Source organism: Scomber japonicus, chromosome 14, assembly GCF_027409825.1.
Source record: "Scomber japonicus isolate fScoJap1 chromosome 14, fScoJap1.pri, whole genome shotgun sequence".
NCBI classification, from domain to species: Eukaryota; Metazoa; Chordata; class Actinopteri; order Scombriformes; family Scombridae; genus Scomber; species Scomber japonicus.
In genome coordinates, this window is record NC_070591.1 from 4,652,377 (window position 1) to 4,723,936 (window position 71,560).

General features: G+C 39.6%; 6 protein-coding genes across 6 annotated transcripts in view; 5 read left to right on the forward strand and 1 right to left on the reverse strand.

Annotated features, from left to right (window-relative positions):
- Positions 1-3,672, forward strand: part of LOC128373300 (mas-related G-protein coupled receptor member B4-like) — a 3,996-nt gene extending 324 nt beyond the window's left edge. The window contains exons 2-3 of the mRNA XM_053333588.1: positions 2,831-3,009; positions 3,117-3,672. Of these exons, the coding sequence (XP_053189563.1) occupies positions 2,831-3,009; positions 3,117-3,672 (735 nt within the window). The remainder of the gene's footprint in view (positions 1-2,830; positions 3,010-3,116) is intronic.
- Positions 3,673-11,672: 8,000 nt separating this feature from the next.
- On the forward strand, positions 11,673-17,414 carry LOC128373301 (G-protein coupled receptor 4-like). Its single transcript, XM_053333590.1, has 3 exons — positions 11,673-11,831; positions 12,639-12,823; positions 16,904-17,414. The coding sequence occupies exons 1-3, from the start codon at positions 11,673-11,675 to the stop codon at positions 17,412-17,414; spliced, it is 855 nt and encodes a 284-aa protein (XP_053189565.1).
- A 5,008-nt stretch (positions 17,415-22,422) lies between these two features.
- On the forward strand, positions 22,423-35,439 carry LOC128373302 (G-protein coupled receptor 4-like). The gene is made up of 3 exons (XM_053333591.1): positions 22,423-22,575; positions 23,435-23,619; positions 34,934-35,439. Exons 1-3 carry the CDS (start codon positions 22,423-22,425, stop codon positions 35,436-35,438), a joined length of 843 nt encoding a protein of 280 aa, XP_053189566.1. The 3' UTR covers position 35,439.
- A 10,429-nt stretch (positions 35,440-45,868) lies between these two features.
- LOC128373303 (G-protein coupled receptor 4-like) lies at positions 45,869-53,414 on the forward strand. The gene is made up of 3 exons (XM_053333592.1): positions 45,869-46,006; positions 47,418-47,602; positions 52,898-53,414. Exons 1-3 carry the CDS (start codon positions 45,869-45,871, stop codon positions 53,412-53,414), a joined length of 840 nt encoding a protein of 279 aa, XP_053189567.1.
- A 1,410-nt stretch (positions 53,415-54,824) lies between these two features.
- Positions 54,825-56,943, reverse strand: LOC128373385 (gonadotropin subunit beta-2). The gene is made up of 3 exons (XM_053333689.1): positions 56,841-56,943; positions 55,923-56,041; positions 54,825-55,058 (listed from the first exon to the last, which is right to left on the reverse strand). Exons 1-3 carry the CDS (start codon positions 56,929-56,931, stop codon positions 54,825-54,827), a joined length of 444 nt encoding a protein of 147 aa, XP_053189664.1. The 5' UTR covers positions 56,932-56,943.
- A 4,529-nt stretch (positions 56,944-61,472) lies between these two features.
- On the forward strand, positions 61,473-65,603 carry LOC128373383 (cytochrome c oxidase assembly protein COX20, mitochondrial). The gene is made up of 4 exons (XM_053333688.1): positions 61,473-61,604; positions 62,613-62,727; positions 64,010-64,073; positions 65,223-65,603. The coding sequence occupies exons 1-4, from the start codon at positions 61,575-61,577 to the stop codon at positions 65,365-65,367; spliced, it is 354 nt and encodes a 117-aa protein (XP_053189663.1). The 5' UTR covers positions 61,473-61,574; the 3' UTR covers positions 65,368-65,603.
- The last annotated feature ends 5,957 nt before the right edge of the window (positions 65,604-71,560 follow it).

The following is a 71,560-nucleotide window of genomic DNA, read 5'->3' on the forward strand; positions in this document are numbered from 1 at the left end:
AAGGAAAAGCAGGTTTAGAAATATAATGAATCGGTTTCATATGTTCCCACACATGCCCCTAAAGTTCCACTATGATCATTTTAGAGGACGTCATTGTTGTTAGAGGTAATATGTTATTTCATTATGTACTTCTCAATCATATACAGTCTCCTCCCAGTATCATGCAGAGGTGTAGAGTAATAAATAAGCAGCACACTCAGAATTCATCAGACATTTAATGGCATATAAATCTAAAACAACTTACAAAACATCCTTAAACTAGACGATGTTATAGTTGGTTATATCAGCTGTTCTGATGTAATATTCATGTTAATGCCTGCTCATTTTTTTCTCCCCTTGTTAGATGACATAATAAGGAAGCTGCTCAACATACTGTATATATCGTGGTCTATTTAACTGCAGGAAACATAACACCACACCACACTGCATACAGAACGTCCTGCAGCTTTCAAAGGTAATTTTTTTTTTATTTATGGCACATTACTTTAAAAACAAACGTAAAGTACGAGTGTTTATTTATTGGTAACTCTGGTCAATGGATATATAACAGTTACTGTAAAACCAAAACCAGTTACATTTGATTAGGTTTTTTTGGTCTTCTGTTAATTACAATTTTAGTGTGTAACAAATAAATGAAAATAAAAACATGTAAAAGTGACAACAAGATAAAGAAAATGAGAAAATACAATGAGTCAAATACAGCTGTGTTACATTCTGTATTACAACAATAGCATAGAGATATTGCTAATGTCACTCTACAGATTAGACAAGTGCATATAAAAAGACAAGCAGACAAATGCAAAGTGAATGCCGCCAGCTTTGAACAATAGATTTATATTACAGTGTGGTTAAACCAGACGCTATTTACTTTTCATTTGTCTTTGTGTCTCTCATCCATGAAACACAGTTTTGATGAGCAGAGGATTCGTTGTATGTCATTTATTTTGTTGTAATGCACTTTGAACGGCATTTCTTGCATGAATGGATTAATCATTGTTTCCATTCTAAAACATATTAAACTGTTATTGATTCTGCATTATTATATAGTGTGCACATATACTAATTTGTATTTTATGTGTAATTATATGCATTATTTGAATACAGTATTTTCTAAGTCGTTTATTGTCAATATGTATGGACAGTAGACATTTAGCTCTACATGTCAGTGCAGAAACTGTAGATACGTCATTTTCTGACTTGTTACAACTGTTTGATTTCTGGTTTTAAAGGGGAAAAAGCGACCTGGTCTCAGGTCTAATCCTGCTGAACAATGGACGATTTTTTGTGCAACATCACCTCACCTAACAGCACTAATAATGACGGCAGGATGCTGATAGACACACAGCTTTTATTTTATGTCTCTTTGGTCGTCATCATCATCAGCCTTCCTTTGACCATACTGGCCATCTATGCTCTGTATTCCCAGGTGAGTATAATAACTGAGATTAATGCATTTGTAACTGGTATGTCTGTTTGTATGCAATCTCAGACACCAGTGGGGTAAAATTTTGGGAAGAATGCATCTCACCAAAATGTCAATACATTTGTTGAAAACATCAGAAAGTAGTTCCAGAGGAGTTTAACCCTTATATTGTCATTGAATTTTGAGGCTTTTAATACAACATAATCAAACCTTTTTTTGTTAAAATACTCAGCAGATCTTTACTTCATCTACATTGCAAGTAATATAAACAACACATATGTTAAATTTGTTCCATTTACCTTTTGTTTGTTTATGAATAGAAATGTCCCTCGTTTTTTGTTTATTTTTTTGATTAAAATGCAACAAAATAAGAAAATGCATCATAAAGCAGGCATAACTAGAAAATAATCAACAAATGTACAAATGATCCTTTATTTGTACATTTATACTAGTCTTTGTACTAGTACAAATGTACAAATGAAGGATTGTATTAGAAATTTAACCTAAAATCTGTCTGAACAACACATTAGCCCCATTTAACACGGCCATTTTCATACCAGACTATACCATACATAAGGTGCAGAGGCTGGTCCTGGGGCTTTTTTAAGCTTCTGAGCTGGCTGATGCTCATCCTCCTCTTCCAACTCAGTGTTAAACTTTTTCAGAGATGTGATCGTCACACAACTTCATCCTCTGTGTCACCATCTAAACCTTCTCTCTCTTCTAAAATCAATTGTAAGGTAATCTGAACAGAGAATCTATATTTATAGTGGAATATTTATAGTGTCAGGTCCCCAAGATTGGTTCCTGCAAGACAGAGGGTGAAATGTGTGGGAATATGGGTGCAGATAGTGTTGGGTACTCCAATTTTACAACAATGTTGCAACCTTGTGCGGGAGCAGGTGCACCCACAGTGTGCACCTGCTCCCGCACTCTCCTTCTCTCTCTCTCTCACACACGCGCACACACACACACACACACACATACCAGTTTTTACTACCTCGTGGGGACTCCTGACTGGGTGATGTCCAGTGGGTTCCACCCTTTTGAAACCAGTCGGTCCCCACGGGAAAAATCAGTCCCCATAGGTTAGTATGTCAGGTTGCGGTCCCCACCAGGATAGAAAAACAAACACACACACACACAGGCCCAGAGAGGAGGAAGGGAAAATGAGGGTACAGTGGATCTTTTACACACTTTCACTAGACCTGGGTCCAGTGAACCCGATGTAATATAAATGTGAAGGGGGGGGGGGGGCGTCGAAAATGTTTTCCAATGAATGTTAGTTTGAAAAAAATATTATTTGTCTCATTTTTCTTAAGCTAAAAACTGAAAACTGGTCCCACAGACCGAATACCTTATAGGGGTTAAAACATTTTTATATTTACCAATGTTCATATGTTGCAGGTGCATAATAATAACATAACTCCCATCTTCGTCATCAACGTTTTCATCGCCGACCTCATCCAGATATGCAGCATGATCATTTTTGTGGCCAACGTCAATGCCTTCTTCATCAAACTCTTGGTGCATTCTTATGGTCTGATTGCCAGTGTTGGCTTCATGGTGTGTGTCGCCATGGAAAGGTAGTTATCTGTCTTTCCAGCATTATTTAGACACATTCTCACAGTCTCACAGAATACACTGAATCTGATTATATCCAGATTAAGTCTTTGTCTGTATTATATTACAGGTATTTAATCATCGTCTGGCCACTTTGGTACCACTGCAATCGGAGCATCAAAGCGTCTGTGTTGGTCTGTGTTGTGATCTGGATTATTTCTATCACCGGCTTCCCTATTTTCTTCTCCGTATTTCCTTTTGTCATCAGAGCCATCTCATTCTTCATCTTTCTGTTCCTCCCCTTCCCCCTGCTCATCTTCTTCCTGGCTGAGACCCTCAAATCGCTGTCTGCTGCCATCTCGGTCTCCCCTGAGGAAAAACGAAGGATTGTGGGAACTATGGTTCTGGTGCTGCTTAATTATATAATGTTGTTCGTCCACACAGTCATTCTGGTCCTGAGAGTAGAAAGTGTTGCCCTTTACGTCAGCATTGGCGTTTCGATTCATATAAGTCCTCTTGTGGAAATGGTCTTGTATGTTTTCAGCAGTAAAGGAGCCACAGACAGTCTGCTGGCCTGCCGGTGTTGTTGCACGATGGGCAAAAGGTGTATGGGCGTCTTGGCAGAGCAAAAGGGGGAGAATAAAAATGTAAAAAGTGAAGGAGCAAAAGTAAGAAATGAAAACTAAGGAGGTAAATGAGACTCTTTTGATAGTACTAGCAATTGCACATTGGACAGTAAGGTATCATGTTTTGTCTTATAATGTTATCAGTTTATTGATTATAGCTGCAGCAGGTGTGTGTGTGTGTGTGTGTGTGTGCGTGCGTGTGTGTGTGTGTGTGTGTTCTGCGAAGATAAGGACTGCATTGGAACTCCACAAATGATGTTTGTTGGATAATTTATATTGTAAAATATACTTGTATTCAGTGTGTTATATGATTAACTGTGCATAATATGTTATTATTACATTAATTAGTGTTTCCACTGCATTATTACTAATCTAGTTTTCTATGTATTACTGATGTTCTACTGCAGTAGATTAACAATAAGCCATTTCATTATGTTTATTTTCTTCAGTTAGCAATAAAGATCACCTGATTAAGTGGTGGATTAACTGACGCCCTGGATTGTGTGAGTACAAAGATTCCTTACCTGATTCAGAGATATTTTTTAATAACTATCTGATTTATAGTTTCTAACCATCTGACACATCAAAGATCCAAAAAGGATTCAAGCAAAGACGATTTCTCTTTGACAGCCATAATCCTAGTAAAGGCCACAGTGTGAAATGCCAGTTTTGTTCCTATTTAGTGTGTAATACAGATATCCAGAGTCGACTGTTGGCATTAATCACACTCTTCTGATATCACAGTAAAATGGGGCAGTTTTTGCTCTAAGCTAAATATTATAAGGTATATTTGAGGAACATTGCTGTCTGTCCTATTATCAGTGTTGAATATTAATTGGAAATACAATAAAATAATGTAACTTAGATATGACAAGAATTAGTTGTCATCTATTTTGTATGCCATTGTTATGCTATTATGCATGTGACCCTCAAGGTGATGAATTGTGTGGAAAGAAGGATGGTGAGCAAACTGCTGTCTGAGGTAGGCTCACAGTTAGAAATATAACAATTTACATTCAGGCACCACAGAGGCAGTGATGATGCAATCAGTAGTATCAACCTGAAGGAACCCAGGGCATACGCTAATGATAATAATAATCATCATCATCTTTATTGATAGGCCATGTTTCAAAATCCAAGATACAAAGTGCTTCACAAGGCAGCAAAATACATAAATTATAAAATAATTGCATTATGAAAGAGAACAAAAAAACATTTCATGAGTAAAGCCCATGAAATGATCCCTCTAATTTTCATCCTGGACTCTCAAAGTAACTCCTGGCACTAAAAGCTCAGAGATATATCTGGGAGAGATGACATGAGACGCTTTAAAAGTAATTAGTAGGATCTTAAATTCAATTCTAAAACATAAAAGTGTAAAGAGGCTGAAACAGAAGTGATGTGATCACTTCTTTGGTCTGGTTCAAAGCCAGACAGCTTAGGTCTGTACAATCATTTTTGGTTGAGGCAAGTCAAACCCTTCTCTAAATGTGATGCTCAAAGCTAAAATTACTATCAAATAATAACCTAAGATTCTTTGCAACAGGTTTGATGTGTTCAACTAGGAAACCAGCAGATGGCAGAATTTGCTTTGACATATGCTGCGACCTAATGACAAAGTTGTTGACATCCAGTCTTTGACATGCAAAGACGGTCACTTAGTGCACTCAACATACCAGGGTTTGCACACTGCACAGTGTTCTGAAGCATTTTAAACTCTTGGCGCAGACCCTCTACTACCCCCAGAAACATCTCCATTTGTTTATCATGTTGTGTTTCAATCAATAAGGTGTTATTCTCACATTTTTATCTGCAATGGACAAGACAAAGCTCTCAGACTTCTAAGGTCCTCTTGTTAGTTTTTTATCGCTCCAGATTCAAAACTAAAGGAGACTGTGCCTTTAAAATTGATGCTCCTAAACTTTGGAACTGTGTCCCACTGGATTTGAGATCTGTGGATAACTTTAAAAAACAGCTACTACTGTAAATAGCTACTTCATCTGTATTTCATGTAGATATCCTTTATCTTGTATTGTGAAGCACTTTGTGATGTCTAATTTTAAATTAACTCTGTTTACTTATTTACAATATGTTTATACTTCAGTGCCTTTTTTTCTCTTTTCTTGGATGCTACGTGTGCATACATAAGTTTACTCAGTAAAACAAAAAGGTCTTTTTGTAGAAAAACCACAGGAAGACATTGGTTATCAAGAAACCATGATGTGACACAAATGCACGTCAAATACAGATGTAGATTATTTGTCCACATACACCAAACACACAGTGGATATATTCTGCATACTGGCTGGAGGCAGAGGACAGAAAACAGACATCAGCATACAGAAGTCATTCAGGTTGTGGTCCTGCAGCTTTCAAAGGTACATTTACTACATTTATCACTTCATTGTTGATTAACAGAGGTATTGGTACATGTATATGTAGAAAACTGAAACAGTCATTAAGATAAATATGCAGAAAGGTGATGTGTTCACTTACTACTGAAGTGCATTTGAACAATGATGCTATCACTTTGCTAAGAAATATATTAGTATATACTGTATCTGACATTTGACTGAATATTTGAAATTAGTTGAGCTAAATGATTTTAGTTGTCATTATGTTGAATGCACATTTCTGTGTCTAATGTTTAATGTTTCGGGTTCACTGTGTTTATGAATATATATGTATGTGTGTAGTGTATGTATGTATGTATGTATGTATATATATATTTATTTATTTTTTAATATGTCTTCCTCTTCACAACCCAATAGATCTCTGAAGAATGGAGGAACTGCACACAACAACACGTTACTGAACTACAGCTATGATTATGATCATGATTATGATATGGGCAAATTAATACTCTCATTTGAGATATATATTGTGTGTTGGATCGCCGTCGTCATCTGTCTTCCTTTGATCATACTGGCCATCTACTATCTATATTCTCTGGTGTGTACATTATACTAGATATTATATATCTTTCAGCAGGGACGGTCTTCACCAGGCTGACCGACAGAATACATTTACTGAACCAAAACAGTTTTCATGTTGGATCCACAGTTTGTATTTATTGATTCAAGGATTTTATTTCCCTGCTGTCTGTAGCAATTGAGAGGAATCTGCCTGTAGTGAAACAGGCAAGATCACAGGCAGACTGGGAGCCTTGATCATTCAATGTAAGGTGTACTCTATCTTATTATATGTCTGAGATCCTTTTGTTGGTAGTTCCTCAGTCCAGACTCAAAACTAAAGGTGACTGTGCCTTTAAAATTGAGGCTCCACTCTGAAACTGTCATTGGATTTAGGATCTGTGGACATCTTTAAAACACAGCTACCAACTAGCTACTTAATCTATTTTATTTGTTATTCTTAGTGTCTTTTTATATATTACTATGTCTTTTATCATGTATTGTGAGCATGTTGCAATGTCTGATCTAGAAAGGTGCTTCTTTTTTGTTGGATGCTTCATACAGAGAGATAAGCTTACATAGTGAAACCAAAGTGCATTTTCGTAGAAAAACCACAGGAGGAAACCACCATGACACGTACTGATGTAGACTATCTGTCGACAGACACCAAACACATGGTGGGTGTTTTCATTCACTATGAGATAAGCAGATAGCATGTGTCATATGTGTGTTTCAGTTTACAGGACTGTTGTGGCTGGACATAGTGTAGAAAAACAATAATTTGAATTAATCAAATCATTTCTAGATTTTGCCCAACCCTCGTTACAGGTATATGTTTGTACATGTAACCTTTCCATGTCCTAGATCCATCCATCCATCTTCTACCGCTTATCCGGGGTCGGGTCACGGGGGCAGCAGTCTAAGCAGGGAAGCCCAGACTTCCCTCTCCCAGGCCAGCCGAGAGCCTTCTTGCAGAACGAGGACTGCTGTATTAAAGGCAAAGCTGCTCACAACAAATACTGATTTCATTTAAGTTTCTGCTCTTTATTGAACTAGTAGTATTTAAAGTTTGTATTAAAATTTGTTACACTTAATTTAATGCTTGCGTAAGCTCACTTGAGTCTGATATGCACCCTGCAGGCACCAAGGAGGGACTTGTCCTTTGTGTTAAAGTGTCTCACTGAAGCCCCATATGTGCCTATTGCTCATGCAGAGACAGAAAGCTTTGTCTCTACTGCAAAGACAACTTACTTTTCTTCTGTCTCTCTACCAAGTGAGTAGGACAGTTGCTTGCTCTGTTTGTTTCTGTCAGTGGACAGTACATGAAACAGGTGTATCTGTGCGTTCTAGCCTATGCTTAATCCCCAGTCGACAAACCAGGCACTGATTCCCATTGCTCCTTGCAGAACGAGGGAGAGGAGTTATTTATGTTGTGATCTGTATGCCTCACACTTAGCCTCTAACTGGGAATCCAGATAGGAAGCAAGACAGACTTTTGGACGTCTGTTGTTTGTTCCTCATTCCAGAATCAAAACTAAAGGTGACTGTGCCTTTAAAATTGAGGCTCCTACATTATGGACCTGTCTCCTACTGGATTTAGTATCTGTGTAGTCAAATATCTACTTTACCTATTTAATTTATTGATCTTATAGTCTTTTTTATATATTGCTGTCTTTTATCTTGTATTGTGAAGCACTTTGTTATTTAAATGAACTCTGCTTACTTAATTACACTATGTTCATGTTTGCTTGTCTTTTTTTCACCTTTTTGTTGAATGTTATGTGCACGTAGATGAGCTTAATTAGTAAAACCAAAATGCATTTTCATAGAAAAACCACAGAAAGATATTGGTTAAGAAACCATGATGCAGAAAAGGCATGTCAAATACATGTCATCTGTCCACATACACCAAACACACAGCGGATATATTCTGCACACTGGTTTGATGCAGAAGACAGGAAACAGACATCAGCGTACGGAAGTCATTCAGGTTGTGGTCCTGCAGCTTTCAAAGGTACATTTACTACATTTAACTCTTTATTGTTTTTAACAGACAGTTCAGAGATATTGGTACATGTAGAAACTTAATACAAGAAAATTAAAACAGTCATTAAGAGAAATATGCAGTTTCACACATTTTTTTGTATGTAAGCTTAATGTTTTGGGGACGCTGTTTTTATACTCTACAGTCTAGTGTAGAACAGTGTAGAAAAACAATAATTTGAATTAATCAAATCATTTCTAGATTTTGCCCAACCCTCGTTACAGGTATATGTTTGTACATGTAACCTTTCCATGTCCTAAATTCATCCATCCATCCATCTTCTACCACTTATCCGGGGTCGGGTCGCGGGGGCAGCAGTTTAAGCAGGGAAGCCCAGACCTCCCTCTCCCAGGCCAGCTGAGAGCCTTCTTATATATGCTTCCTTTAGGAAACATTATCCGGAATCACTCAATAAATTTTCATTGTTACGCAGATGATACTCAATTATATCTCTCAATAAAGCCAAATGAAACTAACCAATTATCTAAACTACAAACATGCATTAAGGACATAAAGGCCTGGATGACCGGCAACTTCCTGTTATTAAACTCAGAAAAAACTGAAGTTATTGTGCTTGGCCCTAAACACCTTAGAAATTCCCTATCAAACGACATAATTACTCTGGATGGCATTACTCTGGCCTCCAGCTCCACTGTAAGGAACCTAGGAGTTATCTTTGATCAGGATTTGTCCTTTAATTCCCACATAAAACATATTTCAAGGACTGCCTTCTTTCATCTGCGTAATATTGCAAAAATTAGACACATCCTGTCTCAAAATGATGCTGAAAAACTAGTCCATGCATTTGTTACTTCTAGGCTGGACTACTGCAATTCATTATTATCAGGCTGTCCTAACAAGTCTCTAAAGACTCTCCAGCTGGTCCAGAATGCAGCTGCTCGTGTTCTGACAAACACTAGAAAGAGAGATCATATTATTCCCATCTTGGCTTCACTGCATTGGCTTCCCGTAAAATTCAGAATAGAATTCAAAATCCTCCTCCTCACCTTCAAAGCTCTTAATGGTCAGGCTCCATCATATCTTAAAGAACTGATAGTACCTTATGTACCTACTAGAAGACTGCGCCCCCAGCATGCAGGTCTACTTGTGGTTCCTAGTATCTCTAAAAGTAGAACAGGAGGTAGAGCCTTCAGCTATCAGGTTCCTCTTCTGTGGAACCATCTTCCTGATTTGGTCCGGGGGGAGCAGACACCCTCTCTACATTTAAGAGTAGGCTTAAAACTTTCCATTTTGATAAAGCTTATAGTTAGGGCTCTTTGAGCTCTTAACTTATGCTGCTATAGGCTTAGACTGCCGGGGGACCCCCATGATGCACTGAGCTCCTCTCTCCTCCTCCCTCTCTCTCTCTATCCATCCATCTATATCCATTAACATTCATGTTCTATTAATGCATTCAATAAGCTAAACTTCTTCCCCGGAGTTGTCTGTGCTTTCTGGTCTCACAGGTAATCTGGGCCTGTAGACGTCCGGATGACGGATTCCAGTCCCGGACCATCTGGCTCCATTGTTGATTTTCATTGTGCTTCTCTCCTCTATCCTTCCTTTCTCTCCTCTCAACCCCAACCGGTCGAGGCAGATGTCCGCCCACTTCTGAGTCTGGTTCTGGCTGAGGTTTCTTCCTGTTAAAAGGGAGTTTTTTCTAGCCACTGTTGCTCATGTAGGAATGTTGGGTCTCTTTAAAGTTAAAACCTGAAGAGTTCGGTTTAGAACCTGCTCTATGTGTAAAGTGCCTTGAGATAACTTTGTTGTGATTTGGCGCTATACAAATAACGATTGATTGATTGATTGATTGATTGCAGAACGAGGACTGCTGTATTAAAGGCAAAGCTGCTCACAACAAATACTGATTTCATTTAAGTTTCTGCCCTTTATTGAACTAGTAGTATTTCAAGTTTGTATTAAAAATTGTTACACTTAATTTAGTGCTCGCGTAAGTTCACTTGAGTCTGATATGCACCTTGCAGGCACCGAGGAGGGACTTGTCCTTTGTGTTAAAGTGTCTCACTGAAGCCCCATATGTGCCTATTGCTCATGCAGAGACAGAAAGCTTTGTCTCTACTGCAAAGACAACTTACTTTTCTTCTGTCTCTCTGCCAAGTGAGTAGGACAGTTGCTTGCTCTGTTTGTTTCTGTCAGTGGACAGTACATGAAACAGGTGTATCTGTGCGTTCTAGCCTATGCTTAATCCCCAGTCGACAAACCAGGCACTGATTCCCATTGCTCCTTGCAGAACGAGGGAGAGGAGTTATTTATGTTGTGATCTGTATGCCTCACACTTAGCCTCTAACTGGGAATCCAGATAGGAAGCAAGACAGACTTTTGGACGTCTGTTGTTTGTTCCTCACTCCAGAATCAAAACTAAAGGTGACTGTGCCTTTAAAATTGAGGCTCCTACATTATGGAACTGTCTCCTACTGGATTTAGTATCTGTGTAGTCAAATATCTACTTTACCTATTTAATGTATTGATCTTATAGTCTTTTTTATATATTACTATGTCTTTTATCTTGTATTGTGAAGAATTTTGTCATTTAAATTAACTCTGCTTACTTAATTACATGTTCATGTTTGCTTGTCTTTTTTTCACCTTTTTGTTGAATGTTATGTGCACGTAGATGAGCTTAATTAGTAAAACCAAAATGCATTTTCATAGAAAAACCACAGAAAGATATTGGTTAAGAAACCATGATGCAGAAAAGGCATGTCAAATACATGTCATCTGTCCACATACACCAAACACACAGCGGATATATTCTGCACACTGGTTTGATGCAGAGGACAGTAAACAGACATCAGCATACAGAAGTCATTCAGGTTGTGGTCCTGCAGCTTTCAAAGGTACATTTACTACATTTATCACTTTATTGTTTTTAACAGACAGTTCAGAGGTATTGGTACATGTAGAAACTTAATACAAGAAAATTACAGTCAAACAGTCATTAAGAGAAATATGCAGTTTCACACATTTTTTTGTATGTAAGCTTAATGTTTTGGGGACGCTGTTTTTATACTCTACAGTCTTTGTGTGTGTGTGTGCGTGTGTGTGTGTGTATTCCTCTTTATAACCTCATAGGTCTCTGAAGAATGGAGGAACAGTACCAGAACAACAGCTATCATGATTATGATTATGATTATGTTGATGTGCCCGGACACTCAGTTTTTAATTTAGAGATTGTGTGTTGGATCGTCATCGTCATCTGTCTTCCTTTGATCATACCGGCCATCTACTATCTGTATTCTCTGGTGCGTACATTACACTGAATATTATATAGTGACGGATCTTAATAGATTTTGGAGTTAAAGGAATTGGTTGGCAATTTTCTATATTGTTCTTATTTTCAGCAAAATCAAGCCTGATATATCTTCCTCTGTGCTGTAGACCTCAGTTGTTACCAAAAACCATTAAGAACATGTAAATGAACAGCCGCACTGGAAGATATGTTCTTTTGTTCATGGTTACTGTAACTTATTTAGGATCAAGATAAAACAGATTTGGATACATGCACACATGCTTGGTGGTTTGGCTCTGCACATGACATTTGTTGACAAAGAAGAAATAAGAAAAATGTACAAAAATTGCTGTTCAAGTCCTTTAAAGGCAGGTGTTAAAGGTAGGTGTATTTAATAAATAATTAAAGTAAATGTTATAATTGTAAAGGTGCCTTTAATGAAACCCTCTTTTGAACATCTTGGTCTGATCAATATGAGGAATTCTCAACAACAGAACTCAAAGTTTTTTATATAGGGATCAATTAGTAGTCTTTAATGATCAGGGGTTTATAGTATTAGTATTATTATTATTTAGTAGTATCATTATGACTGATATGGCTAGATACCATCTGTGTTACTTTTGGACTTAAAACAACCTTTTTGTTCATTTGTAATAACTCAGTTTTACAATTTAGACATTATTGTTGACATTATTAATCAAATAATTTCAAGATGTTGCCCAATCCTAAAATTCCATTTACACAATATTCACAGACATGACTAAGTTCAGAGCAGCATGTTTACAATTGAAGTGATTTTTCTATTCATGTTCTCCTGCAGGTACGTCATGATCACGTTGCTCCAATCTACGTCATCAACCTTCTCATCTCTGACCTTATTCAGCTCTGTTGCATGGCCATACGGTTGGGAAACACCGTGCTTGATCTGGACTTCATCACCTTCGTAATTCACATTATTGGTATAATGGCCAGTATCTGCTTCATGGTCTGTATTTCCCTGGAAAGGTAACTATCTGTTTTCTTATTATGTGTGTATTGCTAGGGTTGTCACTTTTTCAAAAATGTTTGAACAAAATTGTAAAGACCTGCAATTAATTTATTAATATGAATGTTGCTGACACCAGACTGAGTGTGCTGAATAATATGCAGTCAAATGAGGTCAGAGGCGTAGCCATCATTTCAGAAATGAGTGGGACAAATTGTTCAGAGGTCTATTGAGTGATTTATCATCTTCTTTAGAGGCTAAAAAACCACATAACCACAAACAGCACTCTGGTTGAGTTGACACAGAATGACTCTTGAGCATCTACAGAGTAAGTAGTCAGATAATTAAGTGCCAAATGATAACACTGAACATGAAAAGTTCTGTAAAACACCATTCCTGTTTCAAATTATCAACATCAAAATTGAATGGAAGTGACAAGATAACAATAATAAGCCACATAATTAAATTTAATGGCAAGAAGTGACAAGCAGGCACGTGCACACATAGGGCCCTAGGGGCTGCCCCTAGCCCCTGCCCTTTTTGCCTCGTATTAAAAAGTGCCCTCTCTGTGTGTGTGTGTGTGTGTGTGTGTGTGTGTGTGTGTGTGTGCACGTGTTTATTTGTTTGTTTTAAATAACATACAAAAACTGTACCCATTTCTTTTAATACGGGATTGTTGTGTGTGTTGAGCCGCTGCTTCTCTATCCTTTGCGGCTCCGCTCCGCACAGTGGAGCAAATTGAACCTGTGAGTTATGGTCTATCTAGTCTCTGTCCACTTATTCAACGTGCTTAAATATGTTTAATATTTCAGAAAAACGCTCTAGTTTAGTCAATGTGTCAGCTTCTATTTTTGCTGGACGTCAGAGCATGGCGCATCAAATCAGCACAGAGCAGATCGTGCGGGACAGGAAATCGTGTACAAAATACAAAATTAAAAAAAAAACAGGGTTAATTTTCAAAATAAAATGCAGCGTGTTTACAGCGGATCATATTTCCCTCACTACAGGTCTGAAGTACAGGTCCGAGGTTTAGATATACAATTTATTGTGACTTTGCTACTAACGTGTGGGCTAACAAAATAATAATAATAATAATAATAATAACATAGTGATTTCAGCATTCTGGGCATATAAACTGTATTACTACTCATGCTGACAATCATTTGTTGACAAAAAATAAATGGCAATTTCATATCACTTTCACCTACAGGATGCACAGCTAAGTAGTTAGCTTTCTATTAGCACTTTATTTTTTAATTTTACATTAATTTCCATATTGTGTAAAGGACCGAACAAAAAAAAATTGGCACGCACATGCTGCCCTTTTCCGACTTTGAGCCCCTGCCTCTCTATAATCATGTGTACACCCCTGGTGACAAGTGAAAGTGACACAACAATAAACATATCAACATTAAGATGTAGCTATTTTACATTTGCTGTCATCAACTATGACAGCACAGATGTGCAAAATTAATCAAGACTAAGAACAATGGTATGACCTATACCTGCTGCCTTTAAAACACAAATAATGCAGTAGTCAAATAATATCTGCAATTAAATAAATAAATAATAAACAAATAAACAAATTAAAGTATCTTTGAAATTTAATGTAAACTACATCGTTAAACATCCATGTCAGTATTTCCCTTTTGAACTAAGGGAATCAAAGCTACAAGCTTTCCTGATTAACTATATTACAAAATAATATTATCTGTTGTAGATTTCTTTTAGACCTAAGCAGAAACAATAATATAATCAAAGTAAAATAAGTTATATTAAATAAAAAGCTTTGAAGAAACTACTCAAGCACTGAGTAACTTTTGAGTAGCCTAATGTCTGATTTATTCATCAAATAAGAATATTAATGTAATCATTCAATCAAAATAATGATCAGCAAATTCATGTATTTTCAACTTTAACTACCACAACAATAAATTAAATCTTTACAAAAATAACATAGTCAAAGGAACATTACATTTATATTCTTACATATATACTTTTCTACCCAGAAGTGGGTAAAGTTAGAGTAGCCAAAAACGTTACTCAAATAAGAGTATTGCTACTTTAAAATAAGATTGAAAAAGTAAAAGTAAAGGAGTAAATGTAACTAGTTACTACCAACTCTGCACCTAGCAAGTGATTTAACATAGGTAACAGTTAACAATTGTTAACTAGGTTAACTTGATATATTAACATCTATTAATTAGTCATCATTTAGTTAAACATTCTCTACATGCAACAGCTTTACTCAACTTACCTGGTTTGTTTTGGAGTGAACTTGAAGAAAAGTATTTTGCCTCTTGGCTGGTTTGCTGAACATGGTTAAAACAGATCTGAATCAACATCTGTGTGATTCAAATTACAACACGACAGTGGTGTTTGCTGCCTGCTCATGGTGCGTTTAAAGGTGGCTCGGAAAAAAAATAATTAATTGAATGGTTGTGTGCGGAGGACATGTCGCCCACTTACCCCACGTCCGCTACGCCCATGAATGAGGTTGTACATTTGGCGCTGCTGTGGTCTTCTGTGTTGCCTCCACCTCCACTGGCTCAGTGGGTTGGTTAGCTAGCATGTTTTACAGAGTGGACTAATAGCTAGATCTTTGATCGTCCACAGTTCACGGTGTGGAACCCAAAATACTTCCAAAATACTCTTCAGATGGTTTAATGTTGTAGCTGTTCATTAAGGAAAGCTCCGCTCACTATTATCCTCCATTAAAAAACAACCACATATTAACAGTACCTCAGTTTATTAGTAGGTCAGTAGGGCATGCAACAGGTTGACCTGGTGAAGTTTTAGAGTGCCCTCTGTTGGATCATAACGAAAACTACTTCAATTGGTCTGACACAGACTGCAGCCTACATTCCAGCAGCTCATTACAGCTTGAGTATTATTTTTTCCCCCCTAGAGTCTAAACTGTGGCAAAAAAGGAGTCACACAGGTTTTCATTAGTGCACAAGTAAATTAGTCAAAACATAAGAGTGAAAATTAACAGGAAACAACAGATAGGTAGGGTTAGTCTGTAAAACCAGTCATCTAGGGAGTGGATGAGTGTGTGTGTGTGTGTGTGTGTGTGTGTGTGTGTGTGTGTGTGTGTGTGTGTGTGTGTGTGTGTGTGTATGTGTGTGTGTGTGACAAGGTAAATTAACCAAGAAAGCAATGCAGGAGTGTGTTGGGGACAGGAGAGCCTGGCACACCGGGTCCAGGGCCCTGTTCCAGGATTACCAAATAAACCAGGTTATATATATATATATAAATCATAAATATTTAACAACTGCAAAAATGTTTGGATAAGAGATGTACTATTTAAATCCATGCCTTTAACTGGTAGGAAGCACTGTTTTAAAAGTATTGGTTATTGATAGGTACATTTAAAATAATGTCATAAAAGTAAACTAAGTCCTGTTTAGTGGATGCATGCCTAGGCGTTTCTCTTTTTCTGTTAATTGATTAAGGTCCAGTAACAACCTCAACCCATGCACTGTTTCTCTGTTAGTCAAGGCCTGTCCCTTGATTGAGGAGGTTGTACATGACAGAGCTGCTATAGTACGCAGGGCTCTGCAACAAGGGCGCACCTTCAGAGACAGATCAGACCTATTCAATGGATCAGCAATTTCCTGCCAGCCTTTTCTCCTGGATTTTATTTATTGTTTATTGTGATCATATGTTTAAATCCTTCATATGTCTTCAGAAGTGTGTGCTAGAGACTGCTGGTGCTCTGTGGCTCTTTTGTGGTAGATTTTGTCATTGTGAATCCGTTTGATCTGTGTTCGACGTCGTGGGCTGCTCATGAATGGCGTGCACACGCAATTAGTCTGAATACTTGAGCCTGTCTTGAGACGCTTTTCTGAGCTTGCTTTATGGAACGGACCCCAGGTGTCTGCAGACACAACACAGCAGCAACAAGAGCAGCAAAGCAGAGGAACTATCACAACCCCACATTCAAAATAATGTTCAAATTTCAAATAAGAAGTGACAGCCCTAGTACTTACATGTGTTTGATCATTAAATCTCAATATATTTCTGAAGCATCCTTGAGATCCTGATTATACTGGAACTGATTATATTAAGATGATCTATGTTTCTATCTTGTATTACAGGTATTTGCTCATCGCCTGGCCTCTGTGGTACCGCTTCAGAAGAACCGTGAAGGTCTCAGTGGTGGTCTGTGTTGTGGTCTGGGTCTTAGCTTTGGTCCTTTCTGTTTTGCCCATGTTCATTGGACCCCAGCTCATTACAGTATTCCTTCTCCTCCCCTTCCCCGTGCTCATCTTCTCAGTGGTTGGGATCTTTAAAGGCCTGTCTGCTGCCATCTCTGTGTCCTCTGAGGAAAAACGACGAATTGTTGGAGCTACGATTCTGGTGTTGCTTAATTACACACTGCTGTTCCTGCCTTTCATAATTTGGAGCATAACAACACATGTTCATATAACTTATGCTTTTGCATTCATCTTCTTCAATCCTCTTGGAGACTTGGTTCTGTATATTTTCATGAGAAAAGGGGCCATAGACAAGATTTTAGCGTCTGTGTGTTGTTGCAGGATGGAAACACAGCAGCAGCAGATCATTGCTGTAAATGATAATAACATGACGACAGTCAGCTCTGTGTAGGCAGAGAGAAATTCAGGGAAATAGAAAGGAAAGGGGACAAGAGAGTCACTGATATACAATAAGACACCTGACGGTCAATTAAAAACAAATGTTTCTGTAGAAGCTCTGTCTCTTTAAAATTAAGCTCACATACTGCATCAGCAAATTAGTTTTTTATGGATATATTTAGGCATGTTGGTTAAAGGTACACCCTAACCCTAATTTCAACATTGTATATTTCAAATAAATGTGGCTTTATGGGTCATGCTCACTTTTTACTCCCCAGCCTTTTTATATAGATTCAGGAAAATGAGGACTGAATCAAAGTTTCATTTCAATCGTTTGTTTCAGAGTCTGAATGAAAGTAAACACATAAACTAGTTGTCTGTAGCAGCCATTACGGCTCATTTCTTAGGGATCTACATCCAGGACAGATTGCAGATCATTATTTTACATGTGTGAGGCTGTGGCTGCTTTTACATTTATTCAAGCTCATGCTAGAGATGTAGACAAGAGATCAGGCATGTTGTACAAAGATGCTTTTTATTCTTAATCATGATATTTGTATTTCTGTTTTTATTTTGTTTTTTACTTATTCATATACTTTCTGTGTTTGTATTTTACTCATTTGTATATTCATATCTGTAATATGTGCTTCATTAACTGAAACCTTTGTCTTTTCCCTGTGACTTTCATTACTTTACTGTATTTTATGGGTGTGCAGCACTTTGTAACTCTGTTTTTGAAAAGTGAGATTGAAATAAAATTGTTATTGCTTTCAAGTTTCCAAATTGCAGTATTCAAATGGCAACATACCAACTGTGCAGTTTAACCCAGCATGTTAGGTCTAATGTGCATGTGAAAAATAAAAATGTAACTTCTGATGTACTATTCATACATCCATGCCTGTCTAGCTTTTTTCTCTCCTCCTCAGATAAGATGTAGATCTCAGATGAAGGTAGTAACTGGAGGATTTAGTGAAATGTGGATTCAGAAGTCGTTACCATTTTTATATCTAGGTACAGTATAACATACTTACTAAGGGTTTAAACAACTGTATATAAATGTTAAATGTTATATAACCTTTTGTATTAATTTACATTTATTAATTTACATTTTATTGTTTTGCAAAGATTAACTAAAAACCATCACTGGATATCTTATTTCTTTATTTTTTCGGGTCTATATTCTCTACTTGTGTCGACTTTTAAATTTTAATTAATCAAAGATCCTTTTTTTATTGCTCATTTGGGAATGTAAAAGCCCTAAAAACACGCTCTTTCTTTTTTTTTCCAAAATTAGAAATATTTTACGTATTTTATATCAAAGATTCATGAGTTTTATTTATGTCTTTCTTTTCTTTAAAAAAAAAAAAATCATTTTACCCGTGTGTAGTAGGCAGAACTCAGTTGAACAAATGGTCTTTGAATATGAAACTCTTAATAAAAATTGCCTATATTGCTACTATCCACAAAACTATCTTAAAAACTAATAATAATATGTATTGTAATTATAACAGTAACAACCATTAGTAAAAAATAACACAAGTTTCCGGTATGCAACCCAGAATAATTTAATGTTAAAAAGGAGCAGGTGGAAGTTCAGCATATAGCTCGAGAAGCATCACAGTGTAGAGAAGTTAAGAGACACAAATGAAATATATTGATTTATTAGCATCTAGTTCTTTGTCTATTTCACTGTTTTCATATTAACAAAACAACCGCATATTAACAGTACCTCAGTTTATTAGTAGGTCAGCAGAGAATGCAACAGGTTGACCTGGTGAAGTTTTAGAGCGCCCTCTGCTGGATCATAAAGAAAACTACATCAAATGGTCTGATACAGACTGCAGCCTACATTCCAGCAGCTCATTACGGCTTGAATATGAACTTTTCATCCCTACAGTCTAACTGTGGCAATAAAAAGGAGTCACACAGGTATTCATTAGTGCAAGTGTGAGGGCTCAGTTATTTCAAGACTGCTTTTGTTTATTATTGTTGGTATTTCATATTGTGAATTTAGACCCCCCCCCCCCCCCCCCGATTCATTTTTGTGTGTAATTCTGTTTCATTTAATGGTTTAATTTACAATGCATTTAGTTCATTTATGAGTTGCGCGATATTTGAGTTCCGCCACCAGGTGGTGCTGCTGAGGCAACAAGAGACAATTTGTTTAATGCGCTAAGAGAAGAAGAAAACACAGTTGAGAGTTGTTATTGTGGTAACCAGCATGAAAGCTTACATGCTAGTTGCTTTAGCAGCTAAGGACACACAGGTGGACTGTTAAGTTATTGTTTCCTACCGGATATTGTGGAAAATAAATAAAAGACACTGTGAGAGACAGCCCGGCTTATGAATTCATCCTGAGCTGCAACACAAGAGTAAAGTAGTCAAAACATAATAGTGAAAACAGGAAACAACAGATAGGTAGGGTTAGTCTGTAAAACCACCAGTCATCTAGGAAGTGGATGAGTGTGTGTGTGTGTGTGTGAGGGTTAGGCTTTTACATTTATTCAAGCTCATGCTAGAGATGCAAGAGAACAGTCATGTTGTACAAAGATGCGTTTTATTCTGTTTTTATTTTGCTTTTTACTAATACTAATTTTGTCTGTTTGTTTTATTCATTTGTATTAATTTTACATTCATATACTGTAAGTAATACTTGTTTTGGGTGGCATGCATTTAATATTTAACTTGTTCTGAGGTACTATTCATACATCCATGCCTGTCTAGCTTTATTCTCTCCTCCTCAGATAAGATGTAGATAATCACAAAGCTACTGGGTGTCATCACTCAACATATATATTGTAGTCTGTTTGCATGCAGAGAACACAACATCACACTTGGTGCTGCAGCTTTTAAAGGTAACATGAATGTCACATTGCTCTGTGGATAGACATAATTAAATAACTATATAAAAATGTTTTATAACATGTATAACATAAGATTTATAAGAAATATAACAGGAATAAATGAATATGCACACTGATATGAAGATGAATATCTGACACAATGGATAATATCACAAGCTTTTAAAATACAACACATTGTTAAAGATGTACTATGCAGGACTTTAATTGAAATTAAAGAGCACAATGTATACCTGCTCCACATATAAAATGCCTTGAGATGACTTTTTTGTGTTTTGGCTATATAAATAAAGATTGATTGATTGATTGATTTGTCGGTTGGTGTTTGTAGTATTCACAGTATTCAAAGCCTCCTCCTTGGCTCTGAGAGAGAGAGAGGGTGCATTGGCAACAAATACTGATTTCATTTAAGTTTCTGCTCTTTATTCAACTTTGTATCAAGTTAACTGATAAATATAAACCATTAATGACATTATTTGTGAAGGCATTCTCACTTTACTTTTAGTGTTTAAAACACACAAACAGGCAAACAGTATGCAATATATATTTATCTAGAAAAACTCAGGAAGCTCAACTGCTGCAATATCTGATAACAAGGTTGTATGTGTCAAATAATGACCTCATCATTAAACTTTCAGGAAGGAGAGTCACATGTGTCACAGTAATGGGAAATAACAAATGTGACTACTTAACGCCCTAAAATTAAGATTTAAACTCAAGATAAAGTGTTGCAAGCATGAAGCTCTGAAGACACTACTGATGTAAAGACACACACACACACACACACACACACACACACACACACACACACACACACACACACAATTTCTAAATATGATTAACAGATTGGACACTTTTCTATTACAGATTTTAATATGAACATCACCAGCTGCTTCAGTAAACAGGATCTTTTTTTTGAAAAAGCGATGTGTGTTCCAATCAATGATGAAATAAACAAAGTCTCAATACAGTAGTATTTAAAGTTTTCATTAAAAATTGTCACACTTAATTTAATGCTCGTGTAAGCTCCCTTGAGTCTGATATGCACCTTGCAGGCACCGGGGAGGGACTTGTCCTTTGTGTTAAAGTGTCTCACTGAAGCCCCATATGTGCCTATTACTCATGCAGAGACAGAAAGCTTTGTCTCTACTGCAAAAACAACTTTTCTTCTGTCTCTCTGTTCTGCCTAATGAGTGAGAGAGTTGCTTGCTCCTTTTGTTTCTGTAGGCACAGGGCTGTATCTTTGCATTCTAGTCAAGAAACCAGGTACTCATTCCCACTGCTCCAGACCGAGAGAGATGAGTTATTTATGTTGTGACCTGTGTGGCTCACACCTAGCTTATAACGGAGAATCCAGATAGGAAGCAAGACGGCTGACCAACAGTAACAATGTACTGAACCAAAACAGTTTTCATGTTGGATCCAAAGTTTGTATTTATTGATCATTAAATTGTATTTCCCTGCTGTCTGTAGCAAGCAAGAGGCATCTGCCTGTAGTGAAACAGGCAAGATCACAGGCAGACTGGGAGACTTTATCAATCAGTACAAGGTGTTATTCTCACATTTGTATCCTCTTGTTGTTTGTTCCTCACTCCAGACTCAAAACTAAAGGTGATTGTGCCTTTAAAATTGAGGCTCCTACATTATGGACCTGTCTCCTACTGGATTTAGGATCTGTGTAGTCAAATAGCTTTATATTGTATTGTGAAGCACTTTGTAATGTCTGATCTAGAAAGGTGCTATTTATATGTCTTGTTCGAACACATAGATAAGTTTACTTAGTAAAACCAAACTCCCTTTCATAGTCAAATACAGGTCAGCCACACTGACTGGATGTAGAGGACAGAAAACAGACACCAGCATACAGAAGTCATTCAGGTTGTGGTCCTTCAGCTTTCAAAGGTACATTTACTACATTTATCACGTTATTGTTGATTAACAGACCAGTTCAGAGGTATTGGTACATGTAGAAACTTAATACAAGAAAACTGAAACAGTCATTAAGATCAATATGCAGTTTTACGCATTTTGGTTTGTATGTAATGCTTAATGTTTTGGGGATGCTGTATATATACTCTACAGGCTTTGTGTGTATGTGTGTGTGTGTGTGTGTGTGTGTGTGTGTGTATTCCTCTTTATAACCTCATAGGTCTCTGAAGAATGGAGGAACAGTACAGCAACAACAACACGTTCCAGAACAACAGCTATTATTATGTAATTGAGCTACCGATTGAGCTACGTATTGTGTCTTGGATCGTCATCGTCATCTGTCTTCCTTTGATCATACCGGCCATCTACTATCTGTATTCTCTGGTGCGTACATTATACTGAATATTATATAGTGACGGATCTTAATAGATTTTGGAGTTAAAGGACTTGGTTGGCAATTTTCTATATTGTTCTTGTTTTCAGCAAAATCAAGCCTGATATATCTTCCTCTGTGCAGTAGACCTCAGTTGTTACCAAAAACCATTAAGAACATGTAAATGAACAGCCGCACTGGAAGATATGTTCTTTTGTTCCTGGTTACTGTAACTTATTTAGGATCAAGATAAAAACAGATTTGGATACATGCACACATGCTTGGTGGTTTGGCTCTGCACATGACATTTGTTGACAAAGAAGAAATAAGAAAAATGTACAAAAATTGCTGGTCAAGTCCTTTAAAGGCAGGTGTTAAAGGTAAGTGTATTTAATAAATAATTAAAATAAATGTTAGTTGCAAATGTAATTGTAAAGGTGCACTTTAAGAAACCCTCTTTTGAACATCTTGGTCTGATCAATATGAGGAATTCTCAACAACAGAACTCAAAGTAGATCATAGATGGGATCATTTTTAACTTTTTTGAAGTTTTTTATATAGGGATCAATCAGTAGACTTTAATGATCAGGGGTTTAATGATCAGGTTTTTATAGTATTTAGTATTATTATTATTTAGTAGTATCATTATGACTGATATGGCTAATTACCATCTGTGTTACTTTTTGACTTAAAACAACCGTTTTCTTCATTTGTAATAACTCAGTTTTACAATTTAGACATTATTAATCAAATGATTTCAAGATGTTGCCCAATCCTAAAATTCAATTTACACAATATTCACAGACATGACTAAGTTCAGAGCAGCATGTTTACAATTGAAGTGCTTTTTCTATTCATGTTCTCCTGCAGGTACGTCATAATCACGTTGCTCCAATCTACGTCATCAACCTTCTCATCTCTGACCTCATTCAGCTCTGTTGCATGGCCATATTTTTGGGAAACCTCGAGGGTGTTCTGTTCTTCATCAGCGACTTAATTCACGGCGTTGGTCTAATGGCCAGTGTCGGCTTCATGGTCTGTATTTCCCTGGAAAGGTAACTATCTGTTTTCTTATGTGTGTATTGCTAGGGTTGTCACTTTTTCAAAAATGTTTGAACAGAATTGTAAAGACCTGCAATTAATTTATTAATATGAATGTCGCTGACACAAGACTGAGCGTGCTGAATAATATGCAGTCAAATGAAGTTGTACATTTGGCGCTGCGCTGCTCTTCTGTGTTGCCTCCACCTCCACTGGCTCAGTGGCTTGGTTCGGTGATCCTGACTTTGCCGTCCACGGTGTGGAACCCAAAATACTTCCACACGCAGCTCTTCAGATGGTTTGGTGTTTATTTACCTTTGTTTATTACTGTAATAGGTCAGCAGGGCATGCAACAGGTGGACCTGGTGAAGTTTTAGAACGCCCTCTGCTGGATCATAAAGAAAACTTCAATTGGTCTGACACAGACTGCAGCCTACATTCCAGCAGCTCATTACAGCTTGAATATGAACTTTTCATCCCTAGAGTCTAGACTGTGGCAAAAAAGGAGTCACACAGGTATTCATTAGTTAGTAGACTAATTAGTAAATTAGTCAAGACACAATAGTGAAAACAACAGATAGGTAGAGTTAAGGGGTGTTCACACCAAGAGCGTTGGACGCGATTTTGCGGCGCGATTACATGTAAAGTCAATGCAAACACGCGATTTACTGCTTTGCGGCGCGATACACGCGTCACACGCGACGCGATAGACGCGATGCTGCGAAAATCGCGTCAACGCTCGAGTTGAAAATATTGAACTTTTGCAGCGACATCGCGTGACGCCATTCTGCAGCAGCCTATCAGCGTTGAGATTCTCCTGACGTCGCTGACGTCACTGACGTCGCCGTCCTGGATCACTCTTCTACAAGATGGAGGACAAGTTGATCATTGCCGTTACAGCTCACCCCGTGCTTTACGACACGTCCTGTCTCCTTTACCGGGATCGGTATAAAAAGGAGCAGGCGTGGAGTAAAGTAAGCGAGGTGGCTGGATTACCTGGTAAGTTCTGTAAATATGTATTTGTTGCGTGTTTGCAGCTATTGGTTAGCATTAGCATAGCCCCAGTTAGCGTAGCTGGCTTTCCCGGCATAAAGTTACTGGTTTACTAGATTCAACAGTTAATTTACGTGTGTTCTTGTCAGTTGATGTGTGTCGCAGGAGATGGAAGAGCCTCAGGGACACTTATAGGAGGGAGAGGAGGAAAGTGACAGAGACGAGGAGTGGGTCAGCAGCAGGGACAGCAAAGAAGTGGAAGTACTTCGCGGTCCTGTCTTTCCTCGACCCCTTTGTTGCCCCCCGTGAAACAAGCGGGAACATGGGGGCAGGGGTCGAGGAAGATGGGGCCGTGGAGTACAGCGTAGGGTCCATGGAGGACGAGGGAGAGACAGCAGGCCCATCAGGGATTATCATCGGAGGTTTGTTGATGAATGAACACACACACAGAAACGGCATGGAAACTAGTTTTTGTATAAAATGATAACTGACTTGTATTGATGTGTCAGTACATATATTTTTTTTCACAGCCTGCACTAAAAAAATGTCAAAATAACTAATCTGTACTCTCACCTATACCAAACCTACAAGTTAAAATGTGAAGAATGAAGGGCACTAAAACACCATTTGCTTTAAAGTGTTGTGGAGGATAGATATTGCTATGGCTAGAACAGTATGATGTATTAAATGACTGCATCTGTAAAATGCTTTATGTGCTGTAATTGTTAGAATAACCTAGTCAATTAATATACTGTATGAACAAAAAAAACTAAGACATGTTTGTCACTACTACAGCCCAAGCAGATTCTGACATTGAGCCAGAGTCTGCTGGTGCTCCCCCTGATGATGCTCCAGCTGTCTCTCCCGCTGCTGTCTCTGCTGCTTCCCCTGCTGCTTCAGTGCCAAGAGGTATGTACAAGACATATTTAAGATAGTTTAATAGATAATTAATTTAAGATATTTAAACAAATATTAATTTGGATATTGAGTTACTTCTAACTATTGCATTTTTTGGACGGTAGTAGTTTCATAAAATGTTTTTTCTATTTCATACAGCGAAGAAGAGGTCCAGGAAGAGAGCCAGGGAGGAGGAAGACTCCGCCGACTCCAACAACACACGGGCGGAGTTGGAGGCTCTCGTCCTGGAAACCCTGAACGGCCTGAAGCAGCGAGCTCCACCTGCTCCCCAGCCTCCCCCCTCAGAGGATGAACTATTCCTCAAAAGCCTGGTTCCTTCCCTGGAGAGGTTGTCACCCCAAAGGAAGGCATATGTAAAATTTCAAATTCATAAACTTATTTATGAAGCTAGCACTGTTGTGCTCAATTTGGAACCTGCTGAGTAGCTTTTTAGCAATGGGGCAGCAATCACTGCAGGGAACGTATCAGACTTTTGAGGAATCATTCATTTTGTTCATGTGTCCCTGAGGCTCTTCCATACGTTATTTATTTTTTTATTGTTTTTGTACATATATATATATATATATATATATATTTTATTTTTTTGTATGACAATTTAATGAATAAAATATAAAAATCTCAGCTGTCTTTCGTCTACTCTTACCTATAATGAACATTCTCACCAGACTTCAGATATTTGTTGCACACCCACATTGTGTACTGTAAACTTTGATTCAAGCTGTGCAGAGGTTATTCACATAAACTAAACAACTTATTTCAACCTCTTAAAACACACTGTTCCATCTACGGGACGGGTCAGAGGTTGGGAGGTAGCCACAGCATTATGTGGGACACTGACTAATCATTTACAGGACAAAACAATACCAGAATAATATCAGATGGAACCATTGATATGATAGTTAGCATATTTATCATGTCATGCACATTTTATGTTTATTGTATTGTTGCAGACATGCCAAATTAAAGCTTTATTATCTGACAATATGATATGAATTCATGAACACCTGCATATTATTTTTGGTGCTTATATACATCACATTTTTATTTCTGTGTCAATATATAGTATTACTGCAGGATGTGTGCTCAATAGTGATGTGTGGGTGGCTCTTAAAAGAGCCGTTGGGGGAATGCTTGTGCATTAAACGCTGGCTTGCCATGGGACCGTTCCCTCTGCGGAGAAGTACTCTGCGAAGGTCTCCCGAACCTGGACGGCCTCTCTTGCAGAGTTGTTCGCTGCAAGTCTTCCCAGACCTGGCAGCGGCTCCACCTCACAAGCTGGTAGGCTGCCCCTCGTCCCAGGCGTGGTCTTCCGCAGGAAGTTGTGCAGCACACATGTCGCCTTCACACACTTCTCTGCAACCTGTGTACGGACCTCCAGGGAACGCCGGTACATCCTCCACTGGGCTGCCAGGATGCCAAAGGCATTCTCAACCACCAGCCGTGCCCGGGACAGCCGGTAGTTGAAGATCCGGCGGTCTCTGGGAAGGGTGCGCCCGGGGAATGGCCTCATGAGGTTTCTCCGGAGTGGAAAGGCCTCATCGGCAACCAAGACGTGTGGCTGGGGTCCTCTGTGGTCAGCTCCTGGTAACGGACGGTCAGCAGGCAGATGGAGGGTGCCAGAGCGGAGTGCTCTACCAAAAGCCGAGTTGGCCAGGATACCGCCGTCGCTCGTCCTTCCGTAGCCCCCGACATCAATGACCCTGAAACAATACTGGGCATCGACAACAGCCAGGAGGACGATGGAGAATGTCCCCTTATAATTAAAAAATTGGGACCCGGAGTTGGCAGGGGCTTGAATGGCGACATGCTTCCCATCCACAGCTCCACAGCAGAGAGGAAAATTCCACCGCTCCTCAAACCCCTCTGCGATGGACCTCCACTCCTCTGTGGTGGGCACAGCCATGAACTCCCCCACGAGGCAGTCCCAGATAGCGGACACCACATCTGCCACGATCATGGACACAGTGGCGACCCCAACACGGAAGCTGTTGGCGATGGTCCTGTAGGAGTCACCAGTGGCCAGGTATCTGCATCATAGAAAACATTAAATTAAGCTGAGTTGTAGCATGCAGTGGTACTTTATGTGGCAATTTATATTTTATTTAGACCAGAAAATACACAAATACATAGGCCTACAGCATGCATCAAATCCATACTCAAGACTCAAAATACAAAACATATTATTGTGTATTTTTAAAGGATTAAACTACAATCAATGGCTTTTTAAGAGAGTTATGAGAAAGTCACCTATTAACACGGTAACCAGTTAAACCGAAACACCGGCTGTGAAGCAACATTTCTCAGCAAAGCAGCTAAATCTCTCCGTCAGGATAAAGTGAATATTTATTGATTTTAACACAACAATACACTGCTACTGACCGGAGACAGATGGACAGGCGCTCCGCAGCTGAAATGGAGCGCCTGTAGTTGGTGTTCTGCCTGGAAATCCTGGCGCCAACCCTCGCTAGCAAGTCCTCAAATTGAGCTACGTTCAACCTGAAGTACCGCTGGAAACGGCCATCATCCAAACGGAGCTCCTGAATGAGCCGGTGGTACTCCCCGAGCTCTGTGCGCCTCCGGAGGATAGTATGCACCCAGAAACGACGACGGCGGCGTTTGACACTCCGACGGGTGTCAGACGTCCAAAGTAAATACAGCGCAGCGATGGTGGTAAACGTTGTTATCTCGTCCATGGTTGAAGAGAAAAGAAAGCAATGTAGCTGTGTCGTCAAAATGGGCGGGCTCGCGATGGCGCGATGACGCGATTGTACACAAAATGGTCACGCTTCAAAACTTGAGCGACAGCGCGACAGATTTTCATTTGTCGCGCCGCAAAATCGCGTCCAACGCTCTTGGTGTGAACACCCCTCTAGTCTGTAAAACCAGTCTAGGAAGTGAATGAATGTGTGTGTGTGTGTGTGTGTGAGACAAGGTAAATGAACCAAGAAAGCAATGCAGGAGTGTGTTGGGGAGAGGAGAGCCTGGCACACCGGGTCCAGGGCCCTGTTCCAGGCTAACATATTATATGGCTTCATTAATGGCCATCATTTAAAAAAAAAGCTCACATAAGGTCGACTTAATAATATAAATATATATACACACATATATAAAGTCACCTTAATACTCATCTATATACATTCATACATGGCCTTATATAGTTGAGTACATAGCCAACTTAATTATATATATGTTTATGTATTTGTGTCTGTGTGTGTTCATAATATTGAACATTGAGGCCTGACAGAATAACAGCCTCATAAATATTGAACAACTGCAAATATATTAAATATTTTATTTAAATCCATGCCTTTAACTAGATATTGGTTATTGATAGGTACATTTAAAATAATGTCATAAAAGTAAACTAAGCTGTGTTTAGTGGATGCATGTCTAGGCGTTTCTCTTTTTCTGTTAATTGATTAAGGTCCAGTAACAACCTCAACCCATGCACTGTTTCTCTGTTAGTCAAGGCCTGTCCCTTGATTGAGGAGGTTGTACATGACAGAGCTGCTATAGTACGCAGGGCTCTGCAACAAGAGCGCACCTTCAGAGACAGATCAGTCCTATTCAATTGATCAGCAATTTCCTGCCAGCCTTTTCTCCTGGATTTTATTTATTGTTTGTTGTGATCGTATGTTTAAATCCTTCATATGTCCTCAGAAGTGTGTGCTAGAGGCTGCTGCTGCTCTGTGGCTCTTTTGTGGTAGATTTTGTCATTGTGAATCTGTTTGATCTATGTTTGACGTCGTGGGCTGCTCATGAATGGCGTGCACACACAATTAGTCTGAATACTCAAGCCTGTCTTAAATTAGTTTGATCGGCCTTTATGGAACTGCTTTAACCTGATCTCATTTGTTAGGCTCATTCAAGTCAGGTGTTGGACAATAAGCGCCGCTTTTCTGAGCTTACTTTATGGAACGGACCCCAGAGGCCTGTACTACAAAGCTGGATTTTCTCTTATCGAGGTAACTTCAGGGTTAACCCTGGGTTTTCCGTACTACGAAGCTGGTTCACTTCTTACCGGGGTAAATCACCATGGTAACTTATGCTGAACGGCTAACCTGCTCCGGAGCAAGTTATGTTCTGGATAAGAGATCAATGAGTATGAAAGCACCACCTCCTGACCAATCAGTTCTCTTAGAAAATGACCTGCCCATTCTTAGAAGATCCTGTCAACATTGGTGCGCAGATCGTGAGAGGAGCGCTTAGGAGAGAAAGAGTTTTTAATGATAGATGCAATTTTTTAATTGACCAAAATATATATTTAAAAAATAATCCTTGAGGCACATGAGGGATATTAGTCTGTAGGTTATACAGTTGGTTTGACATCATTCACTCAAATGGTTGAAGCGCATAATAGGTTTGTATTTTGAATGTTGAATATTAAACTAACTTAATGTCTCTATGAAAGGAAGGGCACTGAGGAAGCGCTCTGCCCGAAACGTCTGTGCCGTAATAAAGTGACATTGAGTGATCAGAGTGCTGTCCGGTAAAATTGTCCAATAAATTAATATTGTATGATCTCATGAATTTACGCATTAACAGAGTCAGCTATTTTCTGCCAGCATTCCTTCCTGGCTTTTGCTGCATCAGTGTTGCTTTCGGCCTGGATGATGTTTGAATTCTTCATATTGTTGAAGAATAATTGTCTGCTCCTCCATGGTAAAGTAGTCTGCTCTGCAGGGTTTCTCCATGTTTGTGATTGGTCAGACGCTGCAAACACCTCCCCTTTATGTGAGCGTGCAGTGATCCAGATTGGAAAACCCTGGGTTCAATTACCGAGTTGATAACCAGTTTCGTAGTACCGCTTATCCTAGATTGCGAATGTCTGGATAAGTCAACCCAGGTAACGGGGAGATATCCTGGGTAGGTTAATCCAGCTTCGTAGTACAGGCCTCAGGTGTCTGCAGACACAACACAACAGTAACAAGAGCAGCAAAGCAGAGGAACTGTCACAACCCCACATTCAAAATAATGTTCAAATTTCAAATAAGAAGTGACAGCCCTAGTACTTAAATGTGTTTGATCATTAATCGAAGCTTGACAAGCGCAGTTTCAGGAGCGGGAACACACACCAATCACAACCCTTCCGGCTCCTATATAAACAGACATAACCAGCTGCACCCTCGTTCGCTTGCATTCGTGTTTCTCCCGTCTGTGCTAGAACAAACAACCTCGATCAACAAGTTACTAATTAATAGTAACTTCACAGTCTCCACGGCATGGATTTCTTGTCTCTGTCTCCCTCCGACGATGAGGCCTTCGGAGGTATACCGGTTACCCAACGCCAGGGTCTCCAACCAGCCGAAGAAGTCGCCATAGCCTCGACGTCCGAGGCACCACCTTCCCGGCCCCTAAACCAGCCAAGGAAGCGGTCGACTCCCGCTAGCTCCGTGTCCTCCATCGTCACCATCCCGCCCGGATCATCTCTCCTAAACCTCCAAGACTACAGCTCATCTGACGACTCCTCCACCTCGCCAGGTACACCTCCTCCACCAGCCAAAAGAGGACGCGACGCTTCGAGGACTTCTTCCAGAAGACCCTGCAGTCCATCCAACTCCCTCACCTGCAAGGATAACTCCAGCCCCCCAGCTGCGCTCCGACACCGGCGTCTCCACCCGCAGCCGCTCGATGCGCCACCATGCCCCACCAAGGTCCACTGCCAGCCAGTTCTCCTCAAACATCTCAGACTGGACCGTGGCCACCCTCCAAAAGACACTCCGAGAGAGGGGAATCCATTTCAGCCGTGCTGACAACAAGGCCAAACTTTTCAACCGCCTCATGGCCGCGTGCTGCTCCCACACCACCGTCCCCACTGGCGTCCCTCCAAGCGACGTCACCACGCACGCCGCACGGGATGACATCAGAACCCCGCCCAGAGAGGTAACTTATTCCCAGCCTCCAATCCGAAAAGGAGGAAGAGCTCGTCAAAGCTCAGGTAAGCTCCGGTTACTGCCCACCACACGAATCCTGCGCAGTCAGCCAGGGAGAAGGAACCTGGCACCGAGTTGCCAGGACACCCAGCCTTCTCCTTACAACCAGCTCACCTCCCCTTTTCAGCAGCCACGGCTGGCACCGGGTTGCCAGTACGTGCTGCTCCTCTTCACACTCAGCGTCAACACACATATACAGCAGCTCACCATGGCACCGGGATGCCTGAAAGCTTTGCTGCTCCCTCCGTTCATTCTCAATTGATGCATCATGGGGTGCGCGGCACCGGGATGCCAGCGCCTACAGCCTGCTTCTCCTCCTTCCAGCAGCAGCAGGCTGCCTTGGCAGGAGCTGATAGCACCGAGATCCTAGATCAATCCACAGCTCCTTCCAGTCATCACCAGAGCTCAGTGTCTCGCGGGACGTATGGCACCGGGATGCCAGCGCCCCCAGCACTCTTTTCGGCTCAAAATCAACAGGCTGCCCTGGCAGGAGTCTTTGGCACCGGGATGCCAGCCTCCCACGCCGACCTACTTTACGGGCAGCCATTTCAACCAAGCGAGGTCACCGGCACCGGGCTGCCGGCCCCTTCAGCACCACACAATTCTGCAAGATTCACCCTGCTTACAGCCAATCCAGCTACGTGTCCCCCCGCATCCCTCGTCTCCCGTCCATTGCCCGTCCCCACCAACATAAGAAAACAAATATTAGACGGTAATTACGTCGACCTAGCTTTATTACTCCTTCCCTCCCTCAACCAATCTCCGGTAGATAGACAAACCGATGATCCAGTAAGGTGTTCCCACCAAAAATCATCCTCCGGTTTTAGGGAACTTAATCCCACAGAATTTGCCTACACATTTTCCTTATACAGAGACGTCCTCTGCTCCAGGTTTCCGGCACGACGCCAAGAACTGGACGACTACATGTCAATCGTCCTCAATTTGGCACTCCGTTTTGGTGATTTCGGCTTCTATCAATATCATATCCACTTTGCTTCCGAAGCAGCAGCCCGCCTCCAACAGTTCAATGAGGTTACATACTGGGGCACACTAGACACAGAGACTTATTGTCGTATCTTTGCCGCCCGCGCCGCGCAGCCTTGTAGCCTTTGCGGTGCACCTTCCCATCCCGCATCCGCCTGCTCTATCCCGGCCAAGATCAATATTCAACATAATCCGACCAGGAGTTATGCTCTTCCCCATACACCATCACCAACCCCCCCCAGCGACTCTTATTCCCAGGCCAGTCGCACCTAATCGCCCCCTCTTTTCACCTAATATTAATGGTGTGGACAAGAGGGGCAGACCTATCCTACACCAAGGCGGGCGCACAATATGCAACAACTTTAACGAAGAGGGGTGCAAAATGTCACAATGCCGCTACCTCCACGTGTGCTCTTTCTGCTGCGGCGGACATGCCAGGTCTGCATGCCCGCATAATCCTACTTCCTTCAAGTCAGGTAAGCACCCCTCAACACCTATCAATATCTTGGCACTGAAAGCTGCTCTGCGTCACCATCCTGATCCCGCTTTTGTCGAATTTCTTGTTACCGGTTTCAAGGAAGGCTTCCATCCCGGTATATCAGTAGAACCATCTGTTTCATTTGAATGTAATAATCTGCAATCAGCCATCAACGACCCTAGCTCTGTCGATCGCCTACTCTCTAAAGAGATCGAGCAAGGCTTCATGATCGGCCCCTTCTCTCAACCTCCCTTCCCTACCTTTCGTATCAGCCCTCTCGGCATAGCTACCCGAAAATACTCAGGCAAGCAGCGGATCATCATTGATCTCTCAGCTCCGCACGGCAGCAGCGTCCCCAGCGTTAACAGCCTAATCCCTAGCGAAGACTACTCACTTCATTACGCTACAATAAACCACGCTATCGCTCTCATTAAACTTGCAGGCAAAAATTCATGGCTTTCAAAAGCCGACATCACCAGTGCATTCAAAGACCCAATCGTAGTTGCCGCCGTCCTATGGGGACACGAATGGTCCAAAAAATCCATCCTCATACACTCCGATAATCTCGCAGTAGTCGACATCATCAATAAAGGTCGTTCCAACTCCAATTCAATCATGCCATTCATGCGTCGCATCACATGGCACTCTGTTACCCACCAATACATCCTCCGCGCTGCCCACGTCCCAGGCCACCATAATGCTATAGCTGACTCTCTCTCTCGCTTCCTATTTCAGAAGTTCAGAAACTTGGCTCCGAACGCCGACCCGATGCCGACTCCAGTTCCTCCGTATTCAGCGTTGACTTTCAACGTATAAATCCATCTCTGGTACCCCTGATCATCGAATCTCAAAAGCACATCATTAACAGTTTATCACCCGCAACTCTCTCCTCATACTGGACAGCCTGGAATAATTTTCATCATTTTCATAACCGACATAACATAATTTTCCCCTCATTTGATCTCACCACCGTAATCTGCTACGTTACTTATTCTCATTCTGTCTTGAGGATAAGAATATCTACCATCAAATCCTACCTCAGCGGCATTAGTTTCTTCTCTAAACTCATCACCGGTACTCCCAGCCCAGCCTTAAACCATCCCCAAGTAAAGTCTCTTCTCTCCGGTCTCCTCCGCCAAGAACCAGCCAAACCTCCTAAACGGCTTCCTCTTACCGCCAAACTACTGTCCGCCTGCATAAACACTATTCGCTCCGGTTACCAAACTCCTCACATCGCCCTGACCCTCGAAGCTATGTTTGTTTTAGCCTTTTACGGTTTCCTCAGATGCTCAGAGTTCACCGCATCATCATCCCACTTCGACCCGTGCCGTCATGCTTGCATCTCCGACTTATCAATGTTTTCTGACGATACTATAGTACTCCATCTGAAGATAACAAAAAGTAATCAATGCGGCCATCCTACTCCCGTCTTCTACTTTAAAAATCAGTCTTCTTTAGATCCATTCGCCATCCTTTCTAACTATCTTCTCTACCGAAAATCCCACGGCACACCTCTATCTCACCCTCTTTTCATCTCCGAATCCGGTCAAATAACCACTCGGTCCTGGTTCCATCATCATTTACGACAAATACTGTCTTTGTCCGGTTTATCACCCACGCATTACTCCGGGCACTCCTTTAGGATCGGTGCCGCGACCTCAGCATCCCGTAACGGCATTCCTGAGCACTTCATCCAAATCATGGGCCGTTGGGCCTCGTTAACATACCATCGATATATTCGCACAGACCTCAACGACCTAAGATCCGCACAAGCACGCCTTAAATAATTGGAGGTTTTGGGGGGTTCGTTTCTGCCCGGGCGCAGCGGCGGATCCTTCATTCGACCTCCCCACACCGCATCCAGATCTCCGTACGAAGACAATAAATCTGTTAAATCGTATCTCATTGGTGATGCGTTCCTTGCTCGTGAAATCTCAATATATTTCTGAAGCATCCTTGAGATCCTGATTATACTGAAACTGATGATGTTCAGATGATCTATATTTCTATCTTGTATTACAGGTATTTGCTCATCGCCTGGCCTCTGTGGTATCGTTTCAGAAGAACCGTGAAGGTCTCAGTGGTGGTCTGTGTTGTGGTCTGGGTCTTAGCTTTGGTCCTTATTCTTTTGCCCATTGGACCGGAGACCTATGCAGTAATGATTCCCCTCCCCTTCCCTGTGCTCATCTTCTCTGTGGTTGGGATCTTTAAAGGCCTGTCTGCTGCCATCTCTGTGTCCTCTGAGGAAAAACGACGAATTGTTGGAGCTACGATTCTGGTGTTGCTTAATTACACACTGCTGTTCCTGCCTTACATAATTTGTACCATAACACAAGATGTTAATATGACTAACCCTTTTGCATTCATCTTCTTCAATCCTCTTGGAGACTTGGTTCTGTATATTTTCATGAGAAAAGGGGCCATAGACAAGATTTTAGCCTCTGTGTGTTGTTGCAGGATGGAAACACAGCAGCAGCAGATCATTGCTGTAAATGATAATAACATGACGACAGTCAGCTCTGTGTAGGCAGAGAGAAATTCAGGGAAATAGAAAGGAAGGGGGACAAGAGAGTCACTGATATACAATAAGACACCTGACGGTCAATTAAAAAAAAAAAAAAGTTTCTATAGAAGCTCTGCCTCTTAAAAGTTAATCTCATATAGCCTACTGCATCAGCAAATTAGTTTTTTATGGATATATTTAGGCATGTTGGTTAAAGGGACACCCTAACCCTAATTTCAACATTGTATATTTCAAATAAATGTGGCTTTGTGGGTCATGCTCACTTTTTACTCCCCAGCCTTTTTATATAGATTCAGGAAAATGAGGACTGAATCAAAGTTTCATTTCAATCGTTTCTTTCAGAGTCTGAATGAAAGTAAACACAGAAACTAGTTGTCTGTAGCAGCCATTACGGCTCATTTCTTAGGGATCTACATCCAGGACAGATTGCAGATCATTATTTTACATGTGTGAGGCTGTGGCTGCTTTTACATTTATTCAAGCTCATGCTAGAGATGTAGACAAGAGATCAGGCATGTTGTATAAAGATGCTTTTTATTCGTAATCATGATTTTTGTATTTCTGTTCTTATTTTGGTTTTAACTTATTCATATACTTTCTGTGTGTGTTTTACTCATGTGTAATGATTTTTATATTCATATCTGTAATATGTGCTTCATTAACTGAAACCTTTGTCTTTTCCCTGTGACTTTCATTACTTTACTGTATTTTATGGGTGTGCAGCACTTTGTAACTCCGTTTTTGAAAAGTGAGATTGAAATGAAATTGTTATTGCTTTCAAGTTTCCAAATTGCAGTATTCAAATGGCAACATACCAACTGTGCAGTTTAATCCAGCATGTTAGGTCTAATGTGCATGTATAAAATAAAAATGTAACTTCTGATGTACTATTCATACATCCATGCCTGTCTAGCTTTTTTCTCTCCTCCTCAGATAAGATGTAGATAATCACAAAGCTACTGGGTGTCATCACTCAACATATATATTTACTGTTATATATACTGTTTGCATGCAGAGAACACAACATCACACTTGGTACATTTTTTTTTTACATATGAACATAAATGTATTGTTAACATTACTCTGTGGATAGATATAATTGCATCATGTTTTATGACATAAGATTAATTTATTCATTTTTAAAGATTAGTGCCAAAGATTAGAGCTCATTTTATAACCCTGATAGCAAAATTGGTTTTGCACTCCAGTTTCATCCACCATGCTATCACAGACTGATAAGATCTTTCATGCAACAGCAACCTTCAGTCTTCCTGTTCATGAAAAAAACAGTTATGTTACTACATATTGAAACATCACTATCTATCTATCTATCTATCTGTCTACGAAAATCTCTGTCTGTCTGTGGCACCCTCGCATGGTCAAGCCCCTGTGATACCGCTTTCGGCCACTGGGAATTTGTGGCGCTGTTTCACACTTGCTATGGGCATGCACATTGCACACGCTATGGGCAGGCGTTTATTTTCCTTTGCTGGACTGATTACCAGGCCCCATAGACGTCGTCTGAATGCAACACTGTTTGAGAAGTTCAACTGAGGAGACACCACTAGGTAAGGTGGCTAAGGTTACTGTTGCGTCCGTTAGGTCACGGGTGAGTAAGTGGGAGTCACAGGTGATTAACGGTAACGTCACACAGGTGAACAAGAGGGAGGTTCGCTGTTCACTTACCTGATTGAAGCGCGGGCCAGTAAACAGGTGAAACGTAGACAAGTAATCCCATAGCGGCAAGTTGGAATCCGGTAATGAACGAGCACGGGCTATAAGCGGGAGCGAGCACTAGTTTTGGCATGTTGTCTCGTGAAGAGAGATGCGCCACCGGTAAGCTGCTGTTTCCATTCATTGAGCTGCGGTTTAAGTTTGTTTGCTTGTGCTGCCGCTGTCGCGGTGTATGTGCCCGATTTATATGCTTGATAATTTACTTTGGTCACATTGATAAACATTGTCTGCGGTCCAACGTTGCCGGTTTGATGGTATCCGTGACTAATGTTTGAATTGTAGCGCTTTCACGGTCACATGAGTTTACTTCCTGTTTTGCAAGGCAGGATGGGTAATGTAGTCAATCGCTTTACACTTATAATGAATTACTATGCTCAGCTTTACTACTTAAAACTACACTCACTGGTTTGCATTTAGGCCAGCACTTTGGGCTATTAGTTTAACGTGCAATATTAGTGATGCAATGTGGCTTGTGTGTGGCAATGTAATGTTTAATGTGTTGTGCTTGTCATTCAATTTAAACATTAATTATATTATGGTATTTATACTGCTTAATAATACTGACTATTGATGTTTCTGGATATATATATTTATATGAATTCTTACAGTAGGTCTATATTTATAGTTGTGTGTTTTTATATGGATATTTATATTTGTGCATTCAGAATTTATGGTATTATGAATATATGGCTGTTAATATTGTTGTTTATATCATAGCCTTTCTATTCTATAGGTTTATAACCTGCTATCTGCTATCAGCTATTTGTGGCTACTAATTGTGGATTAAACAACTCTATGGAAAATCAATCAAAGCAAATAAAAAACCACAACGAGTTATAACAACGTGTCCTCTCCTGATGCCCCGTTCGGTGGGGAGAATCTTAAAGAACCGAACAGTTACACATTCTCCTTTGCTCACACAAGGACAGCACAAACACTTGAGTTCACAGTGTTGATAGCAACACTTGAGTTTCCTATTTTTCTTTCATTTTCCTGTTTTACAGTTGTTTCTAGACTTTAAATTTGTCTATGTTCTCTGACCTATAAAATATCTCAGTGCTATACAAGATAATATTCATTTTAAAACTTTTTTTTGTATTGACATAGGTTATTCACACACCAGTTTCAGGTGTATACACAATTATTCCACCATAAGTTTGGTAGTGATGGTGTTAAATAACTGAAAAGGTTAAAACTCTAGTTTAAATTTCTAAATAAATAATCAATTTGGATTGTTTGTCTTTGAGTTATTGTCACTGATTCATAGTGGGCAATCTATTACACCAAGAGAGTAAATAAGTATACTTAAGGAACATTTCTCAGGGCAGAGGTTTATATTGGGATGTCTCTAACATTAGGTCAGCATATCTAATGTGTTGACTGATTATGGGAGGAGTCTCTTGCTTTCAGATGTTTTTTCCAGGTAGTGTACAAGTGAAGAGATTGATGAAAAGGGCTTTTAGAGTAAGGTTGTTTAAAAAACTGCCTTGGGAAAAGAAGTATTTTGTAGTATTTTGAAAATACAAAAATACAGTATTTTATTTTTATACATTTTTTGGCTGCTGTATTTTGTAGCTTATTTTGATACATTTTCAAGGTGGGTATTTGGTATTTTATTTGGAAATACATTTTGATGTATTTGTGCCCATCCCTGAGCATACAGAAGTCATTCAGGTTGTGGTCCTGCAGCTTTCAAAGGTACATTTACTACATTTAACACTTTCTTATTGATTAACAGACCAATTCAGAGGTATTGGTACATGTAGAAATTTAGCACAAGAAAACTGAAACAGTCATGAAGATGAATATGCAGAAAGGTGATGTGTTCACTTACTACTGAAGTGCATTTGAACAATGATGCTATCACTTTGCTGAGAAATATTTTGATATATACTGTATCTGACATTTGACTGAATCTTTGCAATTAGTTGAGCTAAATGATTTTACTTGTCACTATGTTAAATGCACATTTCTGTGTCTAATGTTTCGGGTTCACTGTGTTTATGTATATATATGTATGTGTGTATAGTGTATGTATGTATGTATGTATGTGTATATACGTATAAACATATATGTATATGTGTATGTATGTATATATATATATATATATATATATATTTTTTTTTAATATCTCTTCCTCTTCACAACCCAATAGGTCTCTGAAGAATGGAGGAACTGCACACAACAACACTCATCCACTCCCGGGGCCCTGCCACCGAGGAGCTTTTTGACCACCTCAGCGACTTCAGCCCCAGGGATAGACCACACCTAGGTCGGTGGGATTGAGGAGGTCTTCAAAATATTCCTTCCACCAATCCACAACATGCCGAGTCGAGGTCTTGCTATGCACAGTGGTCTGTGAGTTTCTGAGGGCCCGCTCCACTTTTACTGTAATAGCTGGATAAACAAAATTTAACAAATCCTCAATATTTCACCAGTTACATGCCTACTAGTGACCTCTGATGTTGACAGTCAGCTCTCTGTTGGCAGAGTAGCTAACAGAGTAAAGGAAGGGAGAAATTCAAGTTAATAGAGAGAAAGAGGTACAAGCTGGCCCGGCTCTATCATCTGTGATAGGGAAAAAATAAAGTCTCATGATTGACTGTGTAATTTCTTATTTTGATGGCTGGGAAAGTGACAATTGGTCAGCATGTCACAATGCACTGTGGTTAGATTGTATCATCTGGTGTGTGGAAAGTCATCACTTAGCTAGAAATTGACAGGGGTAGCTGCAACCAAAAGCCTAGTGGGAAAGTCAAAAAAGAGAAGTAAGAGAAAGACTACTTTTTTTTTTTTTTTTTTTTTAAAGGCCGATTTGCAGTAAGGAGGCTTTCTGCACTCTCTTTGAAGTCTGTGAAGGAGCTGGACTTTTACATGTGTGAGGCTGTGGCTGCCTTTACATTTATTCAAGCTCATGCTAGAGAGGTAGACAAGAGATCAGGCATGTTTTATAAAGCTGCTTTTTCTTCTTCTTCTTTTCACATTCTAGGTAATTAGCAAATGTGATTGTGTAACATCCTAAAATTAAGATTAAAACGGAAGATAAAGTGTTGCAAGCATGAAACTCTGAAGACACGACTCATGTAAAGACACACACACACACACATTTTTCGTTCACTCATATACTTACATTTTGTTTCTAAATATGATAAACATATGTGGGGCTTCAGTGAGGGTCCCCAGGCCCTGCTTCCTTACCGGAAGGCATGTTGGTGGGATTGAGGATGGCTTCGAAGTATTCCTCCCACAGATCCACAACGTCCCGAGTCAAGGTCAGCAGCGCACCGTCCCCACCATATACAGTGTTGACGGCGCACTGCTTCCCCCTCCTGAAACGCCGGATGGTGGTCCAGAACCTCTTTGAAGCCGTCCGGAAGTCGTTTTCCATGGCCTCACTGAACTCCTCCCATGTCCGGGTTTTTGCCTCAGCGACCACCGCAGCTGCCCTCTGCATGGCCTTCCAGTACCTGCCTGCTGCCTCCCACAGGCCAAAAAGGCCCTATAGGACTCCTTCTTCAGCTTGGTGTCCACCAGCGGGTTAGGGTATTGCCGCCACGTCAGGCACGACAACCTTACAGCCACAGCACCGGTCAGCCGCCTTTACAATGGAGGCACGGAACATGGCCCACTCGGACTCAATGTCCCCCGCCTCCCTCGGTACATGGTCAAAGCTCTCCCGGAGGTGGGAGTTGAAACTCTCTCTGACAGGAGACTCTACCAGATGTTCCCAGCAGTCCCTCACAATAAATTTCTCCCCTACCATCGGAGCGAACTCACCACCAGGTGGTGATCAGTTGACAGCTCCGCCCCTCTCTTCACAGAGTGTCCAAGACATGCGGCCGCAAGTCTGACGACACAACGGCAAAGTCAATCATCAAACTGCAGCCTAGGGTGTCCTGGTGACAAGTGCATATGTGGACACCCTTATGCTTGAACATGGTGTTCGTTATAGACAATCTGTGACAAGCACAGAAGTCCAATAACAAAACACCACTCGGGTTCAGATCGGGGGGGGGGCGTGTTCCTCTCAATCACACCCTTCCAGGTCTCACTGTCGCTGCCAACGTGAGCGCTGAAGTCCCCCAGCAGAACGAGGGAATCCCCAGAGGGAGCACTGTCCAGCAACCCCTCCATGGAGTCCAGAAAGGGTGAATACTCTGAACTGTTTGGACCATAGGCGCAAACAAAAGTCAGGATCTGTCACCCACCCAAAGGCAGAGGGAGGCTACCCTTTCATCCACTGGGGTAAACTCCTACCCCGCCCAGCTCGCACTGCACCCAATCCCTTTGGCCCCTCCTGAGGGTGATGGGCCTACTGGAAGTGGGTCCCATGTTCCCTCTTCGGGCTGTGCCTGGCCAGGCCCCATGGGTGAAGGCCCGGCCACCAGGTGCTCGCCATCGAGCCCCACCCCCAGGCCTAGCTCCAAGGGGGGGCCCCGGTGACCCATGTCCGGGCAAGGGAACTGTAGGACCAAGTATTTTGCTCATCAAAAAGGGTATTGTGAGCTACGTTTTGTCTAGTCCCTCCCCCCGGACCTGCTTGCCATGGATGACTATACCAGGGGCATAAAGCCCCGATAACTGAGCTCCTGGGGTCATTGGGACACTCAAACCCCTCCACCACGACAAGGTAGTAGCTCAGGGAGCGGTACACTAAACTTGTGGGATTTAAATAAATAAAATAAGAATATAAAAGAATATGTTTGATGGCTGGTAAAGTGACAATTGGTCAGCATGCACTGTGGTTAGATTGTATCATCTGGTGTGTGGAAAGTGATCACTTAGCTAGAAATTGACAGCGGTAGCTGCAACCAAAAGCCCAGTGGGAAAGTCAAAAAAGAGAAGTAAGAGAAAGAATACTTTTTTTTTTTTTTTTTTTTAAGGCCGATTTGCAGTAAGGAGGCTTTCTGCACTCTCTTTGATGTCTCGAGTCTGAGTCTGTGAAGGAGCTGGACATTTACATGTGTGAGGCTGTGGCTGCCTCTACATTTATTCAAGCTCATGCTAGAGAGGTAGACAAGAGATCAGGCATGTTTTATAAAGCTGCTTTTTATTCTTCTTCTTTTCACATTCTAGGTAATTAGCAAATGTGATTGTGTAACTTCCTAAAATTAAGATTAAAACGGAAGATAAAGTGTTGCAAGCATGAAACTCTGACGACACGACTCATGTAAAGACACACACACACATTTTTCGTTCACTCACACATTTTTAACCTGCAAAGACAACTTACTTTTCTTTTGTCTCTCTACCAAGTGAGTAGGACAGTTGCTTGCTCTGTTTGTTTCTGTCAGTGGACAGTACATGAAACAGGTGTATCTGTGCGTTCTAGCCTATGCTTAATCCCCAGTCGACAAACCAGGCACTGATTGCCATTGCTCCTTGCAGAATGAGGGAGAGGAGTTATTTATGTTGTGATTTGTATGCCTCACACTTAGCCTCTAACTGGGAATCCAGATAGGAAGCAAGACAGACTTTTGGACGTCTCTGTTAACAAAACCAGCCATCTTTCAGCAGGGACAGCGGCCGGTCTTCACCAAGCTGACTGACAGAATACATTTACTGAACCAAAACAGTTTTCATGTTGGATCCACAGTTTGTATTTATTGATTCGATGCTTTTATTTCCCTGCTGTCTGTAACAAGTGAGAGGAATCTGCCTGTAGTGAAACAGGCTAGATCACAGGCAGACTGGGAGCCTTGATCATTCAATGTAAGGTGTACTATATCTTATTATATCTCTAAGATCATTTTGTTGGTAGTTCCTCACTCCAGAGTCAAAACTAAAGGAAGTGCTGATTCTCATCCCGGTCGCTTCACACTCGGCGGCGAACCGATCCAGTGAGAGTTGGAGGGCACAGTCTGATGAAGCCAACAGGACTACATCATCTGCAAAAAGCAGTGACCCAATCCTGAGGTCACCAAACCGTACCCCCTCAACGCCCTGGCTGCGGCTAGAAATCCTGCCCATAAAGATTATGAACAGGATCGGTGACAAAGGGCAGTATAAAGGGCCCGTATCAGGGGGTCCGATACCCCGTACTCCCGGAGAACCCCCGACAGGACTCCCCGAGGGGCACGGTCGAATGCCTTCTCCAAGTCCACAAAACACATGTGGACCCTCTTCTCCAGTACCCCTGAATAGACCTTACCAGGGAGGCTGAGGAGTGTGGTCCCCCTGTAGTTGGAACACACCCTCCGGTCCCCTTTTTTAAAAAGAGGGACCACCACCCCAGTCTGCCAATCCAGAGGCACTGTACCCGATGTCCACGTGTACTGCAGAGTCGTGTCAGCCATGACAGCCCCACAACATCCAGGGCCTTGAGGAACTCGGGGCAAATCTCATCCACTCCCGGGGCCCTGCCACCGAGGAGCTTTTTGACCACCTCAGCGACTTCAGCCCCAGGGATAGACCACATCTAGGTCGGTGGGATTGAGGAGGTCTTCAAAATATTCCTTCCACCAATCCACAACATGCCGAGTCGAGGTCTTGCTATGCACAGTGGTCTGTGAGTTTCTGAGGGCCCGCTCTACTTTTACTGTAATAGCTGGATAAACAAAATTTAACAATCCTCAATATTTCACCAGTTACATGCCTACTAGTGACCTCTGATGTTGACAGTCAGCTCTGTGTTGGCAGAGAAGCTAACAGAGTAAAGGAAGGGAGAAATTCAAGTAAATAGAGGGAAAGAGATACAAGCTGGCCCGGATCTACCATCTGTGATGGGAGAAAAAAATACTCACAGAAATAGATTATTATTGTTGTTTTCATGTGAAGCAAATAAAGTCTCATGATTCACTGTGTAAATTCTTATTTTGATGGCTGGGAAAGTGACAATTGGTCAGCATGTCACAATGCACTGTGGTTAGATTGTATCATCTGGTGTGTGGAAAGTGATCACTTAGCTAGAAATTGACAGCGGTAGCTGCAACCAAAAGCCCAGTGGGAAAGTCAAAAAAGAGAAGTAAGAGAAAGAATACTTTTTTTTTTTTTTTTTTTTTAAGGCCGATTTGCAGTAAGGAGGCTTTCTGCACTCTCTTTGATGTCTCGAGTCTGAGTCTGTGAAGGAGCTGGACATTTACATGTGTGAGGCTGTGGCTGCCTCTACATTTATTCAAGCTCATGCTAGAGAGGTAGACAAGAGATCAGGCATGTTTTATAAAGCTGCTTTTTATTCTTCTTCTTTTCACATTCTAGGTAATTAGCAAATGTGATTGTGTAACTTCCTAAAATTAAGATTAAAACGGAAGATAAAGTGTTGCAAGCATGAAACTCTGACGACACGACTCATGTAAAGACACACACACACATTTTTCGTTCACTCACACATTTTTAACCTGCAAAGACAACTTACTTTTCTTCTGTCTCTCTACCAAGTGAGTAGGACAGTTGCTTGCTCTGTTTGTTTCTGTCAGTGGACAGTACATGAAACAGGTGTATCTGTGCGTTCTAGCCTATGCTTAATCCCCAGTCGACAAACCAGGCACTGATTGCCATTGCTCCTTGCAGAATGAGGGAGAGGAGTTATTTATGTTGTGATTTGTATGCCTCACACTTAGCCTCTAACTGGGAATCCAGATAGGAAGCAAGACAGACTTTTGGACGTCTCTGTTAACAAAACCAGCCATCTTTCAGCAGGGACAGCGGCCGGTCTTCACCAAGCTGACTGACAGAATACATTTACTGAACCAAAACAGTTTTCATGTTGGATCCACAGTTTGTATTTATTGATTAATTCATTTCATTTCCCTGCTGTCTGTAACAAGTGAGAGGAATCTGCCTGTAGTGAAACAGGCTAGATCACAGGCAGACTGGGAGCCTTGATCATTTAATGTAAGGTGTACTCTATCTTATTATATCTCTAAGATCCTCTTGTTGGTAGTTCCTCACTCCAGACTCAAAACTAAAGGTGACTGTGCCTTTAAAATTGAGGCTCCTCCATTATGGAACTGTCTCCTACTGGATTTAGGATCTGTGTAGTCAAATATCTACTTTACCTATTTAATTTATTGATCTTATAGTCTTTTTTTATATATTACTCTTTCTTTGTCTTTTATCTTGTACTGTGAAGAACTTTGTCATTTAAATTAACTCTGCTTACTTAATTACACTATGTTCATGTTTGCTTGTCTTTTTCCCCCCCCTTTCTGTTGAATGTTATGTGCACATAGATAAGCTTAATTAGTAAAACCAAAATGCATTTTCATAGAAAAACCACAGGAAGATATTGGTTAAGAAACCATGATGCGGAAATGCATGTGAAATACAGGTCATCTGTCCACATACACCAAACACACAGCGGATATATTCTGCACACTGGTTTGATGCAGAGGACAGTAAACAGACACCAGCATACAGAAGTCATTCAGGTTGTGGTCCTTCAGCTTTCAAAGGTACATTTACTACATTTATCACTTTATTGTTGATTAACAGACCAGTTCAGAGGTATTGGTACATGTAGAAACTTAATACAAGAAAACTGAAACAGTCATTAAGATCAATATGCAGTTTCACACATTTTTTTGTATGTAATGCTTAATGTTTTGGGGACGCTGTGTGTGTGTGTGTGTGTGTGTGTGTGTGTGTGTGTGTGTGTGTGTGTGTGTGTGTGTGTGTGTGTGTGTGTGTGTGTGTGTGTGTGTGTGTGTGTGTGTGTGTGTGTGTGTGTCTCTCTTTATAATCTAATAGGTCTCTGAAGAATGGAGGAACAGTACAGCAACAACACGTTCCAGAACAACAGCTATCATGAGCCACCGATTTATGTACAGATTGAGTTTTGGATCGTCATCGTCGGTCTTCCTTTGATCATACTGGCCATCTACTATCTGTATTCTCTGGTGTGTACATTATACTGAATATTATATAGTGACGGATCTTAATAGATTTTGGAGTTAAAGGACTTGGTTGGCAATTTTCTATATTGTTCTTATTTTCAGCAAAATCAAGCCTGATATATCTTCCTCTGTGCTGTAGACCTCAGTTGTTACCAAAAACCATTAAGAACATGTAAATGAACAGCCGCACTGGAAGATATGTTCTTTTGTTCCTGGTTACTGTAACTTATTTAGGATCAAGATAAAACAGATTTGGATACATGCACACATGCTTGGTGGTTTGGCTCTGCACATGACATTTGTTGACAAAGAAGAAATAAGAAAAATGTACAAAAAAATGCTGGTCATGTCCTTTAAAGGTAGGTGTAACGGGTATGGAGTGAACCCAATAGCAGCACAATAGAACCAGGAACTTGTATGAAACAGTCTTTATTCAGCAAAATAAGCACAGCAGGTCAGAGGATGGCAGCAGAGAACCAGGTCCAGGTGAGCATGGCAGGTAAGGGGGGAAACTCACTGCTAATGGAAGTCCCGCTGGAGAAGTGAAGCTGATCAGGTGGGTTTCTTGATGAGCAGAAACCGGCCAAGTGCCAACCAGCCACAGGCAGACGAGGAGCAGAAAACAGACAGGCAATACTCGAGGTCAGGGACAGAAGACTGGTGGGTTTACCGGGACTGAGACGAGAGGCGGTGGTCGGTGGCAAGTCGGGTCGATAACAGGTGAGCAATCCGGGAGTAAGTACTGGAGAGTCAGGCATGGAAGCAAAGACAATCTGGCAAAGAGTGAGTGGAGTGAGGCTGCTCATATACTGGCTTGATTGGAGATGGTGAGCAGGTGAGAGCAGCAGGTGAAGGCTGTTAGACTGATGAGGGGTGTGGCTGAGCAGCAGAGCAGGGGAGGAGCAGAGCAGACTGTGACAGTAGGTGTATTTAATAAATAATTAAAATAAATGTTGTAATTGTAAAGGTGCCCTTTAAGAAACCCTCTTTTGAACATCTTGGTCTGATCAATATGAGGAATTCTCAACAACAGAACTCAAAGTAGATCATAGATGGGATCATTTTTAACTTTTTTGAAGTTTTTTTTTTATAGGGATCAATCAGTAGACTTTAATGATCAGGGGTTTAATGATCAGGTTTTTATAGTATTTAGTATTATTATTATTTAGTAGTATCATTATGACTGATATGGTTAGTTACCATCTGTGTTACTTTTGGACTTAAAACAACCTTTTTGTTCATTTGTAATAACTCAGTTTTACAATTTAGACATTATTGTTGACATTATTAATCAAATAATTTCAAGATGTTGCCCAATCCTAAAATTCCATTTACACAATATTCACAGACATGACAAAGTTCAGAGCAGCATGTTTACCATTGAAGTGCTTTTTCTATTCATGGTCTCCTGCAGGTACGTCATGATCACGTTGCTCCAATCTACGTCATCAACCTTCTCATCTCTGACTTTATTCAGCTCTGTTGCATGGCCACATGGTTGGGAAAACACGAGAGGTTTCTGGACTTCACCACCTTCGTAATTTACTTCGTTGGTCTAATGGCCAGTATCGGCTTCATGGTCTGTATTTCCCTGGAAAGGTAACTATCTGTTTTCTTATTATGTGTGTATTGCTAGGGTTGTCACTTTTTCAAAAATGTTTGAACAAAATTGTAAAGACCTGCAATTAATTTATTACAGTTTTTTCCCATTGGTTTGGCTCATTTCTTGAAACAGAAATTACATTCTCAAAACACCATGGACAAACCTCCAAACTACTTTTACAATTGTTCACAACAGAATTGTATTTCTCATTGATTTCATCACTTTGCAAATGTCTTTGTACATCCTTGCAAATGATTAAGTACAGGTAGCCTACAGTTAGCACAGTTAGCCTACATTTAGCACAATTTCCAAGTGAATAGATCCTGTTGATCTAAACTGATTGATTGATTCTCAGTCTAATGGTTGTTCTCTCCAAAACATGTCAGCATCATTTCATTCTATAAGTCATCACATGCAAAATAGTCTGTTCAATTGTCAAAATAAGTCAATAACCTAATACCATGAATATCATATATGAATCTCTTGGAACATTTGATAAATTGATTAATTGACAGTCAGGTGAAAATAGAACTTGACTAAGGAAGGAGGAGTTTCACACATCTCAGATGACCAATCAAAGAATATGTTTAGTTACCTGACAGGTGCTGTCCATGATAGTGAATGCTGCCAAACATGTATATATAGAGCTTGACCAGGACTAGTACAATTTGTGAACATGGAGGCACCTGTCCAAGTAAATGAACAAGGGCAACTGCCTGCTCGAGGAAGAGGAAGAAGAAGAGGAGGAGGAGTAAGGGTGCATGGTGGTAGAATAGGGGGAAGAGGTTGAGGAGCAAGAAGACACCATGCTGTTCCAGATGAAATTCAGGCCACACTTATAGACCATATTATCAACCAGCGGCTCTGATTTGATCCCTGAAAATGAGAGAGGTCTCGTAGGACCTCACCTACCAAAGTATGTAATTGTGTGGGACAATGAGAATTTCCACCGTGGCCCGCTCATCAGAGCCTGGTTCACTACTCATCCAAGGATGGTCATGGTGTTCCTACCACCCTACTCTCCTTTCCTCAATCCTATTGAGGAGTTTTTCTCCGCTTGGAGGTGGAGAGTGTATGAGCATCAGACTCAAAATCAGAGGTCCTTGCTCCATGCAATGGATGCTGCGTGTGATGACATTACAGGAGATCAGTGCAGGGGATGGTTGCGACATGCACGCCGTTTCTTCCCTCGTTGCATCGCAAGGGAGAATATACACTGTGATGTGGACAAGAATCTGTGGCCAGACAGACAGCAGCATGTGGATGGCCAGGAGGGTGAGGATGATGACCAGGAGAGGGAGGGTGAGGACAGCGACCAGTGAAGAAATGTTAGTTTTGAATCTCCGGCTTTATTTACAGCACTGTAGGCTACATATAATTTTCCTTGTTTTTTGTGTGTATGTTTATATTACAGTATATTGTGCTGTATACATTTTCTTTTAGTAACTCTGATGTATCGAAGTTACTTTATGTGTATGAATAAAAATGGTTACAATTTCCTTGGCAGTATGAGTGCAATGTGTTTGGAGGGTACTCTTACCGTAAAGTCCTTTTTTTCTTTTCTTTTTTCAGTTTTATACACAATTGTGTTCTGTTAGCTAGACAAAACAACTAGTACAGTAACCATTGTGAATGAAGGACTGTGCTAAGACTGAGAGGTGGACATAAGGGATATTTCAATGGTCCTCTGCCATAGTGACAAAACATCTAACCATTTTGACTTGCAGTGCTCACACAATGCCAAAGGGACAATGCATTTTGGGGGCACTGACTGTTTATATGAGAAAGAAATTTAGTTTTGACACATGAGTGAACTGTTTTGGGAGAGATATGAGCTTTTGGAGATGAACCATGGTGTTGTGCTGAACCATCCAGGTTATTTTGGCACCAAGCACCAAGAGTGTTGAGAATGTCCAGTCTGTTTCGAGAAATGAGCCAAAGCAATTGAGAAGGATCTTTTGCCTTTTGGTGGCACTGACTATTTATATGGGAAAGGAATTTAGTATTGAAGCATGAGTGAACAGTTTTGGGAGAGATATGAGCTTTTGCAAGTGAACTATGGTGTTGTGCTGAACTGTAAGACTGTTCTGCCAAATGATCTTAGAGTTTTGAGAATGTAATTTCTGTTTCAAGAAATGAGCCAAACCAATAGAAAAAAACTGTAATATGAATGTGGCTGACATCAGACTGAGTGTGCTGAATAATATGCAGTCAAATGAGGTTGTACATTTGGCGCTGCTCTTCTGTGTTGCCACCACCTCCACTGGCTCAGTGGGTTGGTTAGCTAGCATGTTTTACAGAGTGGACTAATAGCCCTATCTTTGATCCTGACTTTGCCGTCCACGGTGTGGAATCCAAAATACTCCCACACGCAGCTCTTCAAACGGTTTAGTGTTGTAGTTACTTTTGTTCATTGATAGGTCAACAGGGAATGCAACAGGTGGACCTGGTGAAGTCTTAGAGCACCCTCTGCTGGATCATAAAGAAAACTACTTCAGATGGTCTGATACAGACTGCAGCCTACATTCTTGCAGCTCATTACAGCTTGAGTATGAACTTTTCACCTCTAGAGTCTAGAGTGTGGCAATAAAGGGGAGTCACATGATAGTGAAAACAACAGATAGGTAGGGTCTGTAAAAACAGTCATCTAGGAAGTGGATGAGTGAGTGTGTGGTTTGTGTGTGTGTGTGTGTGTGTGTGTGTGTGTGTGTGTGTGTGTCTGTGTGTGTGTGTGTGAGACAAGGTAAATGAACCAAGAAAGCAATGCAGGAGTGTGTTGGGGAGAGGAGAGCATGGCACATCGGGTCCAGGGCGCTGTTCCAGGATTACCAAATAAACCAGGTTTATTTCATTAGTCTGGCTCATTTTCCAGCAGATTTGGTTCCATGAAACAAATTCAGCATAGTTCAAGCTCAGTTACCACGGCAACTTATGCTGGCAAACTAACCTGGTCCGGACCAGGCTAGTTGTCAGGCCTGAAAGAAAAGAGATTTCTTTCTCATTAATCGCCATCATTTAAAAGAAAGTTCACATAAAGTCGACTTAATAATATAAATATATATACACATATATATCGTTAACTTAATACTCATATATATATATATATATATATATATATATATTCATACATAGCCCTAAAGTTGAGTACATAGTCATCTTAATTATATATATGTACATATATATATATATGTTTGTGTGTTTATAATATTGAACATTGAGGCCTGACAGAATAACAGCCTCATAAATATTGAACAACTGCAAAAATATTTGGACAGGTGATGTACTATTTAAATCCATGCCTTTAATGGGTCAGAAGCGCCGTTTTAAAGGTATTGGTTATTGATAGGTACATTTAAAATAATGTCATAAAAGTAAACAAAGCTGTGTTTAGTGGATGCATGTCTAGGCGTTTCTCTTTTTCTGTTACTTGATTAAGGTCCAGTAACAACCTCAACCCATGCACTGTTTCTCTGTTAGTCAAGGCCTGTCCCTTGATTGAGGAGGTTGTACATGACAGAGCTGCTATAGCACGCAGGGCTCTGGAACAAGAGCACACCTTTAGAGACAGATCAGACCTATTCAATCGATCAGCAATTTCCTGCCAGCCTTTTCTCCTGGATTTTATTTATTGTTTGTTGTGATCATATGTTTAAATCCTTCATATGTCTTCAGAAGTGTGTGCTAGAGACTGCTGCTGCTCTGTGGCTCTATTGTGGTAGATTTTGTCATTGTGAATCCGTTTGATCTGTGTTTGACGTCGTGGGCTGCTCATGAATGGCGTGCACACGCAATTAGTCTGAATACTCGAGCCTGTCTTGAATTAGTTTGATCGTGTGAACGTGGATCGGCCTTTATGGAACTGCTTTAGCCTGATCTCATTTGCTAGGCTCATTCAAGTCAGGTGTTTGACAATAAGCGCTGCTTTTCTGAGCTTGCTTTATGGAACGGACCCCAGAGGCCTGTACTACGAAGCTGGATTTTCTCTTATCGAGGTAACTTCAGGGTTAACCCTGGGTTTTCCGTACTACGAAGCTGGTTCACTTCTTACCGGGGTAAATCACCATGGTAACTTATGCTGAACGGCCAACCTGCTCCGGAGCAGGTTATGTTCTGGATAAGAGATCAGCGAGTACAAAAGCACCACCTCCTGACCAATCAGCTCTCTTAGAAAATGACCTGCCCATTCTTAAAAGATCCTGGCTGTCAACATTGGTGCGCGGATCGCGAGAGGAGCGCTTAGGAGAGAATGAGCTTTTAGGGATAGATGCAATTTTTTAATTGGCCAAAATATATATTTAAAAAATAATCATTGAGGCACGTGGGGGATATTATTCTGTAGGTTTGACATCCTGAGATCAAAGTGTCAGGGAGCATAATAACTGTATTTATTTATTGTAATTGTAAAAAATTGACGAAAAGATATATTTGTAAAATAAGCCTTGAGGCACATGAGGGATATTATTCTGTATGATATACAGTTGGTTTGAAATCATTCACTCAAATGGTTGAAGCGCATAATAGGTTTATATTTTGAATGTTGAATATTAAACTAACTTAATGTCGCTATGAAAGGAAGGGCACTGAGGAAGCGATCTGCCCCAAACGTCTGTGCCGTAATAAAGTGGCATTGTGTGATCAGAGTGCTGTCCGTTTATATTGTCCGATAAATTAATATTGTATGATCTCGTGAATTTACACATTAACAGAGTCGGCAATTTTCTGCCAGCATTCCTTCCTGGTTTTTGCTGCTGCATCATCAGTGTTGCTTTTGGCCTGGATGATGTTTGAATTCTTCATATTGTTGAAGAATAATTGTCTGCTCCTCCATGGTAAAGTAGTCTGCTCTGCAGGGTTTCTGCATGTTTGTGATTGGTCAGACGCTGCAAACACCTCCCCTTTATGTGAACGCGCAGAGATCCAGATTGGAAAACCCTGGGTTGATTTACCGAGTTGATATCCAGCTTCGTAGTACCGCTTATCCTGGACTGCGAAGATCTGGTTAAGTCAACCCAGGTAACGGAGAGAGATCCTGGATAGGTTAATCCAGCTTCGTAGTACAGGCCTCTGGTGTCTGCAGACACAACACAGCAGTAACAAGAGCAGCAAAGCAGAGGAACTGTCACAACCCCACATTCAAAATAATGTTCAAATTTCAAATAAGAAGTGACAGCCCTAGTACTTACATGTGTTTGATCATTAAATCTCAATATATTTCTGAAGCATCCTTGAGATCCTGATTATACTGGAACTGATGATATTAAGATGATCTATGTTTCTATCTTGTATTACAGGTATTTGCTCATCGCCTGGCCTCTGTGGTACCGCTTCAGAAGAACCGTGAAGGTCTCAGTGGAGGTCTGTGTTGTGGTCTGGGTCTTAGCTTTGGTCGTTATCTGTTCTGCCGTATTCAGTGGCAGTGGACCCATGCCCGTTGGAGTATTCCTTCTCCTCCCCTTCCCTGTGCTCATCTTCTCTGTGGTTGGGATCTTTAAAGGCCTGTCTGCTGCCATCTCTGTGTCCTCTGAGGAAAAACGACGAATTGTTGGAGCTACGATTCTGGTGTTGCTTAATTACACTCTGCTGTTCCTGCCTTTCCTAATTTGGACCATAGCACCAGACGTTATTATCATTGACCCTTATACATTCATCTTCTTCAATCCTCTTGGAGACTTGGTTCTGTATATTTTCATGAGAAAAGGGGCCATAGACAAGATTTTAGCCTCAGTGTGTTGTTGCAGGATGGAAACACAGCAGCAGCAGATCATTGCTGTAAATGATAATAACATGACGGCAGTCAGCTCTGTGTAAGCAGAGAGAAATTCAGGGAAATAGAAAGGAAAGGGGACAAGAGAGTCACTGATATACAATAAGACACCTGACGGTCAATTAAAAACAAATGTTTCTGTAGAAGCTCTGTCTCTTTAAAATGAAGCTCACATACTGGATCAGCAAATTATTTTTTTATGGATATATTTAGGCATGTTGGTTAAAGGGACACACTAACCCTAATTTCAACATTGTATATTTCAAATAAATGTGGCTTTATGGGTCGTGCTCACTTTTTACTCCCCAGCCTTTTTATATAGATTCAGGAAAATGAGGACTGAATCAAAGTTTCATTTCAATCGTTTGTTTCAGAGTCTGAATGAAGGTAAACACAGAAACTAGTTGTCTGTAGCAGCCATTACGGCTCATTTCTTAGGGATCTACATCCAGGACAGATTGCAGATCATTATTTTACATGTGTGAGGCTGTGGCTGCTTTTACATTTATTCAAGCTCATGCTAGAGATGTAGACGAGAGATGAGGCATGTTGTATAAAGATGCTTTTTATTCTTAATCATGATGTTTGTATTTCTGTTTTTATTTAGTTTTGTACTTATTCATATACTTTCTGTGTGTGTTTTACTCATGTGTATTGATTTTTATATTCATATGTGTAATATGTGCTTTATTAACTGAAACCTTTGTCTTTTCCTGTGACTTTCATTACTTTACTGTATTTTATGGGTGTGCAGCACTTTGTAACTCCGTTTTTGAAAAGTGAGATTGAAATGAAATTGTTATTGCTTTCAAGTTTCCAAATTGCAGTATTCAAATGGCAACATAACAACTGAGCAGTTTAACCCAGCATGTTACTGTAGGTCTAATGTGCATGTAAAAAATAAAAATGTAACTTCTGATGTACTATTCATACATCCATACCTGTCTAGCTTTTTTCTCTCCTCCTCAGATAAGATGTAGATAATCACAAAGCTACTGGGTGTCATCACTCAACATATATATTGTAGTCTGTTTGCATGCAGAGAACACAACATCACACTTGGTACATTTTTTTTAACATATGAACATCAATGTATTGTTAACATTACTCTGTGGATAGATATAATTGCATCATGTTTTATGACATACGATTAATTAATTTATTTTTAAAGATTAGTGCCAAAGATTAGAGCTCATTTTATAACCCTGATAACAAAATTGGTTTTGCACTCCAGTTTCATCCACCATGCTATCACAGACTGATAAGATCTTTCATGCAACAGCAACCTTCAGTCTTCCTGTTCATGAAAATGCACCAACAGTTATGTTACTACATATTGAAACATCACTCTTTACTCTGTGTGACAACCTTTATTTAGCACAACCTATAAAAAGAGCAGTTTTTTTGCATCTGTATTTAGTTTTTATTGTGTTATAAGATGCTACAACTTAAGCCTAGTAGTAGAAAGGTATGTCATTCATGCAGAAGTCGGGCTGCAGGCTCTCAAAGGTGCAGTCGGACGTGTCCATGGCACAGCGGCTGCAGTGACAGCTCAAAGCCACGGGGTAGGTGACCATGGGATCCACACCGCTAGGACAGTCGGGAAGCTCAAAGGTCTTGTAGTAAAAGTCCCGATACGTGCACACATGCTGGTACACTTTGCTGTACGGTATCTTGATGACGGGGTCCTGGAGGGAAGCACGAGGAAAGAGTCAAGACTGATGCCACACACTGCAAAAAACGGCATGTTAGGACTTTTAAGTGTAGCTGTTCCTGTCGTCTGTTTTTACTGTTCCTTCTTTCCACCCTTCCTTCCTTTCCTCTGTCCTTCCTTCCTCCCTCCTTCTCTCTTACTTTCCTTCCTTCTGTCTTTTCTTCCTCCCTCCCTCCCTCCTTCTTTCCTTCCCTCCCTCCTTCCTTCCTTTCCTTCTTTCTTCCCCCCTCCTTCTCTCTTTCTTTCCTCCCCCCATCTTCCTCCCTTCCTTCTTTTCTCTGTCCTTCTTTCCTTTCTTCCTCCCTTCCTCTTTTCCTTTCTCCCTCCCTCCGACCTTACTCCCTTCCTTCCTTCCTTTCTGCCTTCCTTTCCTTCCATCCTTCCTTCCTCCCTCCTTCTTTCCTTCCCTCTTTCCTTCCTTCCTTGACTCGAGGACAACAGGAGGGTTAAGATATGTTGCCTTACATAAAACCTTATTGGAAGATGATGGCACTAAGGGTGGTGGGAGGGGGGGCTATATAAATAAAGCTGCCTTGCCTTGCATATGCTGAATTTAAGCACATTTTCCTACATACTGAGACAATCATTCTTAAATCTTTTCCTTTTATCAGTACAGATCTACTTGTTTTTAGTATGAATACGCCAGTTTTAAGACATTTGCAGGGTTTTTAAGGCTAGATATATTTACTCGCCAAGTCAAATTTTCCTGTTCTGTTGGCAGATCATTTTGCTTATTTTAAGTAACATATTCCTCATTTCATTACTTTTTTTGTTGTGCAATCCTCTCAGCCTGCACAGCATCTCAGAATGATTGTGTCATGCATTGCAGACAGTGTACCTTGGTGATGCAGTGGCCGCTGCAGATGGTTGTTTCCACCGGGTGACACGTGGCACAGCCCTCTTTCTCCACAGACACTGTTTGGTTGATGAGCTGGCAGGGTGGCAGCTGGAAGGCCACTAGTGATGGAAGATACTGCAGGTTGATTTAAACATGTCACATACTATAACTCTATATGTCTGAACTGCTCATTCTGCAGTATTGACATTCGAGTGTTTTTTAATGTCTGCTTGCAGCTTTTTTTTAAAGCACTAATTAAAACAGACACAGAAAACAATGATATACAGTCATTAGGAACACATTGATTGGCAAAGACTTAGATAGATAGATAGATAGATAGATGGATGGATGGATGGATGGATGAATGGATGGATGGATGGATGGATGGATGATAGATAGATAGATAGATAGATAGATAGATAGATAGATAGATAGATAGATAGATAGATAGATAGATAGATAGATAGATGGATGGATGGATGGATGATAAAAACTTATTACTAAAATGTTGTACTGATAAAACATTGTATATACATGTAATAAATAATAATAATAAACTTGTTGTGCCAGTAAAAGTCCACAGCAGTATCAAAAAAACAACCTGTCCTTGTGTGAGCAAAGGAGAATGTGTAACCTTAGCTAGTTTTGTCTCCACAGTTGATGCCTTTAAGCACAACTAACTTCTCAAACAGTGTTGCATTCAGACGACGTCTATGGGGCCTGTTAATCAGTCCAGCAAAGGAAAATATACGCCTGCCCATAGCGTGTGCAATGTGCATGCCCATTGCAAGTGTAAAACAGCGCCACAAAATCCCAGTGGCTGAGAGCGGTATCACAGGGGCTTGACCATGCGAGGGTTCCACAGACAGACAGAGATTTCGTAGATAGATAGATAGATAGATAGATAAATGGTCTTACCTGCAGGAGTCAGGGGCCAAATGGGAGATGAAACTGCCAGAAACAAACTGAGCATGAGGGGAAACATCACTCTGGTAACCTTGACAACCATCGTCCTGGAAGAGATTAAGCTGGTTCGTTAAACAGTCAATTAGCAGGATCACTTGCTCGTTAACACGGTTGGTCTCAGATGAAGGTAGTAACTGGAGGATTTAGTGAAATGTGGATTCAGATTCATTTTTTCGGGTCTATATTCTCTACTTGTGTCGACTTTTCAATTTGAATTAATCAAAGATCCTTTTTATTGCTCATTTGGGAATTTAAAGGCCCTGAAAACACATTTTCTTTCATTTTTTTTCAACATTTTTTTCATCAAAGATTTATGAGTTTTATTTATATCTTTCTCTCTTAAAAAAAAAACATTTTACCCGTGTGTAGTAGGCAGAACTCAGCTGAACAAATGGTTTTTGAGTATGAAACTCTTCATAAAAATTGACTATAGTGCTACTATCCACAAAACTGTCTTAAAAACTAATAATAATATATATTGTAATTATAACAGTAACAACCATGAGTAAAAATAACATGATTATTGTTTGTTATTGTTTTTTGGTTTATATCCTGTACTTGTGTTGACTTTTCAGTTTGAATTAATTAGGAAAGATACTCTAATGATGAGTTATGAAAGAATTTGAGCCAATAATTAACTTTATAACTGTAGTAACATTTTGTAAAGAGGAAAAACACACATTTATATTCATTAACATCTATTTATGATACTGGAGTTTGATATTATTAAGGTTTTTTTTAGATGAAATCAGTCAATGAATCAATAAATCTCCTTTTTAATCACTGACTTACCTTCTAGTGAATCTCAGCCGGTGTGCTGAGGCCGACCGTCCTGCTCAGTATTTATGCAGCACAGAGGAGTTTGGTATCCAGGATGAAACTCACTCACGTTGGATGTCACGCTGCTTCGACCCTGCTCACCTGTTTCCATGACACTTTAACATCCAAACACACACACACACACACACACACACACACACACACACACACACACAAGTTTCCGGTATGCAACCCAGAATAATATAATGTTGAAAAGGAGCAGATGGAAGTTCAGCATATAGCTCGAGAAGATTAATATATTTATTTATTGGCATCTAGTTCTTTGTTTATTTCACTCTTTTTGTATTAAATGTTCAATATTAGTTTTTAGTATTAGTGATATTTAATGGCACAATGTAACTAAGTACTGCAGCCTACTGAAATTTAATTTAAAGGAACTTGCACTTCTTATTCTTCTACATTTCAGAGGGAAGTATTATTAAACATTAAATTATAGTATTATATAATCTTTACTACATTGCATTTATTTTTTATCAGATGAGTATTTTATACATAAAACATAATAATAATAATAATAATAAATTTAATTTGTATTGCACTTTACATTTCAACAATCTCAAAGTGCTACAGAGCAGAAAATAAAAGAAAAATATAAATATAAAAATATCACTTACATGTACATATTAATACTTCAGTATTCATATTATAATTATATGTTAAAAAGAATACTTATCATTTTTTTTATTGTTATCCTCTGCTGTTCATATTACTTGTTTTACTTACTTATTATTTATTGTTCTTTACTTTTATTTGATGCTCTCTCTGTTTTTAATATGTACTTTACTGCTGTGACTTGTACTCTTGGACTAATTAAGGATTATATTATTTTATTTTATCTTAAATGGGGACAATTTGCAGAATTAGCACCTTTCCTTTGAAGACATGGCACAGCCTGATTGACTGACCCGACTGCTGGAATTATTTTTGGTAGTTGCGATTACGATCTCGGGACACTAGATGGCGGTGTTTCGCTCATTCTCCATATTCAACCTTTAATGTAATGGAGTTTTTCAATTTATCATTGTCTTGCTGCAACTTTTACTAAAAGATCGCAGTACTTGTGTGTATTTTAAGCAGTAGTTTACATTATGTGCAACCTATTTAATTATATGTTTATACAGTAAGGTTTATATGTAGATTTTTTTTTTAAATTAGTGTATTTATCTGTAGATGTGTAGAGGGGGAAACCACTGAGAATTGCTGATATAGCTACAATGCAGGAGGATAGATTATATTTATTGAGTAATACAGATGTTTATATTAGATTGTCTGTAATTAGAATAAATCAGAGGCTTCACTTCCTTTGACAGATATGTAACCCCTGGTTACCAAGACAGTGAAATAAAATAAATTGGATTTCTTAGAAATTGATTAGAAAAAATTGAATTCATGTGGGTTTGATTTTAATAATAAGATTAATTAATAAAAAAAATAAAAAAATAATAATTTTAAATGTATTCAGATAAATAACCGTTATTAACTGCTGTACCAGAGGCTATAAAAGCCTGTGTCACCCAAGTGTCAAAGCAGCAGCAGCTGATCCAGACAACCAGGCAGTTGAGCCAAACCCAGATTGTTTTGAACTGAAATTGACTGAAAGAAGAGCTAAACCTGGAGCAGTCACACTTCTGCTGCTCTTTCTGCCGTAGTAAAATCCCGGTGAGTTAAACCAATTTGTTTTAAATATAGCAATATTCACTGAAAAGCAGAAGAAGAAGAAAAAAAGAAAAAAAACGTTAGCGCTAGCAACGATTAGCAGCGGTTAGCCACTGCTAATAGTGACAACCGTTGGTGGCTGTTAATAGCCGTGGGTGCTAACGATGCTAGCGTTAGTGGCCATTAGCAACCGCTAGCATTGGTAGCCGTTTATAGCCGTTGGTGCTAACAACGCTAACATTAGCAGTTGTGACTGATTAGTGGCTATTTTGAGTTGTGTGTATATTGAGATCAATTTGTTACAAATTGATCTCAATATACAAATTATTTGTGTATAAGTCAATGTTAAAGTGTATTAGTTGTACTATAATTATCATATTGTATCTTAAGCTAAATGTATATAACCTGTTTGTAATTGTGGTATCGATTTTTAATGTCTTAATGATTGAAAAGGGAAGAAGAGAGAGAGAAAGGAAAACATAATAAGCTTATTTATTTTTGTATTTATTTATTTATTTATTTCTATATATGTGTTAGTGTTATTGTTATGTCTGGTAAATGTTGTTATTTTGAGAAAATATAAGAAAGAGAAAGAGGGAAAAAAGAACTAATTAGAGTCGAATAGAAAGAATTAATGAAATTAAATAAATTGTTTTACTTACCTTTTAATCATAACAGTTTGTCTTGTGTTTTGTGTCCCGTTGCTTTTCGATGCCCATTTCTCCTGAGCGAATTTTGTCTTCTGAGACGCTGGTCCAAATTGTATGTGAGTCCTCTCTTGTATTACAGAGAAGCTATCTAATTTTAAAGAAACACTACTTCTGGTTGTTACAGATATCTTTTCTTATATGGTATAAAATGTAGGATTCCTGGTTTTCACCCAGACAGCTTTTTTTAATTGAGAGTTAAAATACAAAATGTCTTTTATACTGATAGTACCAAAATGTGCATAATGTCAACAGAAAAGAAGAAAAATGTCCATTACCCTATGTGAGACATTAAATAAGAATCTATAACACTTTTATAAATATACCACATAATGAAATAAAATAGTATTGACTCTATCTTAAGCAGTTGTATCTATTGCTCCAATTTGTATGTATTTTTATATATTATATGCAATCATTACATTTAAAGGAACTTTTTAATGATCAGCCTGTTTTTGTATTTCTCAGAAGAGCTAGTTGAGGAAATCTTGCCCACAGATGTCCACAGGATGAGCGACTGTCAGGTAGTAATCTGCTGCTACCGGTGAAATAATCCTGTTTTTTATCAGCATGGGATCACTGTGACACACTGACTTCCTCCTGACATGGTTTATTTTAGACTTTGATCCCATGTCATTTAGAGAAGGAAGGTTATCAAAGGGTTAAGATGACACAGTATGATGATGCCGGTCTGGGACAGACAAGCAGCCCTCAACCTTGAAGTACAATTTAATTAATTGCTTCTATTCTAGTCCACATTAATTGTGTGGATTATAATATAAAATCCCAGAGTGACAATTTGACTCACAGGAACAAAAAAGACATAAATGTGGGGTTGTTTTATTTTTGTAAGATGTCAATTAAAAGACATTAAGTGTGTGTGTGTGTGTGTGTGTGTGTGTGTGTGTGTGTGTGTGTATGAGAGAGAGTGTGAGAGAGAGAGTGTGAGAGAGAGAGACTTTGCAACCCGTGTTACATTGTATTTGGTGAAACTTCACATTTTGTGTTGATATAATATATTGGATTCATATGTAAATAAGGTAAACAAGTCAGAATAGCAAAAAGTGTCCCATATTACCCTAATCCACCCTACTTTAAGTATATTTAGCTATATATAGCTTATACTTCTATAATTTTTACTCAAGTATGATTTTAAATGCAGAATTTTTACTTGTAATGAAATATCTTGCATTGTGGTATTGATGCTTTTACTGAAATTCATGATTTGAGCATTTTTCTTAACACTGCAGGTCACAGAATCAGACGGTTACCAAATACGGTACAACGCCGGAACTATACATCAGCAAACGCCGTGTTCCTTCACTCGCGTCGGACAGTAATAGCAGTGGGACCTGTACGGCACTCACACACAGCGCATGCGCAGAACCCAATGTGATTACGAAAATGCTTGTTACGTTATCGTTTGTGTAAGGTTAAATCACTCGTGGTTAAACTTCGCATTAAGGAGACAAACGGTGCTAAAATGTCAGGCGAAGAAGAGGAGAGCGACAAGGTAAGAGCCGGAAGGTAACCGTCGTTGCTAGGAGACACGAAACCTCCAGTTTTCAGAAGGTCAAGAGCAGCAAACGCGTCCGTTTGACTCATAACGTGTTTAAATGTTATTCTGGATGAAGTGGTGTTATGGTGCATTGTGTCGACTGTCAGATTAAAAGCTAATTCATAGAAAAGGCGAGCACAGAAAACAGCCGGTTGTAAATGAATGTTTTTACACGCTACATCTGTTTCCGTGTCTGGGTGTTTCGGTTTAATTGGTGACCGTGCTAATTGGTGACTTGCTCACATTTAGAAGATACATTAGGAGAGGTGAGTCTTTCTGAGCATGATTTACCTTATGTAAATGGAAGACACACACACACACACACACACACACACACTAATGTCTTCAATATACAGCTGATCAGTACCTAATAGACTTTATTAATGCTGGTTGTCACTAGGGATGGGTATAGGTACTCATATCTTTTAAGGTATCGACTGAAGTAAATCGATACCAAACACTATGTAAACATTTCCCCTCAAACAATACCTGCAATCAATCCTTTTTGTACCCAGAGTTAGAAAATATGACTATTTGTATGGACTTGCTCACAGGCAAAATGTAAAATATTAATAGTTTGAAGACTTTCAAATCATTTAGATGTGGAGAAGCGGTGGCATTGTATGTAATTTAATCCCTCTATTCACCTGATGGGTATTAAATGAAGCACTCTATTACTTTAAGGGTATTTGGATGAGTACTGGGATGGTGATTATCATACACGTAGTGGTCACTGACATCTTGGTGCAAAAAGTGCTTAAATATGAGTACAACAGATACATAAATATATAATTAAAAGAGCTAAGATAAAATGATTGGAATAAATAGTTGCACATGATTATGAGATAATACCAGTATTAAAAAATAACAGATTCAACTTCCATGAAGTAGAAGTATGAATTTATGTCTCAGCTCTGTTTCTGTCTCTTTGTCCTCCTCACTCTCCGTCTGTTTTGGTTTCAGGGTTTTCGGCTGCTGGGGATTCTAGATGTCCAGAAAACTCCTTGCTCCAGAGAGGCCGTCCTGCACGGAGCTGGAGGCTCAGTAGCAGCTGGACTGCTGCACTTTCTGGCCACCAGTGAGTCTGAAGTCTAGCCTGAACAGTTTTTTTCATTTATTTTTATACATACATACATACATACATACATACATACATACATACATACATACATACATACATACATATACTATATTGAGAACATCCATACTGGGTTCACAGCTCAAATATAATCATGTTTCAAGTGTTTTGTTTGCATTAGTGATAACTAATCATCAAGTTTTGCATAATTGTGAATCATGAAGGGAAATATTAAAAATAAATAAATACAGTAGTAGTAGTAGTAGTAGTAGTAGTAGTAGTAGTAGTAGTAGTAGTAGTAGTAGTAATAATAATAATAATAATAATAATAATAATAATAATAATAGAAGGAGGAAGAGAAGAAAACAAGACAAGAGAATAAAAGTTTAGCCCGATAAATAAGTGATGGGCAATTCAAAAATATCTTTATAAGAAAGTCTTAAAAGCAGCATCAGGTTTGTTAAAATGTACATTTAGTATTTTAGTTGGTTTTATATCATTTTAAATGACATTTGCACCATTTACCAAAAGTAAGACTGAATGCTACTGAAAATGTAAAATGGTGTAACCTCAAAAGAATGATGAATATTGAATATTTTATCACCTACAGTGTATTTAAGTGGACTTATACTGATAATTACCGTACTTCATTTTAAAACACCAGAAAACTCTTTGGAGTATTTCTACATTTAAATTTTACAAGCATTTTGTCAATATTGAGCAGAACATTTCCTAAAAAATATGTAGAATTAGTTTAGAAACCACAGTGTTGCATTGTAAAAGTGGGTTATATGTATTCCACATAGTAGTTTGCATTTATTTTCCTGGGTATATAATCGGATTTTTATTTTATAAAATACTGCTTACTTTGCTACTTTCAAAGAGCTTACTATTTTAGATATTTTGAGTAAATGTCCTTTTTTAAAAATCCATTATTTTATTTTCACACCTAATAAGACATAACAACACATTCTTCTATATGATGACTTTTGGACAAACTGTTGAGATATATCAGTTTTTAAACCTCGGAGCATTTTATGGTTTTATTTAATAGACTGAAGCAATGCAGCAATGAGGAGAGAGAAAGAGAGAGAGAGAGAGAGAGAGATGGTGAATGATACGCAGGAGGAAGTAGGAAGCTTCATGTTCTTCTCTTGAGATGTCCGAGGGGTGGAAGAGGCAGTGGATGTTTAACTTGGCAGAAGAAAAGTTTATTTGAACTCTGGAACGAATCATGACTCATGTTTGAACTCTCAGCAGCAGTCTTTGCTCTTGTGTGCAGGTCGGGTGAAGAGGTCTTTTGATGTGGGATTTGCAGGTTTCATGCTCACCACACTTGGATCCTGGTAGGTCGTTATGTTGGTTTTATCTTCACCTTCTTTTTTCTTTTTTGTTTTGACCACAACCAACATTTTGTCATATCAGCTAGTCTGATTATTACTTAACCATTGTGACTTATTTATGGAAAGGGTTACACATGACTCATTAGGGACACAAATATTAAAATTAATGATATTTTATTTATTTCAATTAATTATTTTTCTGTCCTGATGATAATTATAATTATAAAATATTCATTAATTTTAGAGATTTTAACCCTTTAAATGCCAGTTAGCTCAATAACTCACTATGACGTGTGTGTGTGTGTGTGTGTGTGTGTGTGTGTGTGTGTGTGTGTGTGAGGATGCGTGACTGGAAGTGTGTGTGAGAGAGAGAAATTAGACACAACGTTATAAATGCAGACCTGCAAGATAATTCAAATTCTCCTTTTGTATCTACACACACACACACACACACACACACACACACACACACACACACTTTTCATTTCACACATACACACCACTCTCATACCATACCAACACATCCAGGTAATTTTGGATGCATTGTATTCTCCCATAGGCAAAAACACCGCTAAATGGCGCCATCTGGTGGCGAGAAAAAACAAACACTACCATTTTGAAGCCAGGGCTACAAAATGACAGCCCAGAACACGGATGCATGAAAGACAAGGGGGATAGAAAAAAATGTGTAGTTTAATTGGTTTTAACAGGAGCATATTTGTCCCTAAGAATATTGATGCAACACTTTTTTCCTGTACAAAGCCCAAAATGATGAAGAAAATAACAATGAAAAGCCTTTAAGATAGAACTTAATAACAAGTTATAAAACCTTTTTATTAAGATTATTAAAGCAAGTGAAACGGCCTGGTAAAAAGAAATATCTTGGCAGACAAAGAACAAGCATATTTTGATTTAACATATTTAATCTTAGTTAGATTTTAGTTTTTGCAGTGTTTAAGTTACTTTGCCAAATCAAATGAATTGCACCTGTCAGCTGTTCACCCCTCAGTAGAATAAAGAAGTTGATTTGACATATAAGGAGGGACACATTGTTATCCAAGCATCGTGTGTGTGTGTGTGTGTGCGCGTGTGTGAGAAAAGTTGAATTTCTGCCGTTTCCAGTCACCCTAACCTCCGCACGTCTCCCTCCAGGTTATACTGCAGGATGAGCAACGCTAAGCTTCGTGTACAACAGAGAATAATCCAGGACGGCATCAAGAACAAAGTCGTGTACGAAGGGACCGTCCTGGATCCCACCAAAAAACCACAAGAAGAAACGACATCGGGCCCCTCATGATGCTCAGGTGCTGAAACTCTTCCTCCTCTTCCTCCTCCTCCTCTTCCTCCTCTGTCAGGGCTCGGAGGAGATGAAAGGACTCTGTCAGCTGTCACTCTGTTGTTGAGTTTTCCAAAAGACTGACTTCTACTGCACAACTTTTTTTGTTTTGTTTCGTTGTTTGTTTTTTTTTCTTTGTTAACAGCAAACCGAAAACATTCAATCTCACATTTCATCCCGCCTTTATGACTGAAGGAGCGAGCTGACCCTAAATTAAACCCTGATGATGATGATGATGATGATGATGATGATGATGATAAAACCAGTTAAATACTCAACACTTCAAACTCTGTGATGACAGTGACTCATTCAGCGTTCATTCTTTTACACCAATCATAAGTCAAGCTAAAATAAGTCAAGCTAAACTATAGTGTGATGTTTGTCTGTTCATATAAACAGTCGGAGCGACTGTACTCATTTCAATAAGTAGAAATAACTCTACTTGGATTAAAAAGTGGAATACGGGTTGAAAGTGATTCTAATATATCGACAGCTTTTTACTTGATTGCATTATCGAAACAGACATAGAGATAGTTTCCTCCCTCCTTTCCTTCTTTCCTTCCTTCCTTCTTTCTCCCTCCCTCCCTCCTTTCCTTCCTTCTTTCTCCCTTCCTTCCTCCTTTCCTTCCTTCCTTCTTCATCCCTCCTTTCCTTCCTTCCTTCTTCCTCCCTCCCTCCTTTCCTTCCCTTTCTTCCTTCTTTCTCCCTTCCTTCCTCCTTTCCTTCCTTCCTTCCTCCCTTCCCTCCCTCCCTTCCTCCTTCCCTCCTTCCTTCCTTTCCTCCCTCCCTCCCTCCTACCTTCCTTCCTTCCTTCCTCCCTCCTTTCCTACCTTCCTTCCTTTCCTTCCTTCTTTCTCCCTTTCTTCCTCCCTTCCCTTCCCTTCCCTCCCTCCCTCCTCCCTTCCTTCCTTCCTTGGTTTTTAAATAAGAATACATGTTTGAGGCAGGGTATGTATCAGAAACACATCTCATGTATGAAGTGATGCAACGTGCTGTGAATCATAGCTGTGTGTCGCTAAACTGACGTTAAACTGTATTTATTGAGAGTTGTAACTAAGAAGCAGCTTCAGCTCTGAATCATTGGGATAAACTTATAAAGTTGTTAAAATGATAAAGATGATGTGGTTCAGTGCTGAATCAGCCTTGAAATTCACATGAAAGCCTGATTATAGGATCACTTAGTATTTAAGAAGTGAATGTGTGCAGAATAAATTGTGAAATGAATAAGAGTAAGTTGTCATGTGTGATATTTTTTGTGAATTGAAGCAAAGATCTGTTGGATCAATAGAAATCATTCTCGTTTTATCTATTAAGGAAAAAGGATCTGCAGCTGATTTTAACCTTTGTGTCGTCCTCCCGGGTCAAATTGACCCCCTCTGTTTTGACGGTTCCTTCCTTCCTCCCTTCCTTCCTTCCTTCCTCCCTCCTTCCTTTCCTCACTTCCTTCCTTCCTTCCTCCCTTCCTCCCTTCCTTCTTTCCTTCACTCCCTCCTTCGTTCTTTCCTACCTTCCTTCCTCCCTCCCTCCCTCCCTCCCTCCTTCCTTCTTTCTTCCCTCCCTCCTTCCTTCCTTCCTTCCTTCCTCCTTCCCTTCCCTTCCCTTCCTCCCTTCCTTCCCTCCCTCCCTCCTTCCTTCCTTCTTTCCTCCCTCCCTCCTACCTACCTTCCTCCCTTCCTTCCTCCCTCCTTTCCTTCCTTCTTTCTCCCTTCCTTCCTCCTTTCCTTCCCTCCCTCCTACCTACCTTCCTCCTTCTTTCCCTTGCCTACCCTCTTTTCCTCCTACCTACCTCCCTTCCTTCCTTCTTTCCTCCCTCCTTTCCTTCCTTCCTTCTTTCCCTTCCTTCCTCCTTTCCTTCCTTCTTCCTCCCTCCCTTCCTAACGTCCTTCCTTGACTCGAGGACAACAGGAGGGTTAAACTCTGAACCCTGACTGGCTCCAGGTGGGAAATTATAACAACTCACATCACATATTGAATTTATAATAAATGTGGTAAGTGATTCTTTTTATTTACATTGATGTTGCTATTTAACCCTTAATTTCCACAAATAATTTAAAAATCATTTTGTATATTTTGGATTTTATTAGTTGCCTCTATTAAGCTTAGTTTGATATAATCATCAATAAATGTGTGGGAGTTTAAATAAATCTCTAAAACACTCTGTCATTCATTTTTACATAGATTGCTGTAGTACCACCAAACCGCCAGCAGGTGTCACTATACGTCCTTGCATGGATCTCACCCAGTCCTTCACTAAAACCTGCGACAGGTATCCGGATTCCTGCTGGAGCAAAGTGAAACATGGTAAAACATTTAAGTCCTTGTCTCTAATGTCCCTTAGAGCAAAAACATAATGTATATTTCATAATGTGTGCGTGTGTGTGACTTTTAAAGGCAGCAGCTTCACTACTTATATCATTTAATTATTTATCCGCTTTTACAGCCACTTTCTGACTCTTACTCTATCTATTTTTTTTTTTTTTTTACATAAACAGAGAAGGGAAGGTTTTTATAGACTTTAAAAGAAAATTGAGGAATGTACTCAGATTATTGTTTGCATCCCAACGATTATACAATATTTCCTGCGTTCATATTTGATTAATATTGCGCCAAAACAGTATTAGTCTTCATGTGAGAGACTATTTTTTTTCATTTCTTTTTTATTGATTTTAAGATTAATGCACATAAAAAGGTATATAAACTTTTTCTTCACAAACATCTAGACATCAAAAAAAAAAAAAAAATACATACCAATAACCAAGAAAAAATTTGAAGGAAAAGAAAATAAATAAATAAATAAAATAATTAAAACAAATAAGTAAATAAATACATCAATTAAAAAAAGACATACCAATAACCAAGAAAACATTTGAAGAAAATAAATAATAATAATAATAATAAAATAAAATAAAAAAATAAAAAAAATAAGTAAATAAATAATCAATTAAAAAAGAATAAACAAAACAAAAAAGATATACAAATAACCAAGAATAAATTAAAATTTAAAAAATCAAATAAATAAAATTAAAAAAATAGAATAAATACAAATAATAATAATTATAATAAATAAAAATAAGTAAATAAATAAATCAATTTTTTTTAAAGAATAAATAAACAAAACAAAAAAAGACATACCAATAACCAAGAATAAATTAGAAGAAAAATAATAATAATAATAATAATAATAATAATAATAAATAATAATAAGTAAATCAATCAATCAATTAAAAAAAAAAAAGAATACAATTTTTTAAAAAAGAGAGAGACTAAAATCTTGTAGACCAGCATCATGAGCCACTACAACTCTCCTGTTAAACCCAAGCTATAGAAGTCTTTCACTAACACTGACACATGATGGCCTTTAAAGTGCAAATACACGGAGCAGCATTAGCATGTATTTGTAGTGTTTGGTGTTTTATGTCCATGTGATGATTATACAGCTGATATTCACTTCACCTTTTTCTTTTTGGGTTTGATCTCCACCAACTCTCAACTTCCTTCCTTCCTTCCTTCCTTCCTTCCTTCCTTCCTTCCTTCCTTCCTTCCTTCCTTCCCTTCCTGTCTCTCTTTAGTCACTAAATGTTTCATATCCTCACCAGCTGCTCACTAACTCTGTCCATCTGCATAACAAGCAGAGAGAGAGAATCCCTCCCTCCCTCCTTCTTGCTTTCCTGCCCCCTACCTTCCTTCCTTCCTTCCTTCCTTCCTTCCTTCCTTCCTACTATCTGTCCTCTCTCCCTCATTCTCTTTCTTTCCATCCTCTCTCTTTCCTCCCTTCCTTCTTCCTTCCTTTCTTCCTTCCTTCTTCCCTCCCTCCTTTTCTTTCTTTCCTGCCCCATACCTTCCTTCCTTCCTTCTTTCCTCTGTCCTTCCTCTCCTGCCTCCCTTCCTCCCTCCCTCCCTCCCTTTCGTTCTTTCCTGCCCCCTACCTTCCTTTCTTCCTTCCTTCCTTCTTTCCTCTGTCCTTCCTCTCCTACCTCCCTTCCTTCTTTTCTTTTATTTTCCTTTCCTCCCTTCCTTCTGTCTCCCTCCCTTCTTCTCTCTTTCTTTCCTACCTCTCTCTTTCCTTCCTTCTTTCTTTCCTGCCCCCTACCTTCCTTCCTTCCTTCTTTCCTTCTTTCCTCTGTCCTTCCTCTCCTACCTCCCTTCCTTCTTTTCTTTCCTGTCCTTTCATTTCCTTTCCTCCCTTCCTTCTTTCTCCCTCCCTCCTTCTTTCTTTCCTTCCTCTTTCTTTCCTCCCTTCCTTCCTTCTTTCCTTCCGTGCTTCCTTCCTTCCTTTTCTTTCTTTCCTGCCCCTTACCTTCCTTCCTTCTTTCCTCTGTCCTTCCTCTCCTACCTCCCTTCCTTCTTTTCTTTCCTTTTGTTTCCTTTCCTCCCTTCCTTCTTTCTCCCTCCCTCCTTTTCTCTTTCTTTCTTTCTTTCTTTCTTTCCTTCCCTCTCTTTCTTTCCTGCCCCCTACCTCCCTTCCTTCTTTTCTTTCCTTTCCTCCCTGCCTTCCTGCCTGCCTTCCTTCCTTCCTTCCCTCCATTCCTTCCTTCCTTGACACGAGGATAACAGGAGGGTTAAGCTTCTGCTTCGTGAGAGAACATTTGTGGCTTTAAACATGAACACATGAATAATAATAAATGAACTAAATAAATGTAACATGCAAAGCAGCAGACATTAAAACCGTGTGTGTGTGTGTGTGTGTGTGTGTGTACCTTCGTTACCCTGCAGGGAGGAGTGCTTCACCACAAAACGTCATTAACTGGAGGAACTGAACAAGCTGAACAGGAAGTTGAAAAGAGGCCAGAGCACTTTTAACGGTTATGCAGATCTCCTTTTTAGTCCTGAGGTTTTTAAATACACACAAAACAAATATATAGTGCAGCTTTCTTTAATTATCCTCCAAAATGATTGATGATGATGATGATGATGATGAAGCTAACATTTTAATTTAATATGGCTTTCAATTAGTGTCATTTTTACAATTATTATTATTATTTTTTTAGATTTTATTTTTCTATCTTTCATTTTGAGCTACATCCCCTTCTATAAATAAACTTTATTCTCATTATTCTTATTATTTTGCCCTCTTCAGAGCTTCAAACGACACGAAGTAGAGCTGTTTGAAGCTCTTCAGATGATTCAGCAGCTGTAAACAATCTTTTTAAAATGTCATAAAATAAACGCTGAATACTCGTCAAAGTGCTGAAGCTTCTTTTGCAAGTTCGCGTGCTTGTTTGCTGCCAACAACAACAACAACAAGAAAAAAAAAAAAAACATCACAAAGTCAAGCATAATCTCTGTTGTACAATTTCCAACACAAATATTAGACATTTTATATAATACTAATCTGCACTAGGCTGGCAGGCTGCTTGCATACTTGGATTTCTCAAACTCATCACCATAAATCAGAGGACACAGGAAGCACACGGAGCAACGTCCTTCAAACAACAATACTAGCTTGTGGAGTCTTATTATAGAAGACCTTCATCCTCTATCTGTGAGTCAGAGTCTCGTGGGACGATTGTTCCACTAGAGCTGTTGGCACGACAAATCAGGAGTGAGATGTCACCTCATATGATACCGCAAAGATATGTGGTTACTTGACTTAGAGTGACACGGACATCAGGAAGGAGAGACAGAGGGGACACTCCGGACATCTGTCACCGCTCCGCATGCCACACGGTCCTGTGTTGAATTGTCAAGCAGCGGGGGAGGTTATTTTTGTGCGTCGTCATGAGGTGGGAGGACAGAAAGTCAGACGGGCTTTAGACATACGGCAGGGGTTTGATAACGAAACTGATTATGAATCCTAATATTTGGCTGCATAGCTGTGCAGATTTTGTGTATTTTGATATTTGAGTAGTTTTATTGTAATTACACAGGAGCTCATATAGAGTAAAACTAACTTAAAAAACAGATTTAAATTGAGTTAAAATCACACACACACACACACACACACACACAATTTCAAACCTACACATATAGATGAGTAATAGATACTTATATTGCACTTGCATGTAAAAAATAAAAAAATAATCGAAACCGACATTTAAACGTAACATACTAAGAGATAATGGAGAAAAACAACCCCCCCCCCCCCCAAAAAAAAAAAAAATTACTAAAATGTCCGTAGGTGAATTGAGCGTCAGGGGTTAAGTCCATATAACTA

What these genes read in the sequence shown, in the direction of transcription:
- LOC128373302 (XM_053333591.1), top strand. Translation starts at nt 22,423, where the DNA reads ATGGAGGAACAGTACAGCAACAACAACACGTTCCAGAACAACAGCTAT. An exon ending in TCTACTATCTGTATTCTCTG is followed by an intron (nt 22,576 to 23,434) that starts GTGCGTACATTA and finishes GTTCTCCTGCAG; the next exon opens with GTACGTCATAATCACGTTGC. An exon ending in GTCTGTATTTCCCTGGAAAG is followed by an intron (nt 23,620 to 34,933) that starts GTAACTATCTGT and finishes CTTGTATTACAG; the next exon opens with GTATTTGCTCATCGCCTGGC.
- LOC128373383 (XM_053333688.1), top strand. Translation starts at nt 61,575, where the DNA reads ATGTCAGGCGAAGAAGAGGAGAGCGACAAG. An exon ending in AAGAAGAGGAGAGCGACAAG is followed by an intron (nt 61,605 to 62,612) that starts GTAAGAGCCGGA and finishes TTTTGGTTTCAG; the next exon opens with GGTTTTCGGCTGCTGGGGAT. An exon ending in GCTGCACTTTCTGGCCACCA is followed by an intron (nt 62,728 to 64,009) that starts GTGAGTCTGAAG and finishes TCTTGTGTGCAG; the next exon opens with GTCGGGTGAAGAGGTCTTTT.
- LOC128373385 (XM_053333689.1), bottom strand. Translation starts at nt 56,931, where the DNA reads ATGGTTGTCAAGGTTACCAGAGTGATGTTTCCCCTCATGCTCAGTTTG. An exon ending in TTGGCCCCTGACTCCTGCAG is followed by an intron (nt 56,042 to 56,840) that starts GTAAGACCATTT and finishes TTCCATCACTAG; the next exon opens with TGGCCTTCCAGCTGCCACCC. An exon ending in GCGGCCACTGCATCACCAAG is followed by an intron (nt 55,059 to 55,922) that starts GTACACTGTCTG and finishes GCTTCCCTCCAG; the next exon opens with GACCCCGTCATCAAGATACC.
- LOC128373303 (XM_053333592.1), top strand. Translation starts at nt 45,869, where the DNA reads ATGGAGGAACAGTACAGCAACAACACGTTCCAGAACAACAGCTATCAT. An exon ending in TCTACTATCTGTATTCTCTG is followed by an intron (nt 46,007 to 47,417) that starts GTGTGTACATTA and finishes GGTCTCCTGCAG; the next exon opens with GTACGTCATGATCACGTTGC. An exon ending in GTCTGTATTTCCCTGGAAAG is followed by an intron (nt 47,603 to 52,897) that starts GTAACTATCTGT and finishes CTTGTATTACAG; the next exon opens with GTATTTGCTCATCGCCTGGC.
- LOC128373301 (XM_053333590.1), top strand. Translation starts at nt 11,673, where the DNA reads ATGGAGGAACAGTACCAGAACAACAGCTATCATGATTATGATTATGAT. An exon ending in TCTACTATCTGTATTCTCTG is followed by an intron (nt 11,832 to 12,638) that starts GTGCGTACATTA and finishes GTTCTCCTGCAG; the next exon opens with GTACGTCATGATCACGTTGC. An exon ending in GTCTGTATTTCCCTGGAAAG is followed by an intron (nt 12,824 to 16,903) that starts GTAACTATCTGT and finishes CTTGTATTACAG; the next exon opens with GTATTTGCTCATCGCCTGGC.